The sequence below is a fragment of the Chenopodium quinoa genome, unplaced genomic scaffold, assembly GCF_001683475.1.
Source record: "Chenopodium quinoa cultivar QQ74 unplaced genomic scaffold, ASM168347v1, whole genome shotgun sequence".
In the NCBI taxonomy this organism is placed as follows: domain Eukaryota; kingdom Viridiplantae; phylum Streptophyta; class Magnoliopsida; order Caryophyllales; family Amaranthaceae; genus Chenopodium; species Chenopodium quinoa.
The window spans coordinates 3,833,245-3,905,333 of NW_018743937.1; the positions used below are offsets into that span (position 1 = coordinate 3,833,245).

General features: G+C 37.7%; 1 protein-coding gene and 1 long non-coding RNA gene across 3 annotated transcripts; one reads left to right on the forward strand and one right to left on the reverse strand.

The window, feature by feature from the left end:
- Nucleotides 1-11,412: 11,412 nt before the first annotated feature.
- On the reverse strand, nucleotides 11,413-38,752 carry LOC110688745. Of its 2 annotated transcripts, XR_002504665.1 has the most exons (7): nucleotides 38,167-38,752; nucleotides 37,621-37,754; nucleotides 35,192-35,488; nucleotides 33,619-33,718; nucleotides 33,274-33,317; nucleotides 31,108-31,193; nucleotides 11,413-11,875 (listed from the first exon to the last, which is right to left on the reverse strand). It is a non-coding gene; the product is annotated as an uncharacterized LOC110688745 (long non-coding RNA). The 2 variants fall into 2 exon arrangements; XR_002504666.1 differs by lacking the exon at nucleotides 33,274-33,317.
- A 276-nt stretch (nucleotides 38,753-39,028) lies between these two features.
- On the forward strand, nucleotides 39,029-42,836 carry LOC110688746 (receptor protein-tyrosine kinase CEPR1-like). The gene is made up of 2 exons (XM_021865504.1): nucleotides 39,029-41,873; nucleotides 42,163-42,836. The coding sequence occupies exons 1-2, from the start codon at nucleotides 39,392-39,394 to the stop codon at nucleotides 42,555-42,557; spliced, it is 2,877 nt and encodes a 958-aa protein (XP_021721196.1). The 5' UTR covers nucleotides 39,029-39,391; the 3' UTR covers nucleotides 42,558-42,836.
- Nucleotides 42,837-72,089: the final 29,253 nt, after the last annotated feature.

Genomic DNA, 72,089 nt, shown 5'->3' on the forward strand with positions numbered 1-72,089 from the left:
GAAACAGTCGTCCAACAAAGATGAAAAAAGAAAAGGGGTCTGGGCGGCTGATTCCTCTAAACAGCCGGCCCAGAAAAAGAAAAAAGAATTCAAACCATACTCCCCAAAATATGTGTTTAACAAGGATAACCAGTTTATCCTAAAAGAAATAAAGGGACGGCTCTCAATTGAGAAGCCGCTCCCCATGAAGGGTTCTGCGAGCAACCGGAACCAAGACAAAATCTGTGCTTATCATGATGACATTGGTCATCACACCAATGACTGCATCAGTCTCATGCGGTACCTAGACCGCTTGGCTGATCAAGGTGATCTTGACACTTATGTCAAGAAATCTACGGGAAACACTCCCTCAAAAAAGCAGTCGGCCAAAAAGAATCAGCAGGCCGACAGTTCTGATACAGATGATGCAGTCGTCTACACCATTGCAGGCGGCTTCTCAGGAGGCGGCCCCACTATTAGGGGCAACAAAGATAATATAAGGCGGTTAGATGTAAATTCCGTTCACCAAGAACGACCGTCCAAATATACATTTCCTGAGATTGTCATCACTGAAGAGGATCTAGGAGGAATAAGGGGGCCGCATGACGACCCTCTCGTTATTGAATGTAAAGTGGCCAACCAGAGAGTTGGTCGAATCCTCATAGATACCGGGAGCTCTTCAGATCTCATCAGCAGCAAATGTCTGTCAAAACTGAAATATCAGACGGACTGCATACATCCGGCCTCCCACCCTTTAATAGGGTTTGGGGGAGGAGTCGTCCACCCACTGGGACGAGTAGATCTACCCATCCGCCTGGGCGAAAAAGGGGAAGGACGACACATGGTAGTCCGGTTCCTAGTGGTAGAGGAACTCTCTGCCTACAACATTATTCTGGGTCGACCAACCCTGAATAATTCCAAGGCTGTTATAATCCCGTCACTTATGCTGCTTAAGTTTGAAAGGGACAATGGAACAGTCGGCTCCCTTAGGGGAGATCAGAGGATGGCCCGAGAGTGCTATCTCTCGGATGTCAAGCCCACTGTTATGGCCACTGGGTCAAGTGGAGAAAAAACAGACCTTGACAATGTCAAGGAAAGTGCGCCTGTTCAAGAAACAGGCGACAAAAAGAGAAAGGCACTCCAGACTGAGTCCGCAAGAAAAGCAAGAAAATAGCAATCATTGGCAGAGGACCGGCCGGATGAGTTCCGCCCTCAGCCGGCTGGTGAGCATGCGGACCTGATATTAGACGACTCCCATCCTGACCGAACAGTCAAAGTAGGGACGACTGCTCTGAGAAACCTTGGGGACGACTTTCACAACCTGTTGAAAGAATACAAGGACATCTTTGCATTTGAAGTCCATGAAATGCCAGGCATTAGTCCTGATCTGGCAGTACACAAACTCGCTGTGGATCCGAAAAAGAAGCCGGTACGACAAAAGAAACGGAACCATGGTGAAGAAAGAGGTCAGGCGGCAGCCGCCGAAGTCAAAAAATTACTTGATGCAGGGTTCATTCGGCAATGTTACTTCCCAGATTGGGTTGCAAATGTGGTACTTGTTAAAAAGCCGAATGGCACCTGGCGAATGTGTGTAGACTACACAGACTTGAACAAGGCGTGCCCCAAAGACAGTTACCCTCTGCCTAAAATTGATAACCTGGTCGACTCAACAGCCGGCCATGCCCTGATGAGTTTTATGGACGCCTATTCTGGTTTTCATCAAATTCCTTTATGGAAGAAAGATCAGGAGAAGACGGCCTTCGTCACTGATCAGGGATTATACTGTTACACGGTCATGCCGTTTGGTCTTAAGAATGCCCCGGCAACCTTCCAACGAATGATAAACACAGTGTTCTTTGATCAGATTGGGAGAAACGTCGAGGCATACATTGATGATATGATTGTCAAGACTAAACTTCAGAAAGATCATCTGACGGACCTCCGAGAAACTTTCGCCACACTCAGGCGGCACCATGTCATGCTCAATCCCAAGAAATGTGTATTTGGAGTTGAGTCTGGGAAATTTCTCGGATTCCTTATCAACCAGAGAGGAATAGAGGCGAACCCTGAGAAGGTACAGGCGGTCATTGACATGCAGTCACCTCGTACCGTCCGAGAGGTTCAGAAGTTAACAGGTTGTCTGGCGGCCTTGGGAAGATTCCTAAGTCGATCAGGCGACAAATGCCTATACTTTTTCCAGGCAATTAAGAAAAAGGCAAGGTTTGAATGGGGGCCGGATGCTGAGGCCGCCTTCCAGAAATTAAAGGTTCACTTGCATTCCTTGCCGTGGCTGGTCAGCCCTTTGCCCAAAGAAAATCTCTACATGTACCTGGCCGTCTCTGATCATGCGTTAAGCGCGGTGCTCCTTGCTGAAAGGGACGGCTGTCAACTTCCGGTCTACTTTGTCAGTCACATACTGAAAAATGCCGAGTTGAGGTATCCCCTAGTGGAGAAATTTGGTCTTGCACTCTTCATGGCTGTTAAAAAATTGAAGCCCTATTTTCTGGCACATGCAGTCGTCGTGTTTACCGACCAACCGATCAAGCGGCCCCTTACCACCATGGAGTCCTCCGGACGAATGATAAAATGGGCCATAGAAATGCAGAGTCTCGAAGTTACTTTCGAGCCTAGAAAAGCAGTGAAGGGGCAAGCCTTTGCTGACTTTATTGTAGAGATGACTCGTCCTCCTGACTCTCAAGTTCCAGACCAAGTCTGGAAGGTATATGTGGACGGAAGCTCTACTTCAAACGGTTGTGGAGCAGGCGTCGTATGTCAATCTCCAGAGGGCGACAGGTTCGAGTATGCTCTACGCTTCAGTTTCCAGGCTTCAAACAATGAGGCAGAATATGAAGCTTTACTAGCCGGGATCCGCATGTGTAAAGCGGCAGGGGCAATGAAAATAGACGCCTGTTCTGATTCACAACTGATAGTGAGTCAGTACAATGGCGAATACGAAGCGACACATCCGGCCATGATCAAGTATTTACAGGCGGTCCGACAAGCAGTCGGCTCCCTTGAGGATTTCCATCTGATCCAAGTGCCGAGATCAGAAAACAACCAGGCAGATGCACTTTCGAAATTAGCATCATCCGCCTCCTCCGATACTCCTCGAACTGTGTTTTGGGAAGTAATGGAGAAGAGAAGCATCGAGGAAAACCCTATTGGAATTCTAGACAGAACCTCAACCTGGATGGATTCAATTAGGGCATATCTGACAAACGGTACACTACCGGATGATCCTCAACAGGCGACAGCACTGAAGAAACGAGCCTCCTGTTTTGAAATAATACAGGGAGAACTTCACAAGAGGGGGCACCTTCAACCCTTCTTAAAGTGTGTTACTCCTGAAAAGGGACGAGAGATACTAGATGATCTTCACTCTGGTTTCTGCGCTTCCCATATAAGTGGTAGGATGCTTGCTCAAAGGACAAGGCGGCAGGGCTACTTTTGGCCTACTTTGGAAGCAGATGCAATGGAGATGGTGAAAAAATGTGACAAGTGCCAAAGGTTTGGCAAATTAATTCACCGACCGGCTACTGACCTCACTACCATTCACAGCCCACTACCGTTTGCTAAGTGGGGCATGGACATTCTGGGACCATATACGCCTGCTACAGGCGGCAGAAGGTATATACTTGTTGCCGTTGACTACTTCACTAAATGGGTAGAGGCGGAGGCTGTAAAGGGAATCAAGACGAAAGATGTAATTTCATTCATTTGGAAAAACGTCATCACTCGGTTCGGGGTTCCCATGTCTATGGTTTTTGATAATGGTCCCCAATTTGAGACGCCTGTTCTCAAAAGCTGGTTGGGGGACCAAGGAATTGCACATTACTTTGCATCTGTCGGCCGTCCACAAGCAAACGGCCAGGTAGAAGCCTTTAATAAAATCATCTCAGACGGTCTCAAGAAAAAGATTGAACGAGCAGGCGGCCTATGGGCAGATGAACTACCACATGTTCTTTGGGCCATTAGGACGACTGAAAAAGGGGCGACTGGAGAAACTCCCTTCCTCCTAACTTATGGTGCAGAAGCTGTTCTTCCAATAGAACACTACGAGCCGACTCTTCGAGTAATGCTATATGACGAAGAGGCAAACTGGGAAGCTATGCGCCTGGCATTAGACTCACTTCCTGAAAAGAGGGGCAATGCTGTTTTACGCCATGAGATCTATCGCCTGAGAATGACTAGATCATACAACAAGAAAGTACACAGGCGTCCACTCAAAGTAGGGGACTTTGTACTTAGAAAAATGGAAGCAGTTGGTAGGGCCAATGAGTCTGGAAAACTAACTCCCAACTGGGAAGGACCCTACCGACTCTATGCGGAAGTCAGGGACGGTACCTACCGTCTGGAAACACCAGACGGACAACCGTTGCCTCGAACCTGGAATGTAGATAACCTTAAAAAATATTTCTTCTGAATGATGTAAAGTAAAGAGCTACTTAATAAAGTTTGCACTTACTATTAAATATTGTATTACGAGGGGCATGCCGTCTGTACCTTTACAGTCGGCTACTCTCCATTGAGTTTCACTCTATCTTTAGAGGGGCATGCCGTCTGTTCCTTTACAGTCGGCTACTCTCCATCGAGTATTTTACTCACAATACTTAGCTAAAAAGATTAGGGCCTGGCCGATCCTGTACCTAACAGGCGGCTACCCTTCCTTTACTTAGCACCTACGTTCACCAAGAACTTACCAAGGCCACCGGCCGAATGATCAGACCAGGCGCCAAGCCACCTGATCAAAACTACAAAACTAATTCGACCTGTCCCAACATCATAGCAGGCGTCCGACGGCATCCCTCCGGATGAAATTCGTCGCAGAGAGCAGCTCCCTTTTGGGTGGAACATTGTTCTATAAACTAATTACACGGCACCTATACGACTGTCCCCAAGGGCAACCACGTAGCCGTTTTTGAGACAAAGATAACTCTATCACTAACCAAACCAATGGTAGCAGTTGACATCTGAGTCAGATAACCGCCTGTATTACTTGGGATAAATGCAGGGGGTACCTATTGAGTTAATAGCCAACAAACATTGGCGAATCAAGGGGTCTAGCCGGCCTACGCCGCCTGGTACCTCTACTTCTCAAACAAAAGTGACGGCGACTGAGTAACTCCAAAGTTAACTCATAGTCACTCCTTCAAATTTGGTATGGAACCTAAAAAGTTTGGGTCGTCCGCCTGTTTTTAAACAAACAAGGGCACTCGAACCCTTATTCCTACTGGATAACCTATTGAGTTAATAGCTTACATTGGTGAATCAAGGGGTCTAGCCGGCCTACGCCGCCTGATACCTCTACTACTCAATCAAGATTGTGACAAAGACTAAGTAACTCCTATGTTAACTTAATAGTCACTCAAACTTAGTATGGAGCCTAAAAGGTATGAGTCGTCCACTTGTTTTTAATAAACAAAGGCTCTCAACCAATACTCTTGCTAGGTTAACAAATAACGAGTTAAAAGCCAACATTGGCAATAAAGGGAAACAACCGGTACCCGCCGCTTGTTTTCCTACTTAAATTCCTTGGCTACTAGGTAATTCTATTTACTTGGTCAACTTGAATAAAGAGTTCGAATACCGATTGATTAAATGGCCGACTGATCATCTATCCTGGAAACAGACAACCAGTCGTCCAGGGGCATAGGCGGCATACTTACTATTTGTACCTGTCTTAACGTTCGGCCATACACAACAGTCGGTCAAGTGAGCAAATTTCAAATACTTAGACAAATCTGAACAAAAACAAAATATTTGATTAAAATGAGCCGGCCATAAAAGACCAGCAGAATATTCAAAACCCCGGCCCCCTGGCCGGGTAATTACAAAGCAAACGGCACGCAGGCCGTGAAAAGAAAAAATACTTAAAGCTTAAGAAGGGGGCAGTTCAGTGTCAGCAGCAGCCGCCTGGTCAGCACTCTTCTTGCTGGACTCGGCCTTAGCTGCATCATCTTTTGATGCCTTACCCCCAAGTGGCACAAGCGCCACAACCGGCTCTTCCTCCTCCAACGCAACGTCCATCGCCTCTTCTTCAGCAGCCGCCAGGATCTGTTGATTATATATTTCCGAACACTGGCGGTACGTTCTTTCCCATGAGGCAAAGTCGGCACTGGGGAACAGTCGTTCCCAGGTCATGCGTTGGATTTGGGCGGAGTCTTCCACCATCTCCCGGACGAGCTCTTGTTTCTCTTGCTCGGCCTTGTCCGAGAGCTCTTGGGTAAGACTCTTCTCCTGGTTCACCAGGCGTTCTTTTACGTTAGCCAAAGATTTCTCCATGGCTTCGTAAGAGTGCATTTTCTGGCGAAGGGGCTTCAGCTCGGCTTTAAGTTTGGTGACGGTCCCCTCCAGCTCGTCAACCTTCTTTTGGGCCGCCTCGAGCTGAGCCCGAACAGCGGCGGTCGCCTGCGCCTGATAATAAAGAAGATCAATGGTCAGTACTTCATTTTGGGCAATTTGAAACATTGCCTTATCACAGCTGGAGGCGGCCATAGCCTTTGCGGCCTTTACCTCTTTGTTTTTCCGATCAATTAGCTTGCGAAGGCTGTTGACTCGGAGCAGGGCCTAAGTACAAAGAAAAACAGGCGTCAGTTTCCAATCAAAAGAGTTAACAGGCGTCCTGGAACTCAAAAGCTCAAAAAGGTGCTAAGTATACCTCAGCTAGGATCCCTGAAATTCCATCGAGGTCAAGGGTGCCGGCACCCTTGACCGTCTCCCTGTCAGAGGGAGGAACTACTTTAACCATAGACTTGGCTACCTCAACCAAGTCTAGACCCTGGGGGCCGGCTGCATTAAGCGAAAGGAAAAAACAAGTTAGATCTAATCAAAAAGGAAGCAAGGGTGAGTTTTGACAAGCAAGTGTCCATACATCTAGGCGGCCCCGCCTGGGTTTTTGAAGAAGTGGCCGGCTGCTTTTCAGCCGCCACTGTTTTCCTGGAAGACCCAGGAGAGCTTGCAACAGTCGTCCTCCGGGCCTTGGGGTCCGGCTGTTGCGAGGAAGAAGCCCTTGGAGTGCCAGACTGAAGACAAAAAGAGTTAGTATATGCATAATACAACTAAAAGGAGAAGAGTTTTCAAAGCTTACCAAGGGTGCCTCCTTGCTGGGGGAGTCGGCGTACGACTGCTTCATTAGCGAAACCCGCAGCATGGCCGCCGCAGTCTTAGATGCTGTTATTTTACTCATGGCGTCGGCTGAAAGAAATAAACAGCAAAGTTAGTAAAAATCCAAAGTAAACAAGGCGCGAAAAAACAGAGTATTCGTCAGGCCGGCTACCTCTAGAGCACCGACTGCTGAGGCCACAGGCGGCCAAGAAGTACTCGTCATAGAGCCACTTGAAGCTCGGGACGCAGTTTAGGGGTACTTGCTCTCGTACCCCTGAAGTAGAGTTCACCCTAGTCTCTACTTTGAAGAGTCCTTTGTCTAGGATCTCTTTTTTAGCCTTTGGGGGAACAGGCGGCATGCTGCGGCCGCCTGCGAGAAGAGGCGGATCCCTGTTCCACTTGTTAAAACGTTTGTTCAGCTCCGTGTCTGAACTCTCGATAATAAGGAAGGTGTTCCGCCAATCCTTCCATTTGTTTGCCTTACCTCTCGTCATGAGGTAACCCCTATGGCTTGTTAATTGATACCAGCCGGTACCTCCCGACTTAGGGGTCCGGCTGAGATAGTTCATGTGGGCGAAAGCCTCAAAACTTGGCTCCACCCCGTTCAATTCGCACCCGGCCACATAGCCGAGTACGTTTACCCAAGAGTTGGGGGCTAACTGCCATAACCCCAGATCATACCCATCTAAAATCCGCTGAACAGCCGGATGTAATGGGAAGCGCAGTCCAGCTTTGATGGCCGCCACATAGCAGCCAAAGCAGCCGTCACCATAGCTGGTACCAGCCGGCCAGACGACAGTATCTTCTGGATCCGGCACAAACAGTAAATACTCCGGGCCCATTTTGTGGTTAGCAATAAAGCTCGCCACGTTGTCTCGCATTGTTGCGATCCGGCCCCGGGGTACCCTGCAGTAGTAGGGGGCGTTTTCCTCTCTGTAAGAGGCAGACGGCTCTGCCCAATTATCCCCCTTCTCCACTGCATGAGAACTTCTCGCCTCTTGTAGGCGGCTATGTTTTTCTTCTGAGTCAGAAGAACTATGGTCAGAAGAGCTGGATTCGGACTCGTCCCCTGACGAGTCCGAAGAGGACGACTCCTCCCCTCTCCTAGAGGGGCCCGCCTCCTCTCCCTTAGAAGGAGCAGAAGGAAAATTAGACATGTCCACGGTTAGATGAGAAGGGAACACCTTGGTCCCTCTCTCAGAACTGTCAGCTTGACAGTCGCCTCGTTCTACATCTGGCGCCTGGTCAGATGTTTCGCTAAGGAGCACCCTTTGGGAGGAGCCGTCTGAGTTTGATATCATGGCAGTCTTTTTTGTTCTGGCCATCACGTTCTGCATAGACACAGATTCAGTCGGACTTTGTATAAAGGGCAAAGATGGGTCCAGAAAAGGGCAGGCGGCACTCCTAGTCCTAGATTCAGCCGTCCCCGGTGACCGGCTGATCACTAACTTAGGGCGTGTCGTGTGCTTCCATGGTGCCATTTCAAAAAATAAAAAGAAAATTAAGAGTAAGAGAACTGAGTTACCTGAACGCGTGACGGTTGATGAAGTCCTGGAAGTTCGGGTCAGTCGGCTTGTCAGAACAGGCGGTAGGCAGAAAAAGTCCGAAAATGTCAGAGCAAGTTCAGGGGTCCGAATGTTCTCGCAAAAGTTCTCAAATGTGAAAATGACCGAAGTCAGCACTTCCTTTTATAGGCAAAATGAGAAGGCGAAGGGTCGCTTCCGAATTCAAATTTGGGCGGGAAAATCTCTCGGCCGTCTGCAAGGTGACACCTGTAACGGGCCGTCGCCTGTCACCATGCGACACCTGTCACAGGCGACACGTGACCAGTCGCGTGCCACCTGTGAGGGGCAAATGATTAGGGGATTTTTATCCACCAATCACCGTCTGACAAGTGGACCAACCAGGTTCCGCCACGTGTCCTTCACGAAGGCCAACAGGAGCTTGCCACGTGTCAGTCACAGATACGTCCTCCACGGACCACTTAAGACACGCCACGTGTCCACCCATGCCAAGTGGGACAACCGGCCATCAAGGCCCAATTCAGTCTAGAGGCCCGATCAGCCCTAGGTTTACCTTAAACCTAGAGAGCTGCACGCTTCCCAAGGCTATAAATACTCGATTAATCCTCATTAATCAGGGACCCGAATAATTAAGAGATCAAGCAGAGAAGAACAGACTTATTAACAACCGGCTAATCTCGCTAACAACGCAGATTACCAACACTAAGCACTCTCACCTAGAGAGATCTGATTACTTTAATTTCTGTATTGATTACTCCTTAATCAGGTACTAACTTGACCGTTGGAGGCGGAGCTCTCAGGAGTCTCCGTTATTTTGCAGGTACAGGCGTCCGGTTCCAGTCTCGGAATTGTAACTCTCCCGCAGGACATCAGAAAACCCCGAAACAAAAGGCATTATGAAAATCAGTGCAGATTGCACTGAAAAACCAAGAAGTATAGGGAGAGGCAAATGTTGCTTCTTTTGTAGAAGTAGATAATGCGTTGACATGTTCTTTAGAGAGCATGGAAGAATCTTGGGTGTTAGATTCCAGAGCATCATTTCACGCTACTTTGAAGAAAGATTTTCTTCAAAAGGTATGTCCCTAAACCAAGAAAAGTATACCTCGAAGATGACCAACCTTGTTATATTATTGGTAAAGGTGTAATGAAAATTAAGTTAAATGGCTGAAGGATGTAAGGCATATTCCTGACTAAAGAAAGAACTAAATATCAGTTAGGTAGTAGGCTCGGAAAGGCTACACTACAAACTTCCAAGATGACAATTGGAAGATTTCAAAGGGACTAATTACAATTGTTCATGGTAAAAAGAGTAGTTTTTTTTGCATGACCGTAAGGGCGTTTCTATAATTTCGATTATAGCAGGAAATGAAAAATCCAAATTGTGGCATTGGCCACATGAGTTTTCCATCAAAATCTCTTCATAATTGGAGAGATCAATTTCTTATAATTTAATCCTTCCATTTCTCCCCCTTCCAATTCTCTTTTTTCCTCATTTGTTATCTAAATGAAAGATAATCTATCCCTCCATTTCTCTTCCCTTTCTTTCCCTCCATTTCCTTCAATCCAAACATAGTGTTAAGGATCTTTGGTTTTGTAGCATATGTGCACATTACTAATGAAGGCAGGGTTAAGCTTAATCTTAAACTAAGAAATGTACTTTCATTAGCTATGATGGGGATGACTAGATGAGTTTAGATATCGAATATGGGATTATGAAAATAAAAAAGGTGATTCATACTAGAGATATGTTCTTTAATGAAAATCATGTACAAGGATAGACACAAAACTAAAACTAGCGACTAAGAGTGGTTTGATGTTTGTATATGAAGATTATATCTCAAACAATACGATAAAATAGACAAGTACAAGAAAACCTTAACAAAACAATACGCCATAGTCCAAAATGCCACAACCTTCTCATCCTACACTAGTATAGAGAAGTGTTGGGAAAGATCACTGAGCGCGGGGAAATTATGTCGTTGACTAACCTCCTCACGGCCAAACAAAATTTATTATAATCCTAAACTAACCCCTAAACAAGTCTAGTGGTAAGTTCGGAGTCGAACCACAAGGAACGGTAATGTTGGATTGTTCTCAATCTAATGATTAAGCTACGCCGAAGTCGGTTTATGGATAGTGGACACTACAACTACACTAACACACATATAAAGATCAAGATATTACAAAGTCTACTAGGGGCAAAGATCCACTTTGAAAAATTAACAAGTTAATGGGAACCGATTTGATAATCAATCATGCAAAGAAAGAATTAAAATGCGAATTAATTACCATCAAGAGCAATCTCTCAAATTCCTAGCCTAGATCCCTCATTGACTAGGTGCATAGAAGAAATTTACCCAAAATGCAATCAAATATATAAATTCTAATTCACAATCCCTTGTCAAACTAGAACTAACATGCAATTAAGTTTTCTATCTTGGGAGATCAATCCAATCTAAAACAAACAACATGCCATCATCAATTCAATCAATTTAATCACACAATTATCATCAAATTTATCTCAAATAACTCAATTAACCATAACAAAGCTTCACTCAACACCTAGTAGAAGGAAATCTACTCAAACATGATTAACAAAGCAATTTATAAAGCATAAAGAGAGAAGAGAGTAAGAAATGCTCATTGATATAAAATGGAGATCTTCAAATCATCAAATTCCTCCTTTGATTATCCAAAATCTATGAAAACCATTGTTTCTCTCACTTTCTCTCTCCAAAATTTGAGAGTTTCTCTCTCTAAAAACCTAAAACTAACCTAAAACTACTGAAAATATGAAATCTCCCCTCTAAAATGAGCAAAAAATCTATTTATAGCCCTTACTAAATTGCCTAGGAAGCTCCGCAAAAAGTCGAGCAGCGCGTAGAGGAGCGGGCGTGCACCCCTCAGGAGCGAGCGCTCCAAACTTTCTGCCAAACCTTCAGCCAAACTTCAAAATTGCACACCCTGTGAGGAGCGGGCGTGCGGCCTTGAGGAGCGGGCGCTCCTGGCTGCGGACTGGGCAAACTGCTCAGCTTCAAATGAGCATATCTCCCACGTTTTACATCGGAATTGAGCATATGACCTGTCGTTGGGAAGCTCTCAAGATAAGCTTTCATCTCCGATAGGAATCGCCCCAAAATGTTTTGTAGATTAAAAGATATCGGCGTTTGAAGTATGATCTTTGCAAATCAAGTGCACATTTCTTCATTACTTGTTCTTTTATGCTTTATATTTCTTCAATCTTGAGCAATGAACTTATCCAAGTGTTCCTAAACATAAGAGTAAACCAATAAAGTTTAATCTAATGTCATAAGCCACCAAAATATGCAAGAAAAGCCAAAATTGAGCAATAACGACATTTCACACATAAACATGACAAATGTAGTAAAACGTTATTAAAACCAAGTAAAAAAGATAGAAAAACTATGAAAAACTAACTAGAAAACTCCTAAAAATAGCGACATAAATGACACTTATCAAATTCCCCCAAGCTTAACTTTTGCTCGCCCTCGAGCAAAACAAAAGAAACACAAGGGAATGTGATGCATTTTATACAAAGAAAACTAGAAGGGAAAGAATATACACTAACTCACTTTCGTAGGAATCACGAATACATTTAGCGTATGCATCAGGCACTTTAAACCCCTTAGATTGCTCTAGAGGACGAGTAAGCTCTCGTAAGGGTGTCCTAAGAGTTTAACCCATAACTCTTGACAAAAATCAAGGCAAGGCAATAAATAAATAAAATAAAATAAATCGAATTAAGAGAAAAGTTACAAGCGTTCTAGAGTGGACTTTTATGATGGAACAAACACTAATGAATGTCAATCTTTCTAAAATAATAAAGGTATGCACGTTCTAAGATGTCCAAGGTTGATTGAAACATAACAAATGCTAAGCATAGAGAACTAAAGGAAACACATTCCACCTTTTGTTTCAACCAATCAAACCACGTTCTCTCTACTAGTTTCAAATCCACTTTCAAGTTAGCTTCTCATGATTCCACGAAGGAACCGGAAAATAAATAAGAAATTAAAAACATTGAGAAGGTTACCCGACATCTTGGCTCTGCAAACTCGCTCTATAGGCTTGATTCCTATTTCCCGCCATCATTGAATGACTTAACCCTCTAAGATCAAAAGGACTTTCAAGGTATTAACATATAAGCTAGGAGAGTAAAGGTGTGGAGAACTCTTGAAATTGGTGGTAAACCTATGTGAAGCACGGGTGGAACTTCTTCCACAAGATCCAAACGATTCCAAAACAAAAGTGCCAAGTATGCTTATTAAATAACTTTCCCCCAAGCTTATTTAACACAAAATAACAAAAACAGGGAGAACAACAATAACAAAACCCTTTTTTTGTGCTTTACATTCTTCTTTACTTTTTTTTTCAATATTTCCTTTTTCCAAGCTTTTTTTTTTTTTTTTTAAATGTCCTTGCCTCTTTGCCATAACAAAGTTAAATGTGTTTCTCTATTTGCCAAAACAATGTTATACAAATTCTATCTAAATTTTCATTAACAATTAATCTGTTACATATTTATAATCAGTTTATAACTACATAACTAATGGTGAAAATTATCATTAAATAATTTGCCATTGATTATTTCTTATTTTCTTACTACTCTCCTTCTTTTCCTCCCTTTATATTCCTCTCATTCTTTTTCTCTTATTATGTTGATTGCTAATTTAATCTTTTCCAAATAAGGAGGAGTAACCAACAAATCTCCCCCTTCCGACTTATTAGGAGATTATTTATAGACCCGTTTTATCTTGAAAACATGAAGCTTTTGCATGGTTAATATCTTTGTCATCATATCTAACCCATTGTTATCAGTATGGATCTTTTCCAAATGCAACAACTTTCGTGTATCCATTGATACCTTACGCCTATATGTTTGGAACGGGCATGCAAGATAGGATTTTTCGCTAGAAGAATAGCACTTTGGCTATCACAGAAAAGTGTAAACTTATCTTGTTTAATCCCCAACTCTTGTGGGAAATTCCTCATCCACAATATCTCTTTACAAGCTTCTGTCACAACAATATACTCGGTTTCTGTTGTCGATAATGCAACACATTTTTGTAACCTTAACTGCCATGATATAGCTCCACCTGCAAAAGTCATCATATAACCTGATAATGACTTTCGCAAGATATCTGCATCTATGTATCCTTTTCACACAGGATCTCCTTGACCAAAACATAAGCATATTTTTTATGTAGCCGAATATCTTAAAATCCATTTTACAACGTCCTAATGTTCTTATCCTGGATTCGAGAAGAACCTACTGATAACACCTACTGAATAGGCAATGTCTAGTCTCTTACAGACCATAGCATACATCAAACTACCAACTGCAAACGAATAAGGAACTTTATTTATCTCTTCTCTTTCTTTCTTACTCTTAGGACTTTGTTGAGAACTCAACTTAAAATGACTTGCAAGCGGAGAACTTACTGGTTTAGCCATATACATGTTAAACCTCTCGAGTAACTTATCAATATATCTTTTTTGTGATAACCATAACTTCTTATTTTCCTGGCATGGAGATTTTTATGCCTAGTATCTGTTTTGCTGGTCCTAAGTCTTTCATGGCAAAGACCTTATTCATCACCTTTTTCAAGTTGGCGATTTTATTAGTATCACAATTAATAATTAACATATCATCAACATAGAGGACTAACGTAATAAAATCTCCCTCTGCAAATCTTTTGATGAGCACCCAATGATCTAATGTCGTCTTGTGATACTTATGATCCTTCATAAAGGATTCAAATTTTCGATACCATTGATGCGGAGCTTGCTTTAAACCATAGAAGCTCTTATTCAAACAACATACCATGTGCTCTTTTCCATAAATCCCTTGGGTTGTTCCATGTATATTTCTTTTTCTAAATCACCATGTAGAAAGGATGTTTTCACATCTAATTGGTCAATTTCTAAATCCATGCATGCTTCTATGCCGAGAGCAACTTGTATTAACGACATTTTCACCACTGGTGAGAATATTTCTTCAAAGTTGATACCTTTCTTCTAGAACCCCTTCACAACCGGCCTTGCTTTGTATCTTGGTTGCGAATTATTTTCTTCAGTCTTCGGTCTTCAATCTGAATACCCATTTATTCTTCGGTGCTCGTCGACCCTTTTGTTATTGTACCAAATCAAATGCGTGATTCTCAAGAAAGGATTTTATCTCGTCTTACATGGCTTCAATCCACTCTTTTTGGTGAATATCACTTTGAGTCTCTTCATACGACACTGGCTCTCTACCTTCATTAAGCAATTGATAGTCACTCTAGTGGTAGTGGTTGATTTCCTTGTTGTGTTATCTGTTCCACATTCTCATGATTATCATCATAATCGGCAATGTTGTGAGGATGGTCTTTTTGGTTTTCTTCTCCCCCCGTGATCATCAACCACACCCGGGGAAGGAACTGGATTCATAATCATAGGCAATTCTTCACGAGATGTTATAAACTTTCCTAATTGTTTGTATGTCTTCAATGGTTTGATCTTCAAAGAAGATGCCATCTTTATTTCTCACAATCTTTCAATTTGCAAGACTCCATAACCTATAACCAAACTCACCTTCAGGATAACCAAGAAAAATACATTGTTTTTGTCTTGCTATCAAGTTTTGATCTCTTATCCCTCGGGATATGAACAAAGGCTCTACATCTAAACACCTTTAAATTTTCATAATTTAGTTTTCTCCCTATCCGTGGAACTTCACCATCAAGTGGAACTGAAGGAGAAAGACTGATGAAATGAACTTCATTTTTAACTACCTCCCCCCAAAATGATTTGGGTAACTTTGCGTGAGACAATATTAAACGAACTCTTTCAGTGAACAAACTCTTTCAGTGATTGTAATACCATTTTGTTGAAGCGTTTTTGAGACAATTTTCTCAAGCTTATCCCATACTTCTTACAGTATTCCTCAAATGGACCTCTATACTCACCACCATTACGTACATATTTTATTTTCATGCTCATTTATCTCTCAACTTTTGCATGAAATCTCTCGAATACATTAAGGAATTGGCCTTTACTTTTTAAAAGACAAAACCTACACTTTCCTAAAATGGTAATCAATAAATTTGACAAAATAAGATGCCCCACCAAAAGATTTTTCTGTCATAAAACATACATCTGTGTAAATCAAATCTAGAATACGTGGTCTTTTAGATGGTAGATTTGTTCGACATGAAACTCTGTGTTGTTTTCCAGCTCAACACAAGATTTCAAATGAACACCCTTCTAAAGTTCTAAGGAAGGAGTTTCTTTAAAGTAAGGATTTGTGATCCCTTCTCACTCATATGTCCGAGCTGCTTATGCCATAACTCAGTAGAACATTCTTCACCAACATTCAATTGTGTAGAGCTTCTCGTTTGTGACATAAGGGGTTTGTTGCATCTTTCCATTAGCAATAATTATCGAACCTCTCGATAACTCCCACTTTCCATTAGAATACCCGTCATCGTCAAAGTTTACCAGTCAGCTGAATATTTGGAACATGTGACATCGCATATTGTTAGCTTGCACCCTACCAATACCAATAATTTTGGAAGATCCATAATTTCCCATTCTTATGAAGCCAGTTAGTGTAAGATGTGAAGTAATCTTTATTTACAGTTAGATGATATGAAGCACTTGTATCAATCACCCAGTTACAATCTTCATTTGTAAGGTTATAACATGCATCATCGCTTGCAAAATAACATCGTCACCAACTGATGTAGCCGTGACATTTTTTGTCTTCATTATCACTACTTTTGTCATTCATTTATCTGATGTCCCTCTTCCATATTCGACATTCATTTTGCTTATATCCTGCCTTACGAAAATAAAAGCAAGTGAACCTCTTCGTGGATTTTGATCTGCCTCTTGATTTATCTTGACTTTGGGATCCTCTAAACATTAGTCTCCTTCGACTTTCAACAATGTCTGCTTCTGTTTTATAATTTGTGGAGGAAAATTCTTTCCTTCTAGCTTCTTAATTGAACAAGCTATCTTTCACCATATCATGGGAAGTTTACCATTTAGAGCCCAATTGCTCAACGAGATAACAAGAGTTTCCCGACTATCGGGTAATGAGCTAAGGAGTAATAAAGCTTGGACTTCATCTTCAATTATCATGCTAACATTTATTAGCTGATTAACAATGCCTTGAAATTCATTCATGTTCTGGCATATTTTTACCTTCTTTATATAGATTACGAACCAACCTTCTTACCAGTGTAGCTTTATTTAAAGTTGTCTTCCTCTCATACATTGACTCAAGGCTTGTAGGCATTGGTATCATTAGCAACATGTTTGAAAATGCTTTGATAAATATGTTGTATTAATCCAACTGCCTTTCAATTCTCCAATTTTCATACTCCCTCGATGTTTTTTTAAAGTGTTACAGTTTGACCGGCACATAGTTTTAGGCAATTTAATTGACTTAAATAAAATAAGAGGTAAGTGGGGTAATTGGAGTATTAAAAAATTGTAAAAGAAAGATAGTGAGGTTAATAATTTTTTGAAAAGTAATGAATGTGAGAGGAGAGATATAATAAAAAAAAAAAGTAGTAGTGGGTTTGAGTGGGGACCATGAGAGAAGAGAGATATAATATTTTAATGTAGTTTTTTGTCAAAAAAGGAAGTGTGACACTTATTAAAACACGGCCGGATTTGGTAAGTGTAACACTTAAAAAAACACGGATGGAGTACATCTTCGGTTTTACTTTCATGATTATTTTTTTCCCCGATGGGTTTATACATATCCTAACAATGAAGGATATCCTCTATTCGAGACTTCCACATGGAATAGTTGGATGACATCAATTTAATCATTATGATAAGCTTACCCCATTGAATCTTCCATTTTTTTTATACATGTATATATGATACCAGACCGTTAGGAATCACAAATACTCTTGCAACGAAATAATATTCACTTTCTCTTTGTGTATAAATAAAATAGATAACAACTATATCTATATAATAAAATAGGTTGACTCACAAAGTGTTTATAAACTATAAACTAACATTTGATGATATACTCTCAAATTTAAATGTGTTTCTCCATTTATCAAAACAATGTGATATAAATTCTATCTGAATTTCCATTAACAATTAATCTGATTACATATTTATAATCGGTCTATAACTAAATAACTAATGGTGCAAATTATCGTTAAATAATTTGTCATTGATTACTTCTTATTTTCTTATTACTCTCCTTCTTTTCCTCCCCTTAAATACCTCTCGTCTTTTTTCTGTTATTATGCTGATTGCTAATTTAATTTTTCCTAAATAAGAAGGAATAACAAACAAGGAGGAATAATTTGTCATTGATTATTTCTTACTCCGTATTTTCTTACTACTATCCTTTTTTTCCTCCCCTTAAATTCCTTTCATTATTTTTCTCTTATTAAGTTAATTGTTAATTTAATTTTAACCAAATAAAGAGGAATAACCAACAAGAAGGACTACTTGTCTACATGTGCCAAAAAAAATATACATAAATTACTTGTTATTGAATGATGAAGGGGAACTTGAATGCTATAATAAAGCATGTAGGCCAGTGATGCTAGCAAGTGGGAGCTCGCAATGAAAGATGAGATGAAATCTTCAATTTCATGCCAGACACGGGAATCAAATGAGTTACCCATGGGTAAAAGGCACTTTGCAACATATAGGTATATCGAGTGAAAAAAGAGCACAATGGTTCCAAGAGATACAATGCTTAATTAGTAGTTAAAGGATTCAAACAAAAAGGAGTTGACTACAATGAGATTTTTGCACCTGCTTGAAACGTAATATCATTAGAACAATGTTGAGTATTCTTACCATTTAAGATCTTCATCTTAGACAATCAGATGTGAAGAATGCATTTCTTTATGGATATTTGGATGAAGAAAATATACATGCATGAACCAGAAGGTTTCTTAGAAAATAGGATGGAAATAATGCGTGCAAACTTAAGAAAAGTTTGTGTGGCCTAAAACAAGCCCCGTGGTACAAAAAGTTTAAAAATTTATGCACAGGGAAGATTTCCAGAAGCGCAATGTTGAGCACTGTTGCTACATCAAGAGATAATCCTTTTATATCAATCTACTACTTAATGTATGTTAGTAGCAGGTTCGAATATGGATGAAATAAGAAGGTTAAAGGGGAAATCATCAAAGGATTTTGACATGAAGGACTTGGGTCTAGCAAAGAAGATTCTTGGAATACATATAATAAGGGATAGGCATAATAGAGCTTTGCAATTATCTTAATCAGAAAACATCAAACGTGCTTTAAAGAGATTTAATATGAGTGATGCTTAGTACACCCTTGACAAGTCACTTATGCCTCAAGAAGTTTAATATACGAAATGGTTTGTACCAGACCAAAAATTGGACATGCAACGGGACTATGGGAGTTGATATTTGTTAGTAGTGAAGTTGATTGTGAGGTATCTATAAGGCACTACAGACCTATTGATTAGGGTAAAAATACCCTAAACGTGTGGACCAATGAGAGGAGGCCACGTGTCGAGTTCAGGATGGCCCACGTGGCTTAATATCCTCTTGACACATGGCCCCCTTGGATACATCTCTGAAATGGCGGCCTTCAAGGGCCCAAATCCCAAGAAGCGCCGTAAAACGGCGCAGCCCACTAAAATCTAGGTCAAGTGACCTAGATGGGGGCACATTCTCCAACGATCCTATAAATAGGGAGATATTTCCCCATTTTGGGGACACATTCAATCATTTATTACACCTACATTCTCTCACATCAGAGAAACACCTGAGCTTGGAATCCAAGCAGATCCCCACCTAAATTTTCGCATTCTTTACTCTCTTTCAAGTTAATAACTTGATCGTCGGAGGCGGAGCTCCAACCACCCAAAGTCTTTGTTGTTTTGCAGGTACAACTCAGCCGGATCAGACTTCGTGACGTAACTCGCCCGAGGGACAAAATCACCCAAAACATTTGGCGCCGTCTATGGGGAGAGTACCTCGAAGATGGTTCAAGAGTCTGTACAACCTCTTAACCGTTTGGGCGATGACCCGAAAGTTTTTACGGACAGGAGGATGAAGATCCTCAGGTCGAAACCTATACAGCCAATGATGGCTCTCTGATAACCAAGCGCATCCGGCCCAGAGACACTCTGGAGCGGGTTGCCTCCCAGGAGGGTACAAATCGACCCCCTGGCAGCCGGAAGGGGAAACCCATACGGCAGCTGGATCAGCACCTGTCACCCGAGACGAACTCATGAGGTTCATAACAAGTTTCAAGGGTGAAATTAAAGAACTGATCACTAAGAGCCGGGCTGGCCCAAGTAAGGGTCAGTCGGCCAAGAAGACTCCTCTGGAAAAGGGGAAGTCAGTCAGAGATCGGCAGCCAACTCCTCATCCAAAGGAGAAGGCAGCCGGGACCATTGATTGGTCCAAAATTCTTCTTCCTAAGAGGAATACCAACAATACCCGCCGGACTCAACAGCCGGTGGGAAGTAAAAAATCAACTCTTGATGCCCGGGAGATCATCAACTGGAAGAGAAACCACCAATTGTCTGAGTCGGCTTCTACGTCGAACTTTCTCGATAGCTTCAACAACACCTCTGCAAGGAATGCACTTTCCCTGCATGAGAGCCAGAGAGGCGGTAATACCGTCCATTCTGGCCCTCAGATGATTGGAACTGTACCGTATGTACCTTCTTAGGTATACGGTCAGTATCCTCCTCACTTCATGCAGCCGGCCTTCTTCGGAGGTCAGGCGGCATATAACAATGTCCAGCCACTGGACTGGTAGCTTCGTCTGCTCCGCCTAGGTGAACAACCTTCTGCATTCACCCGGGAGATAACCGAGGCGGCACAGCCGGCAAGGTAAAAAATGTGTTGGTAGGTACCTATGATGGCACCACCAACCCGGAAGATCACCTCATGGCATACACCAACCTCATGTACTTACAAGGGTTGGATGATGCCACTTGGTGTCGATGCTTCCCGGCTACATTGAAGGGCATTGCCCAACAATGGTTTGGCAACTTGTCAGCCGGGTCCATTGATAGTTTCAGGAAGCTTGCCTTCCTGTTTGCTTCCAACTTCTCAATGAACATCCCTGCCAAGAAAACAAGTCTTGACTTGAGCACCATTAAGCAGGGAGAGAGAGAGGGGTTGCGCTCCTATGTCAGGCGGTTCAATCTGATCAGAATTCAGATTCAAGGATTGTCTGATGAGGTAGCTTTTACAGACTTTTTCAAGGGTTTGAGAGACGGGTCGACTTTTAAGTTCGACCTAGTCAGAAAAGGGGCTTTCACTCTACAGGCGGCCCTGAGGGAGGCGGAAAGCTACATTCAAGCAACCGACCTCTGCTCGCCTGGTAACTTGTCGGACTCCAAAAAGTCCGACAGGCAGAAAGAAATCCGACCTGCTCAGCCGGCCAAAAAGAAAGAAAAGAGCAAGAAAAGAAAAGAAATTTGGGCGGTTAGTGACTCTGACCAGCCGTCCCAGAAGAAGAAGAAGGAATTTAAACCGTATGTTCCTAAGTACGAGTTTAACAAGGACTGCAACTCCATCCTCATGGAAATTAAGGACCGGTTGTCCCTAGAGAAGCCGAATCCAATGAAAAGTTCCATTCAATCAAGGAAAAAAAACAAATTCTGCCAATACCATGAGGAAGTTGGCCATGACACCAATGACTGCTTCAGCCTTCAACGGGCGTTGGACCGTCTGACAAGGGGATGTTGAAGTCCTACATTTCTAAGTCCAAAGGGACTAATAAGAAGAATCTGAGGCAGTCGTCTACACCCCAACCTGCTAGTAGTTCTGACACTGACAAGGAGCCGGTCTACACAATAGCAGGCGGGTTCTCATGCGGTGGCCCAACCATCCAGGGCACCAAGAGCCATCTTCGAAAGATGGACAAAGATGATGATGAGCAGGCGTCTTCTAGCTCCTCCTTCCCAGACGTCCTAATCACTGAGAAGGAAAGGGGCAGCGTCCGCCGTCTGCATGACGACCCGGTCGTCATTGAATGTAAGGTTGCCAACCAGCTGGTTGGACGGATCCTTATTGACACTGGCAGCTCATCAGACATAATCAGCCTCCGGTGCCTGCAAAAGCTGAAATACAATGTCAGCAGCATGCATCCGGTCACCCACCCCTTGGTTGGTTTTGGGGGTGGAATGGTTTACCCAGTCGGAAGGGTTGATTTACCAATCCGGCTGGGTGAGAAAGGAAAAGGGCGACACCTGGTCGTCAAGTTTTTGGTCGTTGAGGAGTTGACCGCCTACAACATTATTCTGGGCCGGCCAACCCTCAACGAAACCAAGGCTGTAATAATCCCTTCCCTCATGCTCATCAAGTATGAGAGGGATGACGGCTCTGTTGGTTCCTTGAATGGGGATCAGAAGACGGCCCGGGAGTGCTATCTCTCAGCCGTCAAAGATACCGTGGCCCCAGACGGCCAGGAACTAATAGACCTTGACAATGTCAAGGATGTCGACCCAGCCGGCGGAAAGAAAAGAGAAAAAATAGCAATCACTGACCGGTGAACGGTCAGATGAGCTCCGTCCCCAACCGGCTGGAGAACATGTTGATATACCTTTGGACGACAGCCGTCCGGAGCGTACTGTAAAGGTTGGGACGGTTGCTTATGCTAAGTTGGGTGCAGATTTGCACCTTCTGCTAAAAGAATTCAAATACATTTTTGCCTTTGAAGTGGAAGAGATGCCAGGCGTCAGCCCGGATCTTCCTGTCCACAAACTCGCCGTGGATCCTAAAAAGAAGCCCATCCGGCAAAAGAAAAGAAATCACGGCGAGGAAAGAAGTCAGGCGGCAGCTGCCGAAGTAAAAAAGCTGTTGGACGCTGGGTACATTCGGCCATGTAATTTCCCCGACTGGGTGGCGAATGTTGTGCTTGTGAAAAAGCCGAATGGTACCTGGCGTATGTGTGTTGATTACACAGATCTCAACAAGGCATGTCCCAAAGACAGTTATCCGCTTCCTAAGATCGACAGTCTGGTCGATTCGACAGCCGGGCATGCCTTGATGAGTTTTATGGATGCCTACTCCGGCTTCCATCAGATACCCCTGTGGAAGAAAGATCAAGAGAAGACGGCCTTCGTCACTGATCAGGGATAATTCTGTTACACTGTGATGTCGTTTGGCTTGAAAAATGCGCCGGCTACATTCCAACAGATGATTAATACGGTCTTCATTAATCAAATTGGGAGGACTGTGGAGGCGTACATTGATGACATGATAGTCAAATCCAAGCAGCAGGCGGATCACCTTGCTGATCTCCGAGAAACCTTCACCACACTCAGGCGGCATAAGGTTATGTTAAATCCTAAGAAATGCGTCTTTGTTGTTGAGTCTGGGAAGTTTCTCGGATTCCTGATTGATCAAAGGGGTATAGAGGCTAATCCCGAGAAGATACAGGCGGTAATTGACATGAAGTCACCCCGCACTGTCAAGGAAGCACAGAGACTAACCGGTTGCTTGGCGGCCTTGGGGAGATTCCTCAGCTGGTCATGTGACAAATGCCTTTACTTCTTCCAAGCAATCAGGAAGAAGACCAGATTTGAATGGGGGGATGATGCTGAGGCATCCTTTCAACGGCTGAAAGAACACTTGCACTCTTTTCCAAGGCTTGTTAGCCCACTGCCTAAAGAGATGCTATACATGTACCTAGCCGTCTCAGATCATACCCTCAGTGTCGTTCTCCTTGCTGAGAGAGACGGCGTTCAGCTCCCGATCTATTTAATTAGCCATGTTCTAAAAAATGCTGAGCTCCGGTACCCCATGGTAGAAAAATTTGGCCTTGCTCTGTATATGGCCTTCAAGAAATTAAAGCCGTATTTTCTGGCCCATCCGGTGGTAATTTACACCGACCAGCCCCTCAAGCGACCAATGTCTACCTTGGAATCATCCGGCAGAATGCTGAAATGGGCTATTGAAATGCAAAGTCTTGAAATCACTTTTGAACCTAGAAAAGCAGTGAAAGGTCAGGCGTTTGCCGACTTCATTGTTGAAATGACACGGCCGGTGCAACCGGACAACATCGACCAGGTTTGGAAAGTGTATGTAGACGGGAGTTCAACGAAGAACGACTGCGGTGCAGGAATTTTATATGAGTCCACTGAGGGGGACAGATTTTAATATGCACTGCAGTTTAAATTTCAAGCCTCAAATAACGAGGCGGAGTATGAAGCCCTGCTAGCTGGAATCCGCACGTGTAAGGCAGCAGGAGCAACTAAAATTGACGCCTACTCTGATTCACAGTTGGTCGTTAGCCAGTATGAGGGAAAATATGAGGCAACTCATCCGGCTATGATCAAATACCTTCAGGCAGTCAAAGAAGAGGTTGGGGCACTTGAGGAATTCCGTCTGAATCAAGTGCCCAGGTCAGATAACAATCAGGCGGATGCGTTGTCCAAATTGGCTTCATCCGCCTGCTGTGATACGCCTCGGTCGGTATTTTGGGAAGTTCTTGAAAAGAGAAGCATATATGAAGAGCCCATTGGAATCCTAGACCGAAGCTCTACCTGGATGGATGGCATCCGGGCATATTTAGCAGACGACAAACTTCCTGATTCACCACAGGAGGCAGCCGCCATGAAAAAGCGAGCAGCAAACTTCGAGTTGAGAAACGGAGAGCTCTTCAAGGCGGGTTTCCTTAAACCTCTATTGAAGTGTGTTACCCCAGAAAAGGGGAAAGAAGTTCTCGAAGAATTAAATGTTGGGTACTGTGCCTCTCATAAAGGCGGCAGGTCCCTAGCCGTCAGAGCCAGGCGGCATTACTTTTGGCCTACTCTTGAAGCAGACGCTAAAGAGTTGGTGAAGAGATGTGACAAATGCGAGAGGTTTGGCAAGCTTATTCACCGCCCAGCTACTAACCTGACGACAATCCACAGCCTAGTCCCGTTTGCTAAATGGGGCATGGATATCTTGGGTCCTTATACGCCTACTCTAGGCGGAAAGCGCTACATTTTGGTGGCTGTGGATTATTTCACCAAATGGGCAGAAGCTGAGCCGGTCAAGAATATCAAGACAAAGGATGTCATCTCTTTCATTTGGAAGAACATCATCACCCGGTTTGGGGTACCTATGTATATGGTCTTTGATAATGGCCCTCAGTTTGAAACCCCTCATCTTAAGACTTGGTTGGGAGATCAGGGCATCTCACATTGTTTTGCATCAGTCGGCCGACCCCAAGCAGACGGCCAAGTTGAAGCCTTCAACAAACTTATCTCAGACGACATTAAAAAGAAAATTGAGAGAGTCGGTGGCTTATGGGCAGAAGAGCTAATTCATGTCCTATGGGCCATCCGGACTACTGCCAAAGGGGAAACCGGAGAAACCCCATTTCTTATGGTATACGGTGCTGAAGCCGTCTTGCCAATTGAACACTACGATCTGACTCTCAGAGTCATGCTCTATGATGAAGAGGCAAATTGGGAGGCCATGCGGCTGACATTGGACTCCCTCCCGGAACGTAGGGGCAACGCTGCCCTGCGCCATGAGATATACTGTCTGAGAATGACCAGAGCCTACAACAAGAAAGTGCACAAGCGCCCTTTGAAAGTGGATGACTTTGTGTTACGAAAAATGGAGGCAACCGGTAGGGCCAATGAGGCTGGGAAGCTAACCCCTAATTAGGAAGGCCCCTACCGGATTTATGAAGAAGTCAGGGACGGCACCTACCGTCTGGAAACCTCAGACGGCCGCCGCCTGCCTAGAACTTGGAATGTAGATAACCTAAAAAAGTACTACTTCTGAGAAATGTAAATTTTTTGTAAACAGTGAGTCAATTAATGAGAATTCAGACTTTGTTTGCAAAATTGTTTTGTTATTTTTTGCTTATCCGCCTGGGTAATGCTCAGACGGATTCTTTATTTAACCAACTAAGTTTGATACTTAGTATGGTTATAATTGCTTGTCCGCCTGGTAATACTCAGACGGACCCTTTGTTTATCTAACTAAGTTTGATACTTGGTATAATTTAATAATTGCATGTCCGCCTGGGTAATACCCAGACGACCCAGACGGACTCTTCGCTTGACTAACTAAGTTTGATACTTAGTGTAATTCATTAATTTCTTGTCCGTCTGGGTAACGCTCAGACGGACTATTTCTTTAACTAACTAAGTTCGACACTTAGCGTAAATTCACTTTTGTAATAATGCTCGGCCGATGGTCTGATTAAAAACTGGGCACAAAAACGCTTAGTGGCTATACAACCGGTCTCAAACAAGACCAAAAGGCCAAAATGGTCGGATGGTTGCTTATGTTATAAAATCGCCTGTCCCAACATGGACAAAGGCGTCCAGCGACACCCCTCCGGGTGCAATCGTCGCAGAGATCAGACTATTCGTCGGTTCTACGTACCTATGCAGATGGCGAAAATTGAACGACCAAATTGGTCAACTCATAGCCGTCTAAACAAAATAATCTATGGAGAACAATTAAGTCATCGAATACCGGATGCCCCGAAGCATCAGTCGGTATCCGGCTGAAGTTCTCACTTTGGTAATTCATTCCAAAGTTGCACTTTCTTTCCCTATTGGGGCAAAAGATTTTGTGTAATGGCTAGGTAATTACCCGCTCTAATGGCCGGCTGTGCACTTGGTGTGGGGCAATCACCATTGTGATTGATTGGCCTAAAAACACTCCATACTTCTCCTAGTATCAAGTGTTTTCAAGCCAATCAATCAATTTAAAACAAAACCAACCGCACAGCCGCCCAGGGGCAAGAGCACCTGAATTGCAAAATTGCCACATGTTTTTTTTAAGTTAGGCAAAATATTAAAGAATTGCAAACATACGCAAAATTTAAATTGAAAAATTCTAATATATATAAACACCAACTGAGTCGGAATACTGCATAAATATCCAAATGGCACCGAGGCTAGAACAAGTGTTAACCGGAATCACATTTGGTGAAGAAACTAAAAATTAATTGTTAACCCAACCCCATGGTTGGTAAAGATACAACAATACACAGCATACAAGTCGGTAAAGAAACATGATGGCATACTGCCGCAGAAAGTGGGAGGCTCGCCTAAGGCTGAGGTGGATGCTGTTGCTCCGGCTGATTGTGGCTGGTTTGGCCTTCATCCTGATCATCCGCCGCCGGTTCCTCGTTGTCAGAGACTTCATATCCCTGCTCAGCAGCCCAATCTTTGAAACGAGGCGAAGGAGCCTCACCCAGTACTTGGGCATCATACACCTCAGTGGCGTAATCATACCTTAGCTTATAGACCTCAAAGTCTATATCTGGGTAAAGGAGGCTCCAAGTGATCTTCAGCCGAGCTAGAATGTCACGCTCATTCTCCTGCATCAGCCGTTTTTGCTCTTGGGCGAGCTCATCCGACTGCTTGTTTCGCAGAGTGACAAGCTCAATCCCCAGGCGGGAAACGTCTGCTCGGAGTTGAGTGTTTTCTTGATCAGCGTCCTCCAATGCCTTGAGCTCAAATTTGGCATCCTTCAGTTTTTGCTCAAGGTCATCAGCCCGGCTGTTGGCTTCATCGTTCGCAGCCGTCAAGCTCCGGATCAGCTCCTCCTGTTTCAACTCTACTGCTTTAATCTTTAAATCACACATATAATTAGCATATTCAGCAGAGTTAAGGTTTTCAAGGGCCCTCCGTTTGGCGTCATTTACCATTTCCTGCTTCCGCCTGAAGGGGCCACGGAGCCCGTCCACCCTCGGCATTACCTGAGTAAAAGAGCAGCCTGATTATGAGTTACTTGGTAGAATTAAAGGTAAAAGATATCAAGGTTGTGGGATTCCTTACCTCAACCAGTTGGCCCATTATCCGGTCAAGTCCACCACCTGTAGATCAGGTATGGAGTTCTTCTCTGACCGGGTGAGGGTCCTCACCATCCGCTTTGCGAAGCCCACAAGATCCGGCTCGTCGAATGTCAGATCTGCATCAAAAGTAGTACTCATTGAGAAAGAGGCAGCATAGTTAGCATTCATCCGTTGCCGGCTGCTGACTGAACCCCAGAGGGGTCAACCTTAGTCTTGACTCTCATGAAGTCAAGTGGCCAAGGTATTCCAATCCTTCCCTTACCTTGTGTATCCGGATGGGGCTTAGGCGTCTGCTCCCCCCCGGTTGTTGCCGCACCGTCTACAACATTAGGTGGCTCGCCACCCTTTGATGCCTTAGAGGCATCCGGTGCTTTCTGTTGAGAGCGTTCCGAGCTTTCGCTCAGAATTTTCATAACAGAAGGAGATTTGCCTCCGGTCGTTGGACGATCGAATTTGGCAGAAGAGTTTGTTCGGGGAGGGGGATCCTTCCTGGCGGCCTTCGCAGCCGGAGCTTTCTCTAGATCTTCTCCTTGCCTTTTGAGAAGCTTGGAGAAGGATCGTGGCACTCACTTTGCAGAGTCCTGAGAAATGAACAAGGGTCAGTATACCCAACCGGCAAATTGCCTTAGTTAAAAAAAAATGTATATATACGCATATAAAGTCAGGCGGTCTTACCCCGCCTTTCTTAGCTTCTTTTGCATCGACGGATGCTTTCTTGGCTATGGCAGCCTCTTTGCGCAGCAGCGCCGCCGACTTAGCCGGTGTCTTTGTCGGGTCGACCATCTTCAAGGCGTCAGCTGCATAAACAGAATCCAAGGTTATAAGAAATTGCGGCAAGTTTGCAATAAAAGTAAAAATAACAAATACTCTGGATGTGAGGTAATCTACCCTTGGGAAACATGGTGCTCAACCCGCAGGTGGACAAGAAGCAATCATCCTTGAAATAGTCCGGATGGGGGATCCAGTTTTTGGGAACTATAACGTGAGTCCCATCCCCAATGGGCTCAGTTGTTGTCTCAAAGAAGCCCGGCTTTATTATTTGCTCCCGGGCCCTAGTCGATAGCTCCGGGAGAGGTTATTTCCTTCCCAGAAGAGTCGGCTCGGTGTTATACCGGCGGAGAGTCTGGTTGTGCCTCAGAGTGGGGGAAGAAATCAAATAGAATTTGTCCTTCCACCCGTACCATTTGGACACTTTGTCCAAAGTCATCAAGTATTGGGGCAAGGTACTCAAAGTATACCATGCCCCATGGCCGCCTGGGGCCTTGCTCAAATAATGCATGTGAGCGAAGGCGGAGAAGCTTGGATTTATATTTAAGAGCTCGTAGGCGGCGATGTAACTTAGAATGTTCACCCACGAATTGTGGGTGAGCTGCCAAACTCCTACATCGTACCCTTTAGGATTTTCCTAATCCCGGGGTGGAGGGGGAACCGGAGGCCGGCTTCTATTACCGTCTCGTAGCAGACAAAATATAATGGTCTACATTATCAATGTCATCGTCCCACGCCATTACTGCGTCAGCAGGCGGAACGATGATATCCCACCCCTTCCCTAAGGGGTGCTTCTCTTTAAAGGCCCTGAAGCCGCTTCTCAGTAGGGCAATGTCACCCGGCAGCATTCTAGTCCTTTTTGGGTTAGGGTGGTCAGCAACTTTAGGCGGCTGCTGGTAGTCAGCCGTAAAATTATCTTGGTTATTCGGCCCTTGACCCTTCGTTGGCCTCAGCATCGCCGGCTTCATCAGAGGAGGCGGCTCCCTCGCCATCTACCTCTCGTGCCCCTGAGCTCCCGGAAGTAGAGGGAGCCTCTTCATCAGAACCACTCTCCTCCAAATCCCTCTGTTCCCCGTCTGGGACAACCTCATCGGCTGGCACTTCTATAGTGCGCCGGCTCCTAGATTTTCTGGCCATCTGTTTGACTCTGGCCATTGTGTCCAGCACAGACACAGAGAGGGAGGAATTCGGAGATGAGCACATCGGTTCTGACAGTCCAGAAAATGCACCCCCTATTCCAGACTCAGTCGTTGCGGGGGATCGGCTGAGTGTCCTAGGCAGTGCCGAGTGAGTGGATGGAGAACCCATTTTTATTTTTATTTTTTTCTAAAACTACGTATACAGGCGGAGAAAGAATTGTATACAAGTTGAAAAAGAGAAAAGCTAAAATGGTACAGGCGGTTACCTTACTTTTTACTCTGAAAAATCTGAAAACCGCTACGGCCGGTAAAACCGGGTGTTGAACTGCTAGCACACGAAAACTTGAACTTGTTGTGATGCAGGCGGAGGCAAAGAATCTCTCTCTAAAAAGCTCTCTCTTTCTCTCTCTAAAAAGTCAAATGAACGTAAGGTGAGAGAAGGGGGGGTAAACTTCTATTTATAGAAGGTGAAAGCAGGAGGGAAATTTTGATTTGAAATTCAAATTTTACAACCCGTTATCGTTCACCTTTGAAAGGTGGACACGTGTCACAGGCCTCACGCGATATGCACGTGAGCCCTGTGAGGGGCAAATGATTAGGGTAAAAATACCCTAAACGTGTGGACCAATGAGAGGAGGCCACGTGTCGAGTTCAGGATGGCCCACGTGGCTTAATATCCTCTTGACACATGACCTCCTTGGATACATCTCTGAAATGGCGGCCTTCAAGGGCCCAAATCCCAAGAAGCGTCGTAAAACGGCGCAGCCCACTAAAATCTAGGTCAAGTGACCTAGATGGGGGTACATTCTCCAACGACCCTATAAATAGGGAGATATTTCCCTATTTTGGAGACACATTCAATCATTTATTACACCTACACTCTCTCACATCAGAGAAACACCTGAGCTTGGAATCCAAGCAGATCCCCACCTAAATTTCCGCATTCTTTACTCTCTTTCAAGTTACTAACTTGATCGTCGGAGGCGGAGCTCCAACCACCTGAAGTCTCCATTGTTTTGCAGGTACAACTCAGCCGAATCAGACTTCGTGACGTAACTCTCCCGAGGGACAAAATCACCCAAAACACCTATGTTACTTGGAATCGGGCACCCATGTCCGACACGGGTACATGTCCAAGCGTCCGACTCGGCTATTTTGTGAAAAAATTCCATGATTTTGAACTAAAAGTGAAGTGTCTGGGTGTCATACCCATGTCCTAGTGTCGAGGGTCCGACATGGGTACGTGAGGTGAAATGAAAAGTCCAAGTAACATAACAGAGTCTTAAATGAAATTTAAAAGATACCTAGGGCCAAATTTAGAGACTCCAACATGTTGACTTTGTTGAGTTATACGATGAGTCCAATTAGTCCAAATTCTATAAATTTGTCCAGCTATATAAGTAGTTGTAATCAAAACTATGATAACCATTAAGCTCAATGCGGAAGGAAAATACATCATGTAAAGATAAAGGAAAGAAAATCATACCCAGTTACGTTGCTTTAACCTAGAAAAAGAGTAGTAACAACTAGCAAATTAACCTAAATTGCTATCTAACTTAAGAAAATAAAACAAAGGCTTATAATAATGGGTCAATCCGAAAATTAAGAAAAGAACACAAAATTACCCTATGGTTGCGTAGTAGCTAATATAATACTTTCATTTGACAGTAGTTATAAAACAAAGGCTTATAACACAAACGTCTAATTTCATTAATCATCCATAAAACAAGTTGAGGCTTATTAAAAGGACATTAATGTAATGTTTCACCAAATTAAGAAAAATAAATAAGGCTTACCTAGTGATGTATTAAAGATTTGAAAAGCCAAACAGATTAAATGGCTAAATGCCATGACACTACGGTTGCCTAGTAGCTTTTTATTTCTGCAAATAAACCAGAACCACATTAGACACAGCAAGAAAACATTATTATAAAACTTGTTTTATTGATCAATAATTCATCGTTTTTAGTTAATTCAATTTTTAAAAAACATTAAACATATTAATGAGGGTAAATATATATATATATATATATAAGGTACAATTGGTAGCACACCATTCTTAAGAATTATCTTATACTTTTTCTAAGGTAGGGATAAACATTCGATTATTAATATTATTCTCACTGACTCATAAGGATGGTTGTACTACCTCTGTTTCATATTCTTTTGCAACTTTGGGGTGTGAGATGTAAAATATTCCAGAATTCTAAAAAATATGAAATGGAGGTAGTATAATATTTCCTAACAGGAGCCACATGTTAAACATTGGGAGGCAGCTTAAAGAGTTGTTCGACACTTAAAGGCACTCAGGTATATTATTGAATGCCTAGCCTTAAGGGTAAGTTGTTGTCACCTAAATTCGGTAGCATGCTTGATATTAGGTTGATTACTAGGTGCACTTTAATAGGTTGGCTTGTGTTTTTAGGTTAATCTCCATTTTTTTTGGTAAATAAAGACACTTCACAAGATATCCCGTTCTTGATGTTGAATGGTACCATCACATTGTGACGAAGTGATTAATTGTTAAAGAGTTTGTTATTGAGGTAAGGAGTTCATTATCAAGAGGCAGTTGAATTGTTTTGTGACAATCAATAGGCTCTATATATAGCCAAAATTTGGTCTTTTATTAATGAACAAAGCATATTTCCATGTTGTTTGTGATGCAATAGCAGATAGATGGATTGAATGTACTCCCTCTGTCCCAATATATAGTTCCTGTTTATGTTTTTTCATGGTATTTAAGGAATCGGAGTATAAAGTGATTGAAGTACATAAAAATTAAAAAAAAAAAAAGTGAGAAGTACAATTATAGACAAAAGTTAGAGAGGAGAAAATGTATAAAGTACATAAAAAGGTAAAAAGTACAATTATAGACAAAATTTAGAAAGATAAAGTAGAAAAAAGTACAAAGCATATTGAAAATTCAAGGGTAATTTTGGAAGTATAATGAATAAAGTTAAAAAATTAAGGGTATAATAGTCTTTTCTTATTATCCAAAAATAGAAAAAGGAACAACATTTTGGGTCTCTAAAATACGAAAACGAAACTATAATATGAGACGGATGGAGTAGTATATTTCTACAACAACTCAACAAGAAGATTTCTTCAAAAGGCTATAGGAAATAAACTATTCCCTCCGGTTTTTTTTTTTATAGTTGCATCACTTCTTTTAAATACATCACTTCTATGTATGATAACTTTATACTATATTTTATCATTACTCTTTCTTAGTTTAAACCCCATTATATTATTTTATCATTTCTCTCTTTTTCATGTCCCCCTTAAATAATAAAAATATATATTCTCCTTCAAATACTCTCATTCATTGTGCTCATCTTCTGTCACTTTTGGGCATTTTTCACTCTCATTTTCCAACTTAAAGGGGGTGTTGAGATATCTTTGTAAGATCCTTATTATTAGGTAGATTAAATTTAGGAATAATATGGTTACCTAATGCTAGAGTTTTCCATAATTAGGATTGTTTCCTAATGTTAGAGCATCGCCATAATTACTACGGAGTATACTCTTTGTACTATATACATTAGCTGTCAAAGACAATCAAGGACAAGCATTGTAGCCTTCACATTAGGATTTACGGGATAAATTTTCTATTAGTTTGATTGAACGTGTCTGACAACCCTAAAGGAATGTATGATGTTAAGATTTAAGAGTGGAACATTGTTGCTCACACCCCAAGTGCAAAACATTTCTCTAATCATAGCTTCACTTGCTGGTTGGCTAGGCTTGTGAAAGCAAGACCTAATAAATTGTCCCTATTAAAGGTATGTGATGATGGCTTTAGTTTCTGTGGCAATTGCCCTAAAATCATCTCCCACCTATTCATCAAATATCATTACAACTGGAGTTATGGGTTTGTTCTAGGTTAATTGCAATGATACTGATATAAAGTTATATGAAGTTGATTGCAAGAATTATAGTAGTTTAAGATTTGACAAACATACCTCTTTTGTTCAATTGCTGCTACTAAATACTCTATCTGGAAACCCTACAACCAAATTCTGTAAGAATTAAGTGTGCATTCAACTAACTACCCGTTCAAAGATATCAAATAATTCTAGAGTTCAAATAGTGTATTGTTTAAGAAATAGCATCAGGGCTGGCAACACTTCAAGGAAAGTAAAAGAATTGTTAGAGACTTTGAGTGTTAGTGATCTGTTGTAATGCTTTCAGGGTCTAAGTGTGTGAGAGGAAGGTTTTGAAAGTGCTCTACCCAGTGTATACCTCCTGATTTCATCATATTGATATATATTTTGTCTTTTTGAGCAGAAAAGCTTTTAATTACTTACCGAGAAAAATATACAAAATGCTCTTCTGCATCAGTTTGCATTGTAGTTTCTCAACCACAGAATACTCCGAAGTCCCTTACACCCCACACGTGAGACAGTCCTGGAAATTCGATGTTATGACATTTAAGTGTCCAGAAAGTTAGCATAAGTACATGTAATATAATGCAACCGTTAATTTATTTGAAAGATAAGGGGGTAAAATGAGAACTTGAAGCAAATCAAACTTTTAGGAATTAAAGAAGCATATCATTCAATCAAAATAACAAGAATCTCTAAGCTCTAGGTGTATCGGACAGCACAATCAGATAGCTCAACATCTAACATAGTAAACATGATTCAAACCCAAGAACTGCAAACTATGTGCCACATTCTAACCAAATAAGAAATGGTGACTCTTTTGCTAGGAATTCTGCCAGTAAATTATCTACATTTTATGGCATCCATATAGAAGAAACTTTAGTGTCTACAAATTTAATCTAATAAGGGAGTGCAATGCCCACTTTAATAAGGAATTCATCTTTGATTGCCTATAATGATATAATGTTCAGAAATTCTGTTCTGCAGTAGCCTGCAATTCAACGAGTTTTCGATACTTTAGGCAGCTAGGGAAATGATTTAGGCATACAAAATTTATTTTGGCACACTTCCATGTGAGAAGAGCTTCGAAAACTGTGCTCTCACAATGGGTGTGCCAGAATCAGTTTTTGGTGTGCCTATATCACTTTCTCCCCTATATACTCTAGTTGTCAACCAAGCACACTATAAATGTATTTATTGACCATAAAATGATGAATATTGCACTAAGTTTTGATACATGCAATTTACTGATATGCTGGCACTCTTGGAAGAGTTATATATATATAGACACTTGCTTGTCACTTAGCATCCATACCATCCATGAAGTTCTCACTCTCTTGAAACATTATTGGCTATAAACTCTTAATGCTTTGGAGATCATCATGCAAATATAATAACTGTGGACTGTCATGCAGTCTGGGCAGAAGAACTTGGCAAAGACTAAGCATCACTAGGAACAAAAAGGGAATTTTTTTAAATCAAAATTCTAAGGTCAGAAAATGGTCAAACTGTTTCCTTAATCTTCACTCATGATGCCAGCAAGCAGCAAAGTCTCAAGCTTTTGCATCTGTTCTCCAAACATAACTTCATTTGTCCTCTAATTTAATCTTATTTTATTGATGTGGCTCATGACATTAGAAAGACTACAAACCTCAATTCACAAGAACAGTCCTTTACTTGTCTAAGAAACACACTAAAACAAAACTAGGAAGAGTCTTAATATTTTTCACATGCTGGTCCCTGTAAGGCTGTAAGTGCATAGAAACATTTATCAGCATAACAACAAATTTTTATGTGCTTTAAATTACGAAATTTGATAAATATGATTATAGCTAACCATCTTAGGTTGTCTCTGCTTAAGTCCATTAAGTATGTAGCTCAAAATCCAAAACCATGTAGGTTGTTGCACATAGGAGAAGATATAAATACCAGGGTAGTAGAAATTCCTAAAAACTACTTATCACCATATCATCACTTAAGAAATGAGCAGATTAACCTTGAATAAGGATGAAAGAAATTCCATTCTCCTACTGCTGAAGGTATGATTTGGCTGCTTCCGCTTTCATTTGTAACTCCACATCCTTAGTGCACCCTGTTAGTCCGTTTTCCTACTGCACACAGCCAAATCACATATGCAAGCAAGATTATCATGTTGAAAAAAAAACAAAAAAAAAAATGAAAGGGAAAGAATAAAATAAAAGAGAATGAAAGTAAAGGATAATACTTAACTTCTAGAGGAAATAAGTGGGCATGTTTTGACCTTGTACACCATGGATACCAATTGGATAAAGTTCTGCGACAGAAACAAAAGAAAAAAGAAAAGAACCAAATCGTGCACTTGTTAGTTTTGCAATCTGCCAAAGCAAGGACTCACAGAATAAACATGCGTATCCAATAAAACCAACACATTTCGACATCAAGAATAAATTCCCATAAACAGCTGCATTAATTCATTTAAGGTTTTTACCAAAAGACACATCATTTTCAAATAAATAACAGCCTTCTTTGAGTTTATCCAGTGCACAAGATGCTATAACCTAAGACGTTGTCCAATCAATTTTCTGCCTTACTTCTATGCACCATAGTAGCGCTTTCTTGAAGAAACTTTCAGAAAATGAATTTCTTATTGAACAAATGAAGGATTACTGTTTCTATAGTGGCAAGAAATCTTACGTAGCACATACTAGCATAGAAATGTCATTAATATATATATACATCACTGTAAAAATCCCCTAAAAAGCATCTTGTATAAGGAATTTCCTTTTTCAAAAATTTTACATTTATACAATCACAAGAATTCATCTTTAACTACTAACATGCACATTATGCCCCTTCCACTAAGAGTGTATCATAACTCAGTCCATTGAATAGAAGATTTAATTAATATGCAATTAAAAAAAAAGGTTATAAGGTAGAATCATACTAATGAAAACGAAAGCTCCAACATCAATTATTCTAAAAATTATGAGAAATTTAACAGGAAAAAGATGTTCATTAAAGGAGTTTTTCTATATAATATGACTATGACATGACAATTCAATATGAATCCCTATTTACTACATTATAATATATAAGCAAAGCTAGGGATAAGTGATGGGTGTAGTCTTTCACATACCAACACATAACCTCTACTTTGCCCGACCTCTATCCTCAATGAAAAGTTTACAATTAGCTATCAAAAAGACCTATTAAAAATAGTCCTGCTTTCTGAGGTGCTGAATTGTCCAATAAGATTGCAGAAAGGGAGGGTACTGATATGACAAATATACACCAAGTGTGACACATATACTTGGAGGCTCGTTTTGTTTCACATTACTTAATCAGAAATGTTAAGCTGAAACAACTAACATGGCCCAAGTTATAGTAAATTCAAAACATTTAAGCTTTAGTAAAAAAAATTAAATAAATAAAGCACCATCATATAAGATGTATTATAACCAAAGACACTTGTTAGCTCAAAAGTCTTAGGTATATGCAATCTTATTGCTAAAATCATCATACATATTGATTGTGTGATAGGACTAATATTAACCAGTCAAGAAACCACTAAATAGTAAGTATAAGCCAATTTTGTGAAAGTTGAAAAATAATCAACTTCCAAAAGTAATATTACATGAAACTATGTATTACTACCTTACAGCTTATAATTACAGAATAATTTGAATAGGCTATAAAGTCAGTCCATTTTAATTCCAACCTAATAACACTCAGACTAATATTTTGTCAGATAGTTTTTACACATATTTTCTCTCATTTAATCTTGCTTCTGATTTACACAGTGAAAATCATAAAAAATGACTACTTATGTTTTATCTACACCTTATCTCCATTAGAGCTTGTTGCTAATTTCATCATTATTAAACAACATTTACAAGAGAATAAAACAGCCATGTCAGATCATCTAAGTTTCTAGCTGTCAAAATACACAACCATCACTGGGTATAAGTGGGCATCTCTCTTTAATTCACATTCTACTATATCAATTGAGGGCATCTAAATAAGGCATGAGATTCTAGTTTTTGGGCTCACAAACTTTTATGGGCTTTCCCCATCAATACCCGTTTCTATTCATTGTTGAATACTTGCTCCGTAAATAAAGAAATAATGAGTAAAATCCCAATGCATATTAAGAACTTAATAAAGCTACCTTGGTGGAAGCATTACTCGGGAAAAAGGGGGGAGATCTTGTTCCAGTTATATGATAGATTTTCATGACGACAGTGTTTAGAAATCTTTGATCGGATGAGGTTGTGTTTATGAGAATGGATGTAGAGCATAGACATAACTCAATGTTGCATTCATGTATTTTTATTACATCTTGACTGCATGAATTTATACATGGATTAATGATCCAATTCAAAACTAAAAATAAATTATAAATTCCAGGTAGTGTGGACAATAAAGTATAAAGTAACAAGGAAAAACCTGCTTGCCTCTTTTTGGTGTGAAGCTTGGGAAAATAAAGTCATACGGGTAGAAGTTTGTTGTAGTAGTAACCTCCACTGCCAAACTCTTAATGCCAGTAATTTGAACGTGCTCCCTTAATTCCACAATGTCCTCTAAAATGACGAAAAAGAAAATTAAAACCAAAAAAATCATAACAGAAGAAACAAACTAGAAGAAAGGTAATGTAAATGATTTCCATTAGCAAAACATCATTCTTAAGATCAAAGTCAAATCATTTCAAACAACTCAGAAAGTTAAACTTTCTACGCTTTCCTTTAAATAAATAAAGAGAATGTTCCACTGCCAAATTGATCAGAATCTCACAAATTCGTACGATACTACCATTAATAAACATCCACATACGCTCTCTTCAGTAATATATTTTATCAACCACACAGTCATATCATTAGTCGATGATTAAATTACACAGGCTCAAAAAAAAAACTTCATTTGATTTGATGTACAGCTTTTCCTTAATGCAAACTGATTTAATTCAGCACTAAACCAGTGAACCCGGATATTTACCAGTATAATTTCTCTCAAAACAGAAACCTGAACACAAACTACCGTATCAGTTACAAACTTGAATAATGCAGTGTAAACTCTAAGTTACATGGTTATGGCTCGCGATGATTCCCGGAGACAGAAAGCTTTTGCTACAGATTCTCATTAAAGAATTCACATAATAATGAACAACTTCTAAAGCTTTATACTATGAGAATATAAAAAGATGAAAAACCTGACACATGTTTCATATGTAGACGGTTGGAAAACCATTAAGGATTAGCATATATATAATGATACTGCAGTTTCTTATTAATATAATCTCCTGCTAAATCAAATCAAATCAAATTGGTTGGTGGGGCCTAAGAAGGAAAAAAAAAAAAAACAATCAACTACAAGGCTTATTCAAGTGTAGTGCTGAATGCTGATAGCGCAAACAATATGCTAGTTGCAGAAAAGCACTTTTAAAACAATTACTTTAGGAATATAGCATATCATATGTTATGTATTATTGTACGTCTATAACATACAAGCCCATAATTTACAAATTGTTTTGTAAAATATTAAGATAGCAAATAACCTATAAGATAATTGCATAGAGATCACAACCAAGCACAGACGAAGAAAGAAAGTAACAGAGAAACAGCTAAGGATTAAAGGAAATGCCGAAAAAAAGAGATATCAAGCAACTAGGAAAAAAATAATTAACCAAAGAATTGCCAATTATTGATTTTAAGAATTTATTCGAGCTTACTGCACAATAATTTAATCATTTCAAGCAGGATCTTTACATATAGAAAACAAGTAAACCTGTAAATAGAAAATAATGGTTCTAGGATGATATTTACAGTAAATATCAATTATCTGAAGGAAGATCAGCTTTTAATAGAGAATATATAGCGATCAAGTGGTCCTGATTGATCGAAACATGAAACAGTTTATTAAAAGTACGGTGCTGTTTATTCATACATTATATAGGCGTACATAATCTTATTCTCTACATATGTTAGTGGGTACAGCATAAAGCTTCTTTATGCTAAATATGTATCCTCTTTCTTTCTTCAGCAGTGATTAGTACCGGAAGAACCTTCTTTTTCCATCAAGTCTCATTACTGCTGCACCCAATTATCTCCTCAATCATGCTAGCTATATACATATTCTCTTCTCTGCTCCTTCAATCGCAACAACCATATTAGACAAACACCTCTCCTTTCTCCTCCCTAGTTTCATCCACCAAGGCCGAGTCATGGCTTTTCAATCTTTCCGTTTATCTTCTTTCATGTTATTTCTTTCGCTCCTTAACTGTGTCCATTCCACAAGTAATCAGCAGCCTCAATATTTTAACCTCATGAAAAACTCTCTCTCAGGTGGCGCTTTGTCTTACTGGAATGTCCAAGAAGGGAAGTCATATTGTAATTACACTGGAATCACCTGTAATATGCAAGGCCAAGTCACAAAGATCAATATTTCTGGCTGGTCACTCAAAGGTTCATTTCCATCGAATGTTTGCTCCTACCTGCCTGAGTTGCGTGTGCTGGATATCAGTAACAACTTTATTCAAGGCCCTTTTCCAGACGGCATCATCAACTGCTCTCTCTTGGAAGTGCTCAATATGAGTTCCTTATATCTCAGCGGCAAACTGCCAAATTTCTCTCGCATGAGATACCTTCGTGCCCTGGACTTATCATACAATTTATTCGATGGAGATTTCCCTATGTCCATCATGAACCTCACCAATCTTGAGATGATAAACTTCAACGAAAACAACAACCTTAACCGCTGGGAACTTCCAGAGAACATCACACGACTGACCAGGCTTAGGTCACTGGTCTTGTCAACATCCAAGCTTCAGGGTCTAATCTTACCGTCCTTAGGAAACATGTCTTCTCTTGTTGACCTTGAACTTAGTGGCAACTACCTTCATGGACAGATTCCACCCGAGCTAGGGAAGCTGAAGAATTTGAAGTCGCTCATGCTTTACTACAACGAGCTCACAGGTACCATTCCAGAAGAGTTGGGTAATCTAACAAAGCTGACAGATCTGGATATGTCAGTTAACAAATTGACAGGAAGAATACCAGATTCAATATGCCGCCTTCCCAAACTCCGGGGTTTACAGATTTACAACAACAGCCTCACGGGAGAGATTCCAACTTCCTTGGGGGACTCGAAGACTTTGAGCTTCCTATCTATCTACGACAACTTTCTGATAGGGGATGTTCCCAAAAACCTTGGGAAGTCGTCTGCTATGACTCTGTTAGACTTGTCAGAGAATCAACTGAGTGGTAAATTGCCACCAGAAATCTGCAGAGGAGGTAAACTCGTGTACTTTCTTGTACTATCTAATAAGTTTACTGGAGAAATACCTGAAACTTATGAAAAGTGCACATCACTAGTACGTTTTCGTGTTAGCAATAACCAGTTAAAGGGGTCAGTACCACAAAGACTTTTTGGTCTTCCCCATGTGGCAGTTATTGATTTAGCTTTTAATCAATTGACTGGTCCTATAAGCCCCTCGATTGGGAATGCCAAAAACCTATCAGAATTCTTTGCTCAGAGCAACCAAATATCAGGGGCTCTGCCTCCTGAAATCTCTGGAGCTGTAAGTTTAGTAAAAATAGATTTAAGCAACAACCTTTTGTCTGGCCCTATACCTACTGAAATTGGTAACCTTAAGAAGCTAAATCTCTTACTGCTACGAAGCAACAAGCTTAATTCTTCCATTCCAGATTCACTATCTGAGCTAAAATCACTTAATCTCCTTGACCTGTCAAACAACCAATTGACAGGGAAGCTTCCTCGGAGCCTATCTGAGATAATCCCCAATTCTGTCAACTTCTCAAATAATCATCTTTATGGTCCCATTCCTCTCTCCCTTATCAAAGAGGGTCTAGAAGACAGCTTCTTAGGAAATCCAGGGCTCTGTGTAACAACATACACAGACACATCAGATAGAAGCTTCCAACTTTGTCAACAGGCTTGCACCCAGAAGAGAGTGAATCTAATGTGGGTAATAGTGGCCTCGGTAATTCTTTTCTTCGTTGGTGCTATCTTGTTCTTTAAACGATGGTTAAGAAAAGGAAAATCATTGATAGGACATGATGAGACCATGTCATCATCTTTCTGCTCATATGATGTCAAAAGCTTCCATCGAATAAGCTTTAATCAGCGTGAAATCTTAGATGCCATGGTTGACGAGAACATAGTTGGTCATGGAGGATCAGGAACAGTGTATAGAATTGGGCTAAGCAGTGGAGAAATTGTGGCAGTAAAGAAGCTATGGAGTCGGAAAACAAAGGACAAGGTGCCTGACGACCAGCTCTTTCCAGATAAAGAGCTTGAGACAGAAGTTCAGACTCTGGGAAATATAAGGCACAAGAACATCGTGAAGCTGTACTGCTATTTGTCAAGTTTCGATTGTAGCTTGCTGGTTTATGAGTATATGCCTAATGGAAACCTCTGGGATGCCCTACACAAAGGGAAAATTCAATTGGATTGGCCAACTCGCCACCAAATTGCCTTAGGGGTTGCTCAAGGTTTAGCTTACCTGCATCATGATCTGCTGCCATCTATTGTACACAGGGACATCAAGTCATCCAATATTCTCCTTGGTGTTGATTTCCAGCCTAAGGTTGCAGACTTTGGTGTGGCTAAGGTCCTGCAAGCCAAGGGTGGAAAAGATTCAAGCAACACAGTTATTGCAGGCACTTATGGGTACATGGACCCTGGTAAGTTTCAGATGCTAATAGTCTCTATATGATGGAAAAAACGAAAGTCTCTAGTTTTCTCATCTAAAGTACTCACACATGCATATTCTGCTATATAATATATGTGATGTTGTTAAGATCCATCCAAAATTTATGCTGCATACAATAGTAATCAACTTGCATCAACATTAAGATTTCCAAAGTTAAGCTATAATACTGTATTTTACCAGATTTAGAACTGGTTGGGTCAAAATTTTATGGAAGAAATGCGTTATTTTAATTTTTTTTTTTAACTCTGATTGTCTTTCAGATTATGCAAATACATCCAAGGCAACAACAAAGTGTGATGTCTACAGCTTTGGAGTAGTGTTGATGGAACTCGTCACAGGGAAGAAGCCAGTGGAGGCAGAGTTTGGTGAAAACAAGAATATCATAAATTGGGTTACCACAAAGGCAGAAACCAAGGAAGGAGCTATGGAAGTCTTGGACAAACGTGTTTCAGGTTTGTTTAGGGATGATATGCTTCAAGTAATCTGCACAGCCATTCGATGTACAGCTAGGGCCCCAGCCCCACGCCCAACTATGAATGATATAGTGCAGTTCCTAGGTGAGATAGACCCATGCAGATTCGATTCTTGTAAATCGACATATAAGACCAAAGACACATTGAATTCCACAAAAATAAATAAAACATTTCAATTATGACCATACAGTAATTAATAGACATCTAAGGTGAAGCAATAGAGCATCTGTACAAAAAGCATCGTCTCACCAAGTGCACTAGGAGACCCTTCATGAGGAACAATTTGGCCCCTTTTGTTTCTTTTATGAAAAAAGTAGTAGGTAGATTCTATCTTTTCTTTTTTCCACCTTTCATCCAAGAACCCTTGTAAGATATGAGGAATGTAATCAATATAACTGCTTTATAACAAAGCAAGCATCTGCATTGCATAACCATAAAGGAAAATTAATTCTTAGCTTTTATTTTTCTGTTTTTTTCCTCTTTTTATCTTTTCTCTTTATTTTATGAGAGTGACAACAAGAGAAAAGGAAGCTTTTTTATGAAAAGAAAATGATCAAAGTGGGAACTTGAATTTAAACATACAATATAACACCAAACCCCAATATGGAGGGCCCAACTCAGCAATTAGTTATCCTGATTCAAGATGAAAGACCGATGGCTGATTGAAGAGCACCCTTGTTGCAATACAGGCCGTAAGGCGAAGCACAAACTGCAATAGAAAAGAATTTCATAGTATTATTTCTCCTTTACACTGGGAATTTAAAGCTATGTGTTGGGAAAAAAATAAAACAAAACAGTACACCACACAAAGTGTGACCAAGAGAGCCCACTAATCAACTTGGTTCACTAAATTAGTAGAATTAATTTAGTATTAAAAGTCAATCATCAAAATCTTGCATTCTTTAAAACAAATCTTTAATTATAGGTCCTTAAACAAATGGCTTGTGGAGATGTGTTACATTAGTTTCAGCTAGTGTTTGATCACTTTCCTCAGAACCTAAAAAACTTGTTAAATCTATATTTCACATTGCCTCAAGCCCGGCGGCTATGTGCATGCACACTTGTTAATTGAGAGTTTCAGTAGTCTGAGTGTACGCTGCATCAACTCCCACCCTTCACCACTATAGAACAGCAGAAAAACCAACTACTCCAGGATCATGGCATGGTGAAACATTGCAACAAACTACCATCATTTTATGATCTGTTTCTAAATAGCAGATAGTTAGCATATAACTTTATCACAGGTTTCAGGAAAAAGGATTTTACATGTTGGCTTGTCACCCAAGTGTTCAAGTGAATGCATAATGTAAGTTTTAACATTCTCCAACAAATAATAGCCAAAACTTAACCTCACAGACCTGGACTAGTACTTGATTTCCCAAATTAATCCTACATGACCTAGACCCGACCAGCCCCAAAAATCAGATAAGATGACATTGAACCGAACTGAAATTAATACAATCTGAATCAACCCAATCCAGAAGATCAATATGATCAATATTGATGGACTTGTTTAGGACTATTGAAAATCAATTGACCCAAATATGACCCAATTTGAATCGACTTGAACAGAACAGACTGACTTAAACAAAATTAAGCCAAACCGACACACATACGAACGACCCATTTCCACCTCTTTCTTAAAGTACCCTACGCTACCAATACAATAAGTGTAGCTACTAATATAAAAATATAACCAGTACATCACTAAAATGGTCCTGTAATGATTACCCATATTCAACCAATAAACCAAATCAACTAGAAAAGCAAAGATAAGTGCAAAGACTATATTAATTTACGACCAAAGAATAAGCATTACAATAGTCAAAATGAAGAAAGTAATTCAGCAATTCGATGATGGGCTTTGCCCTAAAAACAATTCATCAAACAATTGGTATTGGTATTCACAATGTAGTGAGTGTACTATACCCATTAGACCATTACCAATTTACCATGCCCATTTTATTGCAAGATTATTGAGCAGAAATAACGTCAAAACAGTAAGTTTATTAACATCTAAATGGATTAAGCAAACAAACAATACTAATACATACCGGGATCGATGCCCGGATTTGATGAGGTTCAGATGTACGCAATCTTATGGCCTATCCAACAAATTGGTAAAGAGAATGTTTCCAATAAACCCTTTGTTTTATATGCATATTACAAGAATCTAATCTCTGGCACAGCAACAAGAAAGATAGATATTAAAGAGCTTGAATATTTTTACAATTTGGGGAAAAATTCAATTGTTCAAATGTGCCCATGAACACCCACCTGACTACTCTAGATCAATGTAAAACTTCCTACTGTAGTATAAAAAAAATAGTAACAATTAAGTCAAGACTCAAGAGTACAAGATTGTACTACGATTTTACTAAATTGAAATTCAAAAAATTACGAATATTTTGATAATAAATAAATAAATAAATAAATAAGGGGGGTTGAGGATGACTCAGGCTATTAAAGGATTGGAAAAATCTATTAATATTTAATACTATATATATATATATATATATATATATATATATATATATATATATATATATATATATATATATATATATATATATATATATATATGGAGTACTAAAAGCAAATCCCACTTGTCATTGTCATTAATTTGTGGAAAAATTTTCATTATTTTTTTTCCAAAATATTTAAGTACACTGTTAGTTTGTTTGGTAAATGGCTTTTTATTGGCTTTTTTATTGGCTTTTGGCTTTTTCATTAGATCAAACATTCAAAATTTGTGTTTAGTAAATAACTTTTTTAGCCAGCTGAAAAACTGGCTTTTAAGCTAAAATGAAAAAAACTACTTAGAGTAGCTTTTAGCTTTTGGCTTTTGTATTTAAGCTTTTGGCTTTTGGTTACCTAAGTTACTAACAACATCCAACAACCAATTTTACCAAATATGTTTTTAGACTAATAAAAAGTCATACAACCAACAAAAAAATCAATACAAACAGCCAGTCAAACCAGCCAATCAAAACAACCAACAGCCTATTGCCAAACAAGGCCTATTTATACCTTATATATTTTCTTTCCATTTTGACGATCATGTTTCATATATACCCAAATGAAATATTTTTGAATATCTTTAATAAATTTAATATTTTGTAATATTGTTGTTAAAAATCTTCAACAAATAGTACATGGGATTGTAACCTAGTTACTAATAAGGCATTATCTTTTTCACCTTTCAAAAAAAAAATAAAAAAAAAATAAAAAACATTTTTTAAGTTATGGGTCATAAGGAACCAATAAAAAATGTTGATTATTAAATAATAATCAATGTGTGGGATTATTATCCACCAACCAACCGAATGTGGAATTATTATAATCAATTTTTCCATTTTAATCAGACAAAATTGGTCTCGATACCTTGAAATATAGTTTAGGTATACCCACCACCCCGAACTTGGACTACTTCATGAACACCATCAACTATTGACTGGGGGTGCAACTAGAGCTATCAAAGGTTGACCCGACCCGAAATACCGACCATAACCCAACTATTAACCAACCCATCTTAACCCGAAAAAATGTTAACCCAAACCCGACCTGAAACCAACCCTAAACCCGAGTTGATCCGAGTATGTGAGACCCGAACCTGAACATGAACCAACCTGGAGATGACCCGACCTGAATGAAACCCGTAAATTATTGACCTGAACCGAATCCGACTTGAACTGAAATTGACCCAAACCCGTTTTAACCCGTCAAAACCCGAATTTAACCCGACTTGTTACTAACCCGACCTGAAATCAACCTTACCCGTTCCAAACCCGACCCGAAATCAACCCGGCTTGTTATTGACCCGACCCGAATTTTACCCACCTATTACTAACCCGACCTAAAAATTCAACCTGATTTGTTACTTACCCGACTTGTAATCAACACGACCTATTATTGACCCGACCTAAATTCAACCCAAATTATTCCTGACCCGATTTCAAATCACCTTAAATGAAATTTAGACCACCCTATTATTACTGATCAAAGCAATTTGTTTAGGGAGACCAAGTCGGTCCAGACCAGCAAAAGAAAGGAATATCATCCCCAAATTTAAAAGTTAAATATAGTGTTGTATGGTTAAAGGAGATAATTATCTTCCTAAATTATAAACTATAGTTCCCTAGTATGTTGCCATATATATTATAGTCAAAGGAAATAATTAGCTTGATAAAAATAATAATTATCTATTTCTTGAACACAAATATGACACGACTTGGAAATGACCAGACCTGATTATAACCTGCAAATTATTGACTTGAACATAACCCGACTTGAACCCGAGAATGAACCGACTTGGAAATTAAATAACCCAACCTGATTATAACCCGCAAATTATTGACTTGAACATAACCCGACTTGAACCCGAGAATGACCCGACTTAGAAATTAAATGACCCAACCTGATTATAACCCGCAAATTATTGACTTCAACCAAACCAGACTTGAACCCGAGAATGACCCGACTTGAAAATGACCCGACCTAATTATAATCCGCAAATTATTGACTTGAACCGAACTCAACTCAAACCCGAGAATGACCCGACCCGATTCTAACCCGCAAATTATTGACTTGAACCAAACCTGACTTGAACCCGAGAATTTCCCTAATCCTTTTAACCCGTAAAAACCCGAATTAAACCTGACTTATTGTTCATCTGACTCAAATATAACCCGACTCAAATGTAACCCGACCTGTTACTAACCCGATCCAAACCCATTAAGATGTATGACCCGACGTGGCCCGACCCAAGTATGACCCAACCCAAACCCGACTCACATAGGTTACGTTATTAACCCGAATTGACCCGACCCGAGTTGACCCGACCCGTTTACCCGAATTGACAGCTCTAGGTGCAACCAACCTAACTGACCTTCAACACAATGATTTTTTTTATTGTCTTAATGTTTTACGTATTTTTTAAAAAACAAAAATAAAATAAAGTGACGGAAAGAATTTAATTACTAGCCAGTCTCGTTAACAAACACGAGATGTATACACCAATTACAAAAGAGAAACTAAGCTATAATCTATCTATCTATCTATACTATACTAAAAGAGAAGCGTCTCAATGTAAGCCTGACAAGTGTTGCTATATGATTCGCTATCTTATATTATTTTTTATATTTTTTTTAATGTTTATACTTTCGTATAAAAACAAGAATATTTTAAGTATGTTATTCTAAATGACTACATAAAAAAATTTATGGAAAAAAAATGTAATATCACATTTAATTAGTAAAGTCTAGCATAGTGATGATAATGGTAAATGGTCAGAGCATGATTTTATTAGTAATATTATGGTAGCGTTGCACCCGTGCATAAATATACTTCCTTAATTAGTAAACTAATATGCCTCTTCTTATAGTTACATATTTCTTAATTCTGTTAGAAGTTTACATCCTTAATTCTATTAGTACTATTATGGTAACATTGTGATATCGTGTATATCTATACTTCCTTAATTACTAAAACCTTAATGCAATTTCATATCTTATTTGTAAAGTCTAAGTCTATAAATATTATGATAACATGATACATGCACTATATAAATAATGATTTACATAAATTAGTCAAACATAATATTGTCACATATTTCGTATAAAAAATGGCAAAAAAAAAATATTTAACATGTAAAATCAAATCATAATATTCAAATAATAAAATAAGATACAATATTTTTATTGTATTATCATCTATATAATACGTTAGGTTAATATAAATAATAGTCATTGTTATATAAGGGTCTGTTCACATTTACTTAATTTCAATTCAGTTCAGCTCCAATCAGTTCAGTTCAGTTCCAATCAGTTCAGACAGTTTTTAATTTCCCTCTCTCATAAAATATTCATTTCAGCTCAGTTCAGTTCAGTTCAAATCCAATCAATTCAGTTCAATTCAGCTCATCTCAACTTAGTTCAGTAAATGTTACAATTTTCATTTTAAGGTCATATCATTTAAGCCCTGTTCATTTCACCTTGTTTTTGCTAAACTGAAATTATTTTTACGGAACAAAAATTATTTTTGCTGAACTTAAACTATTTTTACTGAACTGAAATTATTTTTACAGATTTTCTATTATATTTCTTCTTTAAGTTTATTGATTTTTACCGAACTGAAATTATTTGTAATATAATGAATTGAAATTAATTTTACTGAATTGAAATTATTTTTACTGAATATTATTTTTTTAAGGTGAAGTGAACAGAGCCTTATACATGTTAATATTGTTATTGATTATGGCATGCACTATGATATCTGACCTCACCCCTCTTAAAAAATCATGGAGAAAAAAAATATGAATTGTGAGGCTATATTCCAATCTAAATATTTCAATCCAAATAAATTAGCTCACTTGAGTCAAATCAATTTTAGTTGATGGAAAGGTATACCATAATAGTTTCAAAATAATTTATGTCTTTAAATTTTCATATTTTCTTACTCATGTAATGCTCATATTCAAAATTTAAATAATTTAATATGTAATTTTATGAGTTTTATAACAATCATAGTTACATTATAAGAATACATGTCCGTAAAGAAATGCATTACATACATGATTGGTTAGTTGATAAATTATGGGCCTGTGTCACATTTTCTAAAGCGATTGGAGCTGAACTGAACTAAACTGAACTGAACTGCAATTAAGCTGAAGTGAACATGCACTATGTATTTTATTCTTATAATTTCAATAATTATTTTTTTAATCATATAAAGTTTATTAATAACCACATCTATATATTTGTGTTGTATATTCAATTATCAGTTGTTGATTAGTTATATGAATATGATGTAATAGTTTTTGACACAATGCTTAGCTTAGATAATTGTAAAATATAACGGTGAATAAGATATAAGACTATTATTGTAATGTGTTTGTATATTTAGTGAATGTGACGGGTAAAATAGGTTTTAGATTGTATAGATACTGAACATATTATATGACAAGTAAATTTTAGTATTTCTTCTACTGTTCGTTTATAGTTATGTGCGGATGGTATGACAAGTAGCTCGATGTTTTCCTCTACTTCTCTTATATATTTATGTGAGGCAAGATAATTAATTTATTTTTCAATTATAATAAATTACATTATAAAAAATAATAGGGAATAAAAGAAAAGAATTGCAAATGACATAAAATACTATTCAAATCACATCTTTTATTATTTATTTACATATCGGCCATTATTGCAACTGAACAAAATTTTAATAATTAATTGTTAGAGAAAATAAGCCCTTTATTACTAATTGAATTATCTTATGATTTTTTTTTCCTACGGGATCAATCATGCTTTTGTTAAAAAAAATAATGATTTGATTTATAAACTGTGCAATGCACGGGCACTATATTAGTTAAGGAGCTAATTATACAACTAAACATATATACCTAACTAATCCCCTCAGCAGTCGCAACGAGAGGTTGTCAAATAATGAGACTGTCCCTAAAATCTTCATAAAGAACCAAGGGAGGACCCTTTTGAGAAGGGACATGTGAAGACACGTATTTTTCCACAAGCAACCTTTTTGTGAATATAATGGATGTACATCTCTATATGTGCGATGGTGTTGAACCGAATTTTCAGAGATAAATCACACTAATATTATCACAATAGACCAAGATGCAAGACATGATTCAGAGTAGCCTAAATATAGCGCACAATGCGCTTGAATGATAGCATGTTCTCTTCTCAAGGGTCTTTTACCAGTTGCACCATATAAGTAATTTTTGGCCTCGTAAATAATGTAAGATACTGAAGAGCCCAAGCTAGACTTCAATAGTGAGAAGGGTCGGCATTAGTATCTACCAATGTAAGAGATGAATTGCAAGAAGACATACATGTTGTAATACCCCGTAATTTTGAGCTAAGGTTTTACGCGCATGTAGACACTTACTTTTGGCCTCTTGTCCCGAAAGGAAGTGCAATGATGTTACAAAAATCCGTTCTTCATGTTAGATCAAAGTTGAAGTGTTTATGGACTACGAAAAAACATTATGAAGTAAGTTAAAACCCATATTTGAGACCAAGTTATCTTAGAGCCTTGTCTATTACTAATTACGCCTAAAACATGTTCATACATGTTTAAACTTGATTAATAACGGACCTAAATGCGTCAAATGCAATGATTGGATCCAATGGAACCTACATTGTTGAAAACCGAGCCAAACAGATAAACCAACCATTAAATTCCCGTGAAAGGCCTATACTTATGGATAGCCCTTTCAAAGATCTTTCCAAGGTATATTATAAGCCCAATTCCGAGCCAAAACGAAGAAGTTATGATCAAAACACTAAACCGGACCCTAAAACCGACACCCTTGCACTCCGACGGCCATAACTTTTTATCAATAACATATTTTAACCTAATTCCAACGGAATTGGAAATAAGACATTCAGAGATTTCCAATGGTATCTCACACGCCTTAATTCAACTCCGCAATAAAAAATTTATGGAAGTTTTAAAAACGCGCTTTCGTATAAAGCAAACCGCAAACCAACGCAAGGACTCTTTGAGATGCACGCGGCACCAAGCGCGACTCAGAAAGTTGCGCGTACCACCTGACGGTGCGACTCTAAAACCCTAAACCTAGATCCCTACGCCTATAAATAGGGGTCTTCGTTCAGCATTATGAGGACCGGAAAAATCAGAATTAAAACCCTATTATTCTCAAAACCCTAATCTCTCTACTTCTCTTACTATCGTACTACTTTTCCCTCTTTCTTCCCAACTACTCTTCAACCCTAATCCAGCCATTGAAGCTCTTGAAGGTACGAAGAAGAAAGAAAGTCCATAAACACATTAAACAAAGATTTAACATAAAAGAAGAACGGTTAGTTTCCTGAGCACTTAGATAAATCACTTTTCCTTTATTGTTTAAATAACTTTAATTGAATAAATAGTGTTGTTTGATCACTTTAAACAAACCTTTAATTAATTAATTCACATAGTATTATTTTGTTAATCAAGAATAGAATTTGATAATTAATTGTTGTTTTATCACTTAAGACAAGGTGAATATTGTTTATTTTGTTCTTTTCACGAATATTGATTAAACAAAGAATAACGACTTTTGCAATGTAATTCCTACGTGATTAATGCTTGTAAATAAAATTAACTAACTTAGTCTTTAGGTATCACGTTGCATATATTGTTTAGTAATGAAATTGTGAAAAAGGAAGAGCTAGTAGAGGCCGTACTAGGGCTAGAATAGCGATTCCTCCCTGAAAGGAACGTTATTTTAGTACCCTCGCTCCCGAACTCATTTCTGGTTTATGGAGACCAATTTGGGCATGGGTAAGCTTACGATTCGTGCTAATTATTTCATGAACTCCACATGGAAGAAAGGCATGAACGAGGTTTATGAGTTTTCCTAAAACTCATTGGCGACTCCTACTTGTTTCTTACAAAAAAGCGTGATGAGAGTATCATTTCTAATTCAAGGTCTCCCAAACAGTCAGGAATTCAATCCTAATACACCCTAACAAGTGTAAAGTCCTAGGCTTTTAAATGGTCATGGGCATCTAAGGAAGGACCCCCTTACGATGGGATCACCCTCCTTACAGCGCATAACAGGGTAAAGTCGTATCCCCAAATCAAAAGTAATTCCTAAATTCTCTAACTAATGTAGATAGGGAAGTAGGGTCGAATCCACAGAGAAACGAGTCTTTCTATTCCTAAATAACTAAAGTAGTCTAAATTATAAAGTAACCAATATGTGAATTTGAATATGAAACTAAACTACGAAGATTAAGAATAAGGAGAAAATAATATATAAAAGGATCTAGGGTATAGGTTCACCAATAAATAATATTCCAGGGTAGAATATAATAACCATTCATCAATGCATACATTAATCACATCATAAAGGGCTTTCTCTACGTATTACAATCACACAATTAATTTACCGGTATTAAATCTCATCTTTCGAATCTCGACTTAACCATTTATAAATTAACCTGCCTATTGAAACTAGACCTAAACATTAATTCTCATCTGTCGAATCTCGAATCAATATTGTTAAACTCATGCATAAAAGATCCGAGCAAATCTAGTCACAGAGCATTAATTCAATCAATAGGAAATTAATCTAGCATTGACAATTAACAACAATAAATTACCCCTTCATATTATTTATGGATCCCCACAAACCCTAGAAATAGAACTACTCACACATAATTAAAACTAAACTAATCAAAGCAATAAAACAAGACATGGTCAAAAGAATAAAATAAACAACTAAGATTAAGAGAAGAGAAATAGTTACCAAAAGAAATCTGGAATTAAGAATCAACTTAAGAACAAAGTGTATGAGAGAGAAACTAATCTAAAAGCTAAGTAGAGAGAGAAAAAGTAAGAAAGAATTAAGAAAGAGTGAAAAGAAGATACTAAACTTGCTTAACGGAAAAGTATTTATACTCCGTAAGAATCCTAAACTAAAACAAACCTAAACGTCAAAATTAACTCCTAATAATAACACGCGCCCGATCAGGCGAGGCACCGCCCGATCGGGCGCGCCTTTTTTCTCATTAGATACGCTTCTGCGCCCGGCCGGGCGCGTCTTCGGGCGTCGACCTTTGCTTCTCTCGCCCGGCCGGGCGCGCCTCCGGGCGCCAACCTCTTTGGCCGGGCGGCTCTCTTGGGCCACTATTTGGATTACGATTGGGCTCAAATTCTTCGGGCCAATCTGGGTTTCCTCTTCGGGTCTTGAATACTCGGTCCAAATGCCCCGGTATCACACATACCGAGCCCTTAATCACTGGTTCGATGGCTCTAACCGGCCCTGGGCTACAAAAACTAGTTGTGCTTCTCTAATGCATGTAGTTGCTCCATAATATCTCGGGAAAATGCTCCTAAGTGCAAATCCCTACAAAAGTCAATCAAAACTACGAAAACACTAGAAAACACCAATTAGTAATAAAAGTGGCTCTAAAGGGCCAAAAACACTACTAATTATGACCAAGGGACGGGGGTAAAATACTATATAAAATAGACACATCAGCGCACTTTTCACTAATACTTTGATTTCTATTTAAATTTCGAACTTCTAATTAGTATTAATAATATTTCGATATTGCTGCTTATAATATTAATTTTTATTATATATATATATATATATATATATATATATATATAGAGAGAGAGAGAGAGAGAGAGAGAGAGAGAGGATGGCTCTTGTGAGAACACTCTCTAATGTGAGAATGAATCTAAGTCGTTGATTAGATCTAATCCAACCGCAAAAAACGCACCATTAGTAATGGAAATTTCGTAATTTTGTTTGCTGAAAACCCCTTCTTCCTCTTTCATGTTGTTCTTTCGCTCTTTAAAAATTTCAGCAGCTTTTTTCTCTCTCGCGCTCTACATACACCTATTTCATATACCTCTTTGTCTGTCTCTCTCTCTCTCTTCTCCATTGAAGGAGCTTTTAAGCTTTCTTTCCTCCATTGAACGAGCTTTGCTCTAAGCTATCTCTCCTCCATTGAAGCCACTTCTAATTAAGGTAATCATCATAAATCAATTTCACAATCTAGGGTTTAATTCAAGGGGAATTCTACAGTGGTCATCTTCAAATATGACCATAGCTATGCTTGAATTTTATTGGTTAACATCTCTTTCATTAAATTGTTAGTCAAACTTACCTTTTCTTATTTTTCTATTTTTAATTCTTTTCTATTTTCTGAAAAATACTTTTTCCTTTTTCGAAATTCTATTTTATATTTCAGAAATTATTTTTCAAAAATCAGCTTTAATTAAATCCGAAAATTAAATTAAATTAAAAAATTAAAAATCAAAAAATATGTTCACGGTACAGGGAGGACTTGAACCTTTAATCACCAGTTGATGTTTGGCCTCTGTTACTGCCCTCGGGAACAGTAGAGGGTGGGGTAGTAGAGGCAGAAGCTTGGCTTCTTGACCTTGTGTTTGGTGAGTTGGTTGGTTGAATGCCAATGATTGTATGTGGCCCTGTACTTTTACGCGGGTTTTGTCGCCTTGTTGTTTGCTTCACTCTAGCCATTTTACTGAAAATAAATAAATAAATAAATGTAGCATAATAAGAACCAAAACACATAAAGGGGGAAAAAAAGGGCCTAACATGTTGACAAGACTTTTGAAGAATGACAGGTAATCACCAATACACACAAAGGTCATTGCCAACAATAAATTAAGATTATATCATCCTTTTAAATAAAGACAGGTATTGACCATTATGCCTAAAGGTCATTGCTAACACAAACACAATATGTAGTATGTATATACCCTGACATTACTTTTAAAGAATAACAAGTATTCACTAACATATCCAAATGTCAATGCCAACAAAAACATAAGATGTATAGACCCAAAGATACAAAAATTTTAAGTCATTGCCAAAACAAAACAAAAATAAAATAAAAAAATAAAAATAATAATAAAAAAAAAATACAGTGTGTCATTGGTAAACTGGTAGTCACCATAATTCTAATGGTCAATGCCAAAAACAACATGGATGAAGTGTATATACCCACAGATGCAAAAATTAAGAGGTCAACAAACTTGTATTCACTAAAATACCAAAAGGTCATTTCAAACATAAACATAAGATATGTATATCCAAAGATACAAATTTTCAAGTCAACAAAGTACAATTTTCATTTTTCAAACAAGTGGAGTAAAACTATTGTTATGTGCAAGACAATAGAATATACATATTGTTGGAAATACAGCAAAATTAACAACATATGAATCCTTTCTTTCTAAATTCAAAAACATATACCATAACAAAATAAAAAAAATGCAAATTTGAACATGACAATACTTAATCTATTTATGTTAAAAGGGGTAAATTTGGACACTATACTTTTTCAATCGACATGACAATATTATACTAAAGCAATTAGAGATATGAACTACAAAAGTAACCTATAATCGGAACCGAAAAAAAAAAAAATTGGCAATTTATTTAAGGACAAAAAAAAAATAGAGTTAATTCAATCACTCTAAAACAACGGAATTGAATTATAAATTAAAATCAAATCTAAATACACAATTTATGCACAACATATACATAAAATCGACGACGGCAATTCTATTAATAAATTTCACAAGAATGTTGTAATTCACATTTTTGACAAAATTTTGTACATAATTTTTCATTTTTAAGGAATAATAATGCCGTAATTTTTGTAAATGCTATAATTAACAACATTTAAAATAAAGTAAAAAAGAATTGACATACCTTGTGCCCGAGTTTGAAGAAGGTTGAATGTGAAAGGTGAAGTTGGAGAGGTTTTAGTTGAGAAGAGTGGTTTTGGAAAATTGGGGATTGTGAATGGCGGTTTATTGAAAAAAAAATTTACCTTTTATTTTAAATTTTGACGGTTTTCTTATGATTTTATTTTTTTTCTTTTTTTTTTAATTTCCCTCCAACCGAGGTGGGTTTTTGTGGTTGGGGTTTGATTGAGTGTTTAGGTGGATGTGGTAATGATGACATGCAAAATATTTATGTTAATAAATTTTACATATAATTATTTGTCTAGAAGTTGTTACAAAAATCTAATTGAGGTTGTAATAATGTGACAATGCTTTCTTTTAAAAAAAATTTATTTTGTGACAATGCTAAATCGTATTTCCTATATTTTGCACTGTTAACTGGTAATATCCTACTGCAACTTGTGTCAAACACCTTTGAAATGCAATCCGATTCGTTTATTTATTTTCTTAATCAACTCGTGTATTTATTTTCACAAACATCTCGTTCATTCATGGGCATGAATTTTTTATTTATTCACATTTGTTTATTTAATTATCAAGTTTATACGGTATAATTAAGATGTAATTATTATGCTACTAATGAGATTTTCATATTTCAAAAGTACGGAGCTCGTTTAGTATAAAAGCTCGTTTATTATTAAACTCGTTCATTATTAAGCTCGTTCATTTATTAGCTCGTTTAATAAACGAGTTGTTCATGAACTGTTTTTCAACATACATTATACTCAATGAGCCAATCATGAACAGATTTTTGAGCTCGATCGAAAGCTCGAGATCCTGCTCGGACTCGCCTAAGTTAACTGAACTCAATGTTTTCTGTAAATGTTCATTATCATATAGGTTAATACCGTCCATTCACACAGTACTTAAGTTGGTAATCTAAATTAGGTGTTCTAAATCTAAATGAAGGACATATATTGTATACAAACTTTTATATCCAAATATTTGAAAACACGGGTAATTTTATACTAGAATAATTAGTTGAGCGTGGCACATGAAGCATATGCGTGGTCATGCCATTGTTTTATGTTAATTGTACGTATTTCCTTCTATTAATGTGTTTTGTGTTATATTTAGCTATATATTGATTTAACAAAAAATTTTAATATATGGGATCATTTTTCCTATAAGTAATCAATCACCATTAATAACAACACGAGGCAATATTTTATATTGGATACACCTGCCATTATGCAATATCTTGTATAGAATACAAGGCATTAATATATAGTGGTTTTGTTTTATTTAAAATTACCATTTTTGTTAATGAATTAGTTATTTTTAATTAATATATGTCAGGGTATAAATTGTTTACATTAATATACAAAAAAACCTTCCATTATTCACTACAGGTCTAATATTGAGTAGCTTCTATGAAGCTAGGTTTTATTAAATATATGTTAGGTTACTCTTTTTTTATTAAAAATAATATATTTTTAGATTCTATATAAACGTTCATAAATAAAGTTAATAAACCAATAAAGTAACAATTATTTTTATAATTTTTTTTTGGTTGAGGGAAGTTATTTTTCTTTTCTATTTTTAGATAAAGGAAAAAACTATAAATTCCCTTATAGTTTAAAAAAAAAATTGTACTTTCATACTGTAGTGTGGTAAAAAAAACGGTTACACTACAATGATATAACATTAATAATTATTTTTTATTTTTATTTTATTTTTAAAAAAAATGGTTTTTTCTTCAAAAATAAAATAAAAAAAAAAGAAAAAGAAAAAACGGTTTCTTTTTTTGGTTGAGAGAAGATATTTTTATTTTCTATTTTTTTTTTTAAAAAAGGAAAAAACTATACATTCCCTTATCCAAAAAAAACAAAAAAAAAAACGGTTACAAATACCTTATATATAAAGCATTACATTGTGCATCACCCTTTTTTAATTTATTTTCACATAACTCTAGTAATATTCATCACATTTGGAAATGGAGTTTGAAGAGAGTAATCCACGCAACATGGAGGTTGATCAAGAAATTGTATGTGTCTATATATATTTTATTCTTAATTATTTCACTTTATTTATTAGAGTTCTATACAATATCTTTTATTTAGAAAAGTTCAAAATTACTGCAATTCCTATATTTGATTCATTTATTAGAGCATATGTAAGAGTAGATCACATAATCATGTCTTAAATTGTAAAGTACTAATTTTTATTTTTAAATTATCATCTGTTTTCTATATTTTTTATTTAAAAAAATTAATTAATATTTGTATTTATCCTATATTGTAGAGTTATTGTAGTGAAGACGCATAATTTATACTCTTGTAAAATGTGTGCGGACACACATTGAACACATTGACTTTGGTTTCTACATAATGTAATTGACAGGATGTTAGTAACAAACGCAAAAGGCCAACGTGCGATGAAGGAATCAACACCTTACCTTACAAAAGACAAAAGGCAAATGATGTCTCACTTCACGAGGAATGGCTTTTGAGAAGAAAGAGGATAATAGATGAACAAAACCGACCAATAGACACAAAAGTTTGCATTTGCCTACAGAATATAATGGAAGGTAAAATGAGAGACCCTCAGTGGTTATTTCCTCCATTGCCAAAAGCATTGTGGTTTCAATTGTGCACATTTTATGAGGTGCATCCCATAGATGCTAAAAGTCCTTGCATTGGTGGAGTGAAGTCCGTAATGGAGTTAATTTGGTCAAAAATGAGTGAAAAAGGGTTGCTTAATGCATGCTTGTCTGTCGAGAATGGGGTAGGGCAATACCTTTCTTTGTGAACGATTCCGCAGTACGTCGTAAATGGACTTGGTTTAATGACAACCGCGCTGAACACAGAATCAAGAGGCCAAAGCCTAATTACGTCAGGCTTCTGAATTTACAACATCTACGTAACAATTAGATGTACTATCCTTAATGTCAATTAATCTTTACTTTGTTTATGTCTAAAAGGAATTTCTCTTTATGAAGTTGTGATATTGTTTTTAATATGTAACGTGTAATTCAATATAATGACATTACTATAAGTAATTTTCTGTTATGTAGTTGTAATATCCTATTAATGTGCAACGACCTATGCATTGTATTGACATTACTTATATTGCTAATGTTGAATCACAAAAAAATTATATTTGAGTTATATCCAAAACTAACATCATATAATTCTACTTTTATATAATTTTGTTATTAGACAAGATCTTTATTTTTACCTATCCCTTAAACTTATTTATTTTGGAAGATAATCCTTCAAAATATAATGACTTATATAAATTAAACTCAGTTTAAATAACTGTTTGAATATTTATAGTAAATAATTTGAAATTAAAAATCTTTCAAAAAAAAAGAGGTAATTCAATCAGTTTTTTTTTTTTTAAAAAATGGAAATAATCTTGCATACAACTGTTTAATTCCATTATTATATTTAATTATTAAATTAGAGTTATTATTAGACAACGACGTAAAAAAAACGTTCATTATTTAATCACAGAAAAAAAAAGTACATATATAACTCAGATAATGCCGATAATCACCTATGTATGTGTATGTCAATTCCAATAATTATAAAAGTAAAGTTTTTGTTAGAGAATTCGTTCATAGTAAAATACCTAAGTGAAGTACATGCAGTCACTTACAGGTTCTTATGTAATTACCTATGCCTTGTTAAGCAATTATTTAAACTATAAATTCCAACCATTAATATGATATTTCAAATTTATTGTAGTATATAGTTATCAGTTTTTATTATATCACCAAAAGTTTATATTGTTAATTTGGGAAGACAATCCTTTAAATTATAATGACCAATATAACCAACTTAATTTTTATAACTGCCAGATTTTTTATAGTAATAAAATTTAAAGATAAAATCTCTTAAAAAAATAGCTGTAAACATTTTTTAAATAACTTTTACAAGTACCATTATTTGATTTACCAATTTTACAAATATATGGTATTACCTATTCAAAAAAATTACATGATATTCAAAGTATATTCACAAAATAACAACTTTATCTATATTGCTATTTCTCGAATTTGATTCACCTTCGCTATAATTTTGTGCTGTGATATGATCCTTTCTTATTTTATAAAAAGTAAAAGTATAGCGATTTACATATTAATATGAGAAGATAATCTTTCATAATATAATGAGCAATATAACTGCTAGATTATTTATAGTAAATAAATTGGAAGATAAAATCTTAACATAAAAATAGATGATAATGTACTCCTAATTTTTCGCCTAATTTAGTGATACATGGCACACTTTAAGGGATAACTATCATATTTGTATTTACTTTCATTTGTTTTTTGACGGCAATTGTATTTACTTTCATTTAAAACAATCTTGAAGAACACTTTTTTATTCCATTGCTATTTTTATTTTTTAAATTAGAATTATTTTTAGATAACAACATAAAAAATGTACACTATGCTATTACGAAAATAATAAAACATAGATTATAAATCAAATTATTAAAGTCATCACCTATGTATATGTATATCAACACCAATCAACTGTAATAAGAATGTGTTTGTAAGATTATTTGTTCATCTTAAAATACTAAAAATGTATTATATAAACATAAATAAACAGATTGCTAAGGAATAAATGATAAAGAGTAAATTAAGATATAAAATACTGTTTACAAAATTATAACAAGAATTTATTCTGTATGTGTAATATAAATTATGAAGTTCGATTATTAGTAAATCAATTTATTCTATTTAATTTCATATCAATGTAATATATGACTAGTTCATATTTGGAAGGAAGTAAATATTAAAATTATAGCAATTTACATATTAACATGGGAAGATAATCTTTCAAAATATAATGAGAAATATAACTGATATATTATGTATAGTAAATAAATTGAAAGATAAAATCTTAACATAAAAATAGATGATAATGTACTCCTAAAATTTCGCCTACTTTAGTGATACATGACACACTTTAAGGGATAACTATCATAATTGTAATTACTTTCATTGAAAACAATCTTGAACAGCACATTTTTATTTCATTGTTAATTTTATTTTTTAAATAAGAATTATTATAAGATAACAACATAAAAATGTACAATATGTTATTACGAAAAAATTAAGACATAGATGAGTGAAATTAAGTAGGTAATCACTTATTGAATACGATAAAAACATCAACCATTAAAGACCCTAATGGTTTAACCAAAATAAACTACGCACATTATCAAATAAAAACATAACCATAATTAACGACAATGAATGTGATTAAATATAGCTAATCCTCCAACGTAAGATCAACAAAATCAATATATTTGGTAATCTTGGGGACTTTTTCTGGACGTTTGGTGAAGGAATCGGCCGGCCATGTTTCTTCATTTAACACAATATCATATAGCGTTTCCGCTACCTCAAGAACACGTTTCCCATTATCATTCAATGGTAACTTGTTGAACATGAATTGCTCTCTGTAGTAAGAGTTTAGCTCGAGTCAAAAGATATTTTTAAGAAATTTGGAAATGGTTACATCATCAATCAAAGACTCGACTTGTGTAACACCAGAAACGATGATAAGTCTTTTCATAAATATCCGGTATTCGATTAAATCTTTTGCATGACTTACATCATCACCCAATATTCCGGGAAGAGGCCCATCATCAGGGTTTTCATCCTAGGGCATTCCGTTATCCATACGATACACCGTAACTTCATCGGCAAAAATCATTTCAACAGTAGGTAATTGCCCACATGCAATCAATATGTCACTTATCTTTTTTTCCCCAATACAATAAAGTAAATGAGTGATAAATAACCTAAATTCAAATATGTCAAACTCATGATCAAAGACTGCTTCCGCACTTGGAGGCATTTCTGGAAAAAAAATGAAATGATAAAGAGAAATTTTGGAGCTATTCACTAAAAGAGAAAAAGATTGACAGAGAGTAACTGTGACGCTTTAAATTGGAGGTTTAGCTACGTATATAAAATAAGAAAAATGGCGCCAAAATGATCAATTTTCACACCATTTTTGGCGCCAAAGTGTGAAACGGATTTCATTCCGTATATCAAGTGATTCAATATTAGATTTATTTGAGTTAAAACAGAATACATCAAGTAGAAAATAAAAAAAGAAAAAGAAATGTTTATTAAAGTAAATTTCATACTACCATAACTAATCAAATTTGAAACTTTGATATAGTTTTATTTTTTAATTTTATATAATTTTGAAATACTAAAACAAACATGAATGATAAAAAATTAATTAAATATACCAGATAACCCACAAAAAAATGAAACAAATAAAATAGGTTATAACATAAAATGGTGTATGATATTACATATTATTTTGAATACACCATTGTTTTTACTTATTAATCTTATTTCAGGTAATTAATTATTTAAATATACAACATTGTCTTGAGTTATTAACTGTATTTCGGCTTAAATTATGTCATGAATTACCAAATACATTACAGATTAATACCAAATACAATGGTTGCTCCATGAGAGGAGCTTTATTTATATAAACATAAAGGAAAAAAAAAGAAAGAGTAGATATTTAACATAAATAAACAGATTGCTAAGAATAAATGATAAAGAGTAAATTAAGATATAAAATACTGTTTACAAAATTATAACAAGAATTTATTTTGTATGTGTAATATAAATTATGAAGTTCGCTTATTAGTAAATCAATTTATTCTATTTAATTTCATATCAATGTAATATATGACTAGTTCATATTTGGAGGGAAATAAATAATAAAATTATGGCGACACATTTTGATGGGAAAACTCGTACTTTTTGGCGCCATTTGTATGCTATATATTCATAGCTAATTAACCACTGTAAAGCCTCATAATCTCGCAATCGAATTCTCTTTCAATATTTCTTTCCACGGTTTAAATTTGTCTTATAAAAACCCTTATCTTTTCAGTTTATTCTGAAATGGCACCTAATCCTGATGCAGTATATGATCATTTGTTTGACATTATTCATTTTAGTTTATTCATTTCCCACTTACTTTATAGTAATGGGGAAAAAAAAGTTAGGGATACATTGCATGCTTGTGGGCAAATACCTACAGTTGAAATGGTTTTTACCGATGAAGTTACTGTCTATCGTATGGACAACGGGTTGCCATATGATGACAATCCGGTTGGTGAGCCTCCTCCAGGAATACTTGGTGATGCTGTCAGCCAAGTCAAAGATTTCATTCAATTTAGAATATTTATGAAAAGACTAATTGCCGAATGTGGTATAACACCAATTGAGCGTTTGGTTGATGGTCATCCAGAGTTTCTTAAAAAAATATTCTATCTTGAGCGCAATTCCTACAACAGAGAACATTTTATGTTCGAATACATGCCATTGAATGAGAACGAAAAGCGTGTTCTTGAGGTTGCTGAAACACTTGATGATTTGGTTTCAAATGAAGAAACATGGACACCTACATCCTTCACCAAGCGTCCTGAAAAAGTCCCCAAGATAACGAAATTCATTGACTTTGTTGATCTTACGTTGGAGGATTAAATTTTCTTTTACAACTTAGTGACCTTTTTAATTTTTTGGTGCTATTTATTAGGGTTTCAAAGTTTATGTAATTTTATTAATGAATAATAATTTTTTTAATGAATTATTGGTTATGACCAACAATTTTATGTGTTATTACCTAAAGTACTATGTCAACTATATAAATAACCCTAAATTGAAGTCTATTCAATATCGAATGTTAAGTGCAATAAATTTTAACTGTTTATGTAATCAATATATTTAGTTTTTATTATCCGAAAAATAAGGTTTCATGACTTATCAAACAGTTTTATTTCCGTTTTTTTAAAATAAAAAATTTGAGATTCTATAATGATATATCCTAATTTTAAGTTAACAAAGCTAATAAGGTTCCATAACATGATATATATTAGGAGTAATGTGCAGAATAAATAAGATAACTATGTGATTCCATATCTTTAATCCTTTGACTTATCAAACTAAAGATTTTGTAACAATCATTTTGAAATAAGCTAAAATTGTAAAATATATATTAATTATTTTTTTAAAAAAATATATATATAAATTTTGGTGATGAACAAAATTTTTATGTATTATTACCTAAATTACAGTGTCACATAGTTCATCTAATTTATTACGGAGTATTAATTATTTTTTCTTGACCTGACAATTACTACTATGTCAATAAATACATAGCCCTAAGCTGTATTCTAGGAAATAACGTATGTTCAGCACAATAACTTTTTATTTAATCAATGTAGTTAGTTCTTGTTATCCGAAAAAAAAGAGTCATGACTTAACAAACAGTTTTTTTTTTAAAAAAAAATTTGAGATTATGTACTGAAATTTCTTAATTTTACGTTAACAAAACTAAGAAGGTTCCAAAAAATGTGATATATTAGGAGACATGCTCAGAATAATAAGGTAACTGTGTAATTCCATATCTTTAATTCCATAACTTATCAAACGAAAGATTAGGTAACAATATTTTTAAAATAAACTAAAATTGTAAAAGATTTTTTAATATCTTTCTTTACATGGTTTTCATATGTATATATATATATATTATTATTATTTTTTAAAAAAAGAATATCTAAATATTTTATTCTTTATTTCACCATAGAATATATATATATATATATATATATATATATATATATATATATATATATATATATTTATCACATAAGGGCTTTGTGTAATCGAAAAAAATGGAGTCCGAAGGAGAAGAAGTGGTGGATACACAAATTAATAATCTGGAACAAACTGAATGTTTTGAATCTGAGGTTGGTAACATTTTTTCAATGTTTATATGTTAAACAATTTCAATTTATATAAACATTATTATTTTTTTAATAATTTATAGAGTTTAATGATTTATTATTGTTAAATGTTTTTTTTTGACATTGCTCATATGACAAGCTTAAAAATCAAGCGGAAACTAAGGATGATAGAGAGGTACTAACTTGTCTAATTTATTGGTATTATAATTATCTCAAATGGGACATTACATATAAAGTTACATTTCCAAATATTTCGTTTGATACAGGACAGTGACAACGGAAATGAAAGTGACGGACACCGACACTGATGAGATTCCTTCAAATTTTCTAGACCCTGACGTTTGGGAAAAACTTGGGAAGAAGCTAGAAGACTTTACTTTATCAGAAATGAATCAACTGTCCTTTAGAAGCCACCGCACGTGTATTCAATTCTACAGGATGTACGCTAAGGTGAAAGGGTTTGGAATCCATCGCAAGCATACAACAAGAAGCAAAATTGACGGTCATCCAACTTCCCAAAATCTTTGGTGTAATAGGGAAGGGTTTCGAGAAGACAAACATTTGAATAGACTAGATGAAGCGTAGGGAAAAGGTTGTAACACGGTGTGGTTGCAACGCTTCAATCAGTTTCAAATGGGATCACAGATTCGATTCATGGTACGTGAAGGATTTTGTACCTGAGCACAATGGCCATGACCTGATTCCTATGAATCAGATGTATTTCGAAAGGTCAGCTTTTTAAAATAAGTTAAGCCAAAAAAAGAACTTGATATCTAATTGGGTTATATTTTAAATTATTTATACTTTATTTAGTGTTTAAATTTTATTACAGGAGCCATAGAGAAGTCACCGATGGTGATAAGATTCGTATTAAAGCCTTAATGAACTCTGGAGTGAAACCGTCCATCACAATGAGGAATTTGGCACAAAGTGCTGGGGGAATACGGGAAGTAGGATTCCTAAAGAAAGACTTGTACAACACCTGTGAGAAGTTTAAAAGAGAAGAAATAAAGGACGTAGATACAAAAACTGTGTTGGCTTATTTACTTGGAAAAACAGCCTCGGACCCATCTTTTTTTCTTAGATACACACGAGATGACCACGATGGGATTGACAAAATGTTTTGGTGTGTGACGAGCGCTAAATCGGTCGCACAATTTAGGCTCATTCAAACACATTTATAACAAACACCTCACTCAAACAAGTACAATGGCAAGCAAAGGTTCGGTCCACGGAGAACGGGAATCAAATGCTAAATAATCTTAATGCTCAAGCTAAATCGAAATCAAGGTATAAGTGGTGATTAACTAACAAACTACAACTAAAGGTTGAATTCAAGGGATTAAAACACTAGGGGAATGGGATTCACTCAACCAATAGCAATTAGGCAAATAGGGAGGAATGAGGGTAATGGAATAGCAAAGACCACATGTAAGATCAACATCAAACGATATGAAAACAACTCAGATTACTAAGCTTAGATCCCTCATTAACTTAGCAACAAAAGATACATAATCATATTGCAATAGGTAATGAAACATTCAACTCACATTTCCATGTCGAACCAAACATTTCATGCCATCAAGTTCAATAATCTAGGTTAATTACTCCTATCATGAAGAACTAACAAGCAATACCATATAATCAAGTTTAGTCGCAATCCATCATCAAAATCACTCCCAAACTCACATAATCACCAATAGGTTGAGTTTCACCCAACCCCTAGCCAAGAGGACTACTCACAATTCATTGTGAGTACATGCAAATTCCAAGCTTGGATTATAAGCGATTCTAAGATTTGGAAAAACAAGTGATTATCTATGGACAAAGCTAACATGCAACAACAATATATCAAGATTGAGAGAAAATCAAGTGGCTTACAAAACAAAAAATAAAATCAGAAAATAATGAAGGACAAATGAAAGAAGTTACTATTGAAGCTTCAAAAATGTTGGATAATTGCTGAAATTCTTGAGATAAATCTTGAAATTTGCTTCTACAATGATTAGATTTGAGAGTTTCTAAAACTAAATCAACTAATTTAATGAAGTTGCTAACTAAGAGAGAGTATCTTTTTTTGCTGAAAACTATTCTACTGTTTTTCTTCTCTCCCCCCGAAAAACGATCTCAAAAAGACCTTAAATAGTCCGTACAAAATTGGCTGAGATCGGGAAAAGGTCCGACCGAACTCTGGGTAGGTTCGGTCGGACTCAGGGTAGGTTCGGTCGAACTCTGTGTAGGTTCGGTCGAACCTCCCTGATCCTTGTTTGGTCGAACTTTTGAGGTTCGACCTCTCCTGCAAAATTGCTGAAAACTGATTTGACACTGCCTTCACTGCACCCAGGAGGTTCGGTCAAACTTTTCAAAAGTTTGACCACACCTAGGTTCGACCGGACCTTTCAGAGGTTTGGCCACACCTCCTCTTGCACTTCCTTTTCTTGCTTCCTCTCCTTCCCTTTTGCTCCTCTTGCCTTTGTCCATGGCTTCCATACTTGGCCAAGGGGCCTCCCACCGTGCATAGGACCGTCATGGAACCTGCAGAAGATACCAAAGTTCACGAGAGCATGGGGATGATAAAATAATGCATAAAGATTATCAAAATAAGCGCAAATAAGCATTACTTTTCATCAATACATAAAGAAGCCATAAGAGGATAAATGAGGTGGAAAAAACTAAGAAAAATAAGAGGAAAAAGACCTAAATGCTACCCCTAAGAGTGACATATATGTCACTCATCAAACTCCCCCACGCTAAGCCTTTGCTCGCCCTCGAGCAAAGCAAAGGAAAATGAACAAGGGAGAAAGAATTAGTTATTCAAACATGCAAGGAACAAAAGAAAAACCGAAATTGCTTTTAGAAAAAGCAACAAGCCATTTAAACCCCAAGGTCGCCGATGAGGACGAGTTGTGATCTCGTGAGGGTTTCCAAAGAGCATACCCCACAACTCTTACAAAATTGTGTTCAAGACAAACCAAAAACAAGGGAAAGAGAAACAACAAATCCAACACAAATCATAGCCAAGTCGAGCTTTTGGAGATAACAAACATGAATGAGAGTCAAACTTTCTGAGTAGTAGAAGTGAGCATGCAAGGGGATGCCGAAAGTTGATTGAAGGATAAGTCATGCTAAGCATAGAGAACTCAAACATGCACCACTCCCCCCGCATTCCATACAATCTTACCGCGTTCCCTCATCTAGATTCAAATCCGCCCTTGGAGATAGCATCAAGTGACTCCTCGAAGGAGCCGGAACAAAGATAAAACACTGCAAAATAGAGGAACCCGACATCTCACCAAGTCATGCCTTCTCCATATGCTTGAGTTCCAGCTCCCTCCACCGACTAGTGACTCAACCAACCTAGGTCAACAGGGCATTGAAAGGGTTGTAACGTTGACTAGGGGGTAAGGGTGTGGAGGAATTTGGAAATTGGTGCTTAGCCTAACCGTGAAGCAAAGGGTGATCAAGCCTCTTTTTCAAAATCAATCATCAACCAATTTTTAAACTACGTTGCCACAATCTTGAACTATAATGCCAAACACTTTTGAGCTTTCGCTTTCCTCTTACATCTTCATTCATCAACTCTTCGTTTGTCACATTCTCTCTGTTTTTTTTTTTTTTTTTTTTTTTTTTTTTTTTTTTTTTTTTTTTAGCTTCAAAGGCTTTTTCTAGGATTTACATTTGCTTTTCTTGAACACATATTCACAAAAACACTGCTTCACTTTCCAAGTAGAACCATTCCCTTCCAAATTTCAAATCAAAACTACAATAAGCCCTCATGGCTTGAGCTTCACGATTCTAAGGGTGAAAGTAAAACAAAAGGGCCATGGGCTTGCAATGTGCTATAATCAAGGAGGGGAAGACTCAACATGGTTAGGGCAAATGCAACCCAAAAATACAAAAGATAAAAAAAAACTAATACTAGAAAACAAAAATAGTCACCGAATGAAGAATGCCTTTGTCATTCGTAGGTTAGTTCGGTCTCGATCTCGGGAGCCAGACGCCAAGTTCTAGATCTAAGCATGCCTTGGTGAGGATCCTACGCCGCTCATACAAGTAATGTTGGAGGCTTGAACAATAAAGCTCACATCGGGTTACAAAAACCATCTCTAGGGCTTCAAATCCCCTAATGAGAGCAACACCTTCTTACCACAAACAAGTGAATTTGGGTTCGATGGGCCTAACGAGTTCTAGAACAACTACCTTAGCATGAACATGTCCCAGAGTCAACCAATGGCAATCCTGAAGCATGCAAACTTATAACACTCAAGAAGCAAAGCATTCAAACACACGAGTCAACATTATTATGCTCGAAATGAAAATGAAACAACTAAGCTTTTCGTGGTTTGCCATGAATAAAAAGGAAAATCTTTTTCATTTTTTCACATTTTTCGAATTTTTTTTTATTTTTTTTAATGCAAGGAGTACAAGAGAGATAAGAGGCTAGTAAACATATAATTCTCAATCGACAAACAAAGATCGTTCGGCATCAATACCAACGATCACCAGATTCCGTGGAATCAAATGCAAACAACCTCGAACAATCAAATCCATTCTAGTCTAAACTAACTATGCACACAAAGAAAAATAAAGGAAAGTAGGGAAAGATCTCACCAAATGCTGCTTGAAATAGAACACAAGGCAAAATTGCGATCTCACCAAGGTTTCCAGAGCTTGAGTTGCTCCTTATTCCATCATTTTGTGCTTCCGTTTTCAAGCTACAAGGAAAGTGAGCCAAAAGAAAAGAAATACTACAACTATACAAAGAAAAGTTAGTGAACAAAAGGAAAAGACTAGAATTATAAACAAAAGAAAATGATTGACAAAAAGCTATCTACAAAATTTGGATTAAGGGATTTGGATTTTGGGATTTGGATTATGGGATCAAGAGAGAAGAGGGAAAAACAACTTCAAAAATATATATTTTTTTTCTTTTTTTTTTTTTTTTTTTTTTGAAATGAAGCTTCATAACATCATCATCATAAGAATATTACCAACCAAAAATCATCTCTAACTACAATAAATTCATTATCCCTGATGGTTCTCCATATGCACAAGCTACCATCCTACCACACTACCCTCCTATGTACACTTCAACCAAAAGGAACATCCTCCCCCACGCTAGTCTTTTGCACGTCTCGAGCAAAAGGAATAGGCATGAAAGTCCAGGGGGAAAAGGGAAGGAGAGAACCCTCATTGGGGGTTTCTATCCTCCCGTTCCTTAGGAGGGTTCATGAAATCAAACCCCGGGCGATCCATGAATGGATGGAAAGGTTGGTTAAAGTGCTCATAGGGCCACCCTTGTGTACCCCAACCACCATCAAAAGGATTCGGGGTTGATGGACTTGCCGGATCATAGGCGTAGTCACACCCACCCGGCCGATAAGGGTTGTATGGTGGGGTACCAACACGTTGGGATGGGTCGATAGGACCTTCTCAATAAGCATAGGTGTTGGGGGAGGGGTTGTTAGGGTCATAGGGGTCCCAATGTGGAACTGGACCCTCTTGAGGCGGGTGGTAGGGATAGTTAACATAGGGCGTTTGAACGCCCGCTTGCACAAGACTATCATAGTTCATCCTTGCGTAGTACCCCCATTGTTCAATAGAAGCCTGATTATCATAACGAATACCATCGAGGGTACTACGCAGGGCACTCATATCAAAAGGAGAAGAGGAAGAAGAAGAAGATGTCTCACCTCCCCCACTAGGGGGGGGGGGAAAGGGATGCTCTACTTGGTAGACTGGTTGAGGGTGAGGGATTGCACCGCGGACTTGATTTTTCCTTAATTCATCGGGGATGAATTTTCGCGCAATCTTCCACCTTAGCGGGTAGGAAGGGTCTACCGAAGTGTGAGGAGGATCCGGGAGGACACACCATTCTTCTCCATTATCAACCAAGAGGATAAATTTGCGATTCTGGGTGGTGTAGTTGATGAAGCGTTGGTTGCGGAGAGCAACAATAGAAAGATCATAAGGAGGGAAGCCGACGACCTCTTCTTCTTTGTTTTGGAGCACATGGGGGAGCAAATCAATTTGGTCCTTGTAAGCTCCACCATTCAAAGAAAGGGCAATGAGGGTGATCATGCCCCCCATGTGTATCTCATCACCAAGCCGCCCATCTCGAGTGTCCAACAATCTCGAGATAAAAGTGGTGGAGCATTTGAACTTTAAACGCTGAGGATTGTCGGCCAAGTAAAGGCAAGCTACCTCATCTTTCACCATAGAGCCGAGGTTTGCCTTGAAGAATACGGCATACTGAAGGAGCCGGGCAAAGTATCTCAAAGCAATATGGATGATGTTATTGACCTTTGCGGTGTTAGTGCGAAAGACGGGCTTGGTGGAGATTCTTTGCCACCATTCTTGTTCATTATAGGGAATGCGACACATTGAGGTCATATCGGAAGGTCGATGCATCTCGGTTGCTTGCCAATGGAAGATCTCATTGAGCTCACTCTCGATTAGGGAATGGTCTTCGTTGAACATACGAAAGTGAAGAATAATTTGAGATTCATTCCCTTCATCATCTTCTTCAATGACTTCCTTCCGGAGGGAAGCAAGGAACTCCAATGTGACGCGCTCATAGGTGTGAGCGTGGAGGTCAATGAACTCGCCCCAACCAAAGTTTTGTGCGAGCCAGACTACTTTATCCATGATGCCAAGCTTTCTTAAGGTGTTCCCGCAGAAGAACCTTGTAGATCGTATGGGACGGTCTATGAGGGTTTTATAGACATCCCAAAAGTGTTTGTTTGGAGCGATGATGCCATGATCATAGATGCCGGGTGGAGGTGGAAAATTTGACGATGAAGATTCACCCGTCCTCTTCCTCTTGGACTTGCTTTTGCCAAAAAGATGCATTGTGAATCTACAAAAATCGCCAAGAATTAACATTAGGAAGATTCAAGCCAAAAGGAGGCACAAGAAGCTCGCCGAGATAAAAAGTGTGTGCAATGAGAGTAAAAGCCATGAGTTGTGAAATAGATGTAGACGGTAGCAACAATACAATTCAAGGCATTAATGGACACTTATTAACCAAGGCATGAGCTAAAAATCCTACGGCAATCGAATGCAAATCCTAAGAAAACCAAGGCGAAATTGGGCATGATGTCCCCTAAAATTCATGAAATCCAATCAAAACTCATCGAAATCAAACCGAGAACAATGAGTAATAGTCACAAAATTCCATCCAACTCAAGAATTTCTCAATCAAAATGTAGCATGAACAACCTAGTGAAAGATTAACACATTCAAGCAAACAAATTGAAATCATGAAAACCCAAGTCATACATGCATATTCATCATGAAACAAGTTCTACTAACAACAACCAACCAATTACAACAAGGAAATCCCAATAACCACTTAAATCAAACAAGCCATGACTAACAATATCAATTATACCACATATTATACTTGAACATGTAAAACATGGTAAAACAAAGAGAAATTGAAGAAATGAGCTTGCAAAAGCTAGAATAACCATACCACAATTGATTGGAAGTAAGTAGAAATCAAGAAGTTTCAAGTCACTCAAACCCTAGAAATTGGGGAAAATTTAAGGAGATTGTAGGAATTGAGTAGTGGATGTTAATGAAGTGAGGAGGGAAAAAGATAGGAGTGATTTTTATGGAGATTTGAGGTTGAAAAAGGGGTGACAATGGAGTATTAGGGTGAGAAGGAGAAGAGAAGGGAGAGAGAGAGCCGAATGTAT

Coding starts and splice junctions, on each gene's coding strand:
- LOC110688746 (XM_021865504.1), top strand. CDS start 39,392: ATGGCTTTTCAATCTTTCCGTTTATCTTCTTTCATGTTATTTCTTTCG. Junction 41,874..42,162: donor TTATGGGTACATGGACCCTG/GTAAGTTTCAGA, acceptor ATTGTCTTTCAG/ATTATGCAAATACATCCAAG.